This window comes from Chenopodium album, chromosome 10 (genome assembly GCF_948465745.1).
Source record: "Chenopodium album chromosome 10, dcCheAlbu1.1, whole genome shotgun sequence".
Taxonomy (NCBI): Eukaryota; Viridiplantae; Streptophyta; class Magnoliopsida; order Caryophyllales; family Amaranthaceae; genus Chenopodium; species Chenopodium album.
This window is the reverse complement of record NC_137843.1, coordinates 12,277,435-12,332,212: the sequence shown is the minus strand read 5'-3', so window position 1 is coordinate 12,332,212 and position 54,778 is coordinate 12,277,435. Positions and strand designations below refer to the sequence as shown.

At 34.0% G+C, this 54,778-nt stretch overlaps 3 protein-coding genes across 5 annotated transcripts; 2 read left to right on the top strand and 1 right to left on the bottom strand.

Moving 5' to 3' along the window:
* Positions 1–8,536: 8,536 nt before the first annotated feature.
* Positions 8,537–15,223, bottom strand: LOC145563586 (deoxyhypusine synthase). Of its 3 annotated transcripts, none has more exons than XM_081624036.1 (8): positions 15,089–15,223; positions 14,029–14,246; positions 13,773–13,936; positions 12,411–12,629; positions 9,838–9,924; positions 9,530–9,635; positions 9,213–9,448; positions 8,537–9,103 (listed from the first exon to the last, which is right to left on the bottom strand). In XM_081624036.1, the coding sequence occupies exons 2-8, from the start codon at positions 14,225–14,227 to the stop codon at positions 9,026–9,028; spliced, it is 1,089 nt and encodes a 362-aa protein (XP_081480162.1). In that variant the 5' UTR covers positions 14,228–14,246; positions 15,089–15,223; the 3' UTR covers positions 8,537–9,025. The 3 variants fall into 3 exon arrangements, with proteins under 3 accessions (XP_081480162.1, XP_081480163.1, XP_081480161.1); XM_081624037.1 differs by having other exon boundaries at positions 8,539–9,103; positions 13,773–13,940; positions 14,033–14,190; positions 15,089–15,215; XM_081624035.1 differs by having other exon boundaries at positions 8,540–9,103; positions 13,773–13,940; positions 14,033–14,246.
* Positions 15,224–32,129: 16,906 nt separating this feature from the next.
* Positions 32,130–43,649, top strand: LOC145562260 (transcriptional adapter ADA2-like). Its single transcript, XM_081622480.1, has 14 exons — positions 32,130–32,398; positions 32,497–32,604; positions 39,432–39,487; positions 39,595–39,773; positions 39,908–39,973; positions 40,162–40,287; positions 40,366–40,438; positions 40,655–40,718; positions 40,798–40,847; positions 40,964–41,017; positions 41,105–41,327; positions 42,126–42,336; positions 42,657–42,917; positions 43,290–43,649. The coding sequence occupies exons 2-14, from the start codon at positions 32,549–32,551 to the stop codon at positions 43,479–43,481; spliced, it is 1,611 nt and encodes a 536-aa protein (XP_081478606.1). The 5' UTR covers positions 32,130–32,398; positions 32,497–32,548; the 3' UTR covers positions 43,482–43,649.
* Positions 43,650–51,419: 7,770 nt separating this feature from the next.
* On the top strand, positions 51,420–52,625 carry LOC145564823 (uncharacterized). The gene has a single exon (XM_081625010.1). The coding sequence runs from the start codon at positions 51,420–51,422 to the stop codon at positions 52,623–52,625; it is 1,206 nt and encodes a 401-aa protein (XP_081481136.1).
* Positions 52,626–54,778: the final 2,153 nt, after the last annotated feature.

The window sequence follows — 54,778 nt, the reverse complement described above, 5'->3', positions numbered from 1 at the left end:
TATAACTTTGTTGGTAACATTGTACGTAGTAATACATTTGCTTCAAAAGAAGAAAAGAAAAAAGAACATTGTAATACCAATCCATAAAAGTATTGGTTGTTGTTATTACTACTTTGATTCCATTTCAGTTTGATTCTTACAACACCAAAAGCACTACAGAGTATGTGAAATGGTAAAAGGAATCATTGTTTTTATTTGCAAATTAACTTTGCTTGATCTTATTTGCTTAACTTTGCTACAATTTGACCATTCTTGAACTGATCATGTTATTTTGATGCAAAAATCTATTACCTAAACAAAGTCATTAGTAGCTCACTATACCCAAGTGATAATATATACACCCTCTGTTTTCGAAAATTCAACTCACTTGATTTCAGTACTATCTCTATAGAAAGTTATAATCTTAAATTTTTTGAAATGCATTTAAATAAATTCCAAAATGCTAGAATTTTTCTTTGATCAGTAAAGTTATCTTGACCTTACAGATAATAAGAATGTTAAACTTTCAGAAACATTGGTAGTATGAATGTGGCTAAACTTAATTACTATGCCGGAAATGCGCTTAACCAATTAAGCGGTAACCCATTTAACAGTTTCTGATCAAAACAACATGTTTAACGTTATTAAAAGTGTCGAACCAAAATTTTCTGTTGTCGAAGCGAAAATATAATTTCAATACGAACAACCCTGCTTGGAGTACTCAATATTTTAGCAAAAGTGCATGGGCTAACATTACAACTAATCGGTGAACAGAAAACCATCTATAACTAATACTAAAATAGCAACCGCTGATATTATCTTTTTTCAAAGTTGTACATGTGGCGCTATTGTATGAAAAGATTTCCTGCTCAAATGCTAATTTTTTTTTTTTTTGAAACAAAATGCTAATTAATTTTAAACAGATAGTAGCTATTATTTAGATAATTAATTTAAAAAAAGTACATATTACTTTGGTAATTTATGTTGATATTAGGTTGTTGGAGTCTTTATAGGAGTTGTTAACATAGTTGGGGTCAATTAAATTGAACTTATGAACATTTTAAACTCAAATTCTTTTTTACAAAAATTCAAAAAAATTTTTTACTGATAAACCCGTGCATCGCACGGGTGCTAACCTAGTATGTCACTAAAAGAAGGCCCACCTACTCCAGCCATCATTTTGGCCCATTTTATAAGACCATGCCACAATTTATTAAGTTGGACCCTGGCCCACAATTTTATTTTAATTTTTTTAATTATTTTTTTAATTTTTATATATCAACGCTTAAGCATGGTTGATTGTACAACGCACATTACCTGAACAAATTAATCTGAGTGTACTTTTATTGTTTTTCGGTAAAATACTCCGTAGTACTTTAGTAGTACTCGCAATAGAAATTGTCTCTCACTCAGTCTCATATTATAGATCTATGGTTTTACAATAACATGACCAACACACGTAATAAACTAATATAAAGTATGAATAGTTAAATAGAATACTAAAGTTTTAATCGGCGATTGCTACCAATGATGTGCAGTTGTGCATGTTTCTAAAAGTACAAATGTACAATGGAGTACTAGGTATTTATGCGTGATCATCTATTTATTGTTTAAGGTGGTGAAAAGCGATGAGAACAAAGTTTGCCTGTTCGATTAAATGCACAATTGACAATGAAAGTTTGTGCTCTGAAACAAATAAAATAATCACAATCGCTATCTTAACAATTCAAGATTAACTTCACGAGGATGAACATTAAACACAGATACAAGGATATGTACAAATGTATACAAGAAACGTGCAAAATCAAGCAGCATGAAAAAACTAGGGTATGATGTTTAAATTTTTCTTTTCCGAAACTCCAAAATTTACACTCTATAGATTATAATCGCGACGCCTATAATAAAGAAAACAAGTACAGTATGATTCAATAATTATTCAGTAATCACGTACCAAACCCCTTAGGTAATAATGTAAATTTTACATCTTTTTACTTTTATGTACTACAAATCAAATTAAAAAAAACAAAAAAAAAAAAAGAAAAAAAAAAAAGAACAATAATAAACTATAATTCTAAATTTTACAGCATGTTAAAGCTAGTATGTGAAAATTATATAAGAAGGGGTTGGAAATTAAGTACATTAATATAGGGAAAAAGTCAACTTGGTTGAGGAATAATCAAGTTTCCATAGCGCATTTGCAGTAACCGTGTTGAACGGAGCAAAGAAAAACGCCACCAAATTGGTTACACCTTTCTTGGCAATTCCCTGAATCTTTACATCCCAAATCTATCTTTGGGGCAAATGGATCACAATACTCATCACTTGAACAATCTATCCTTTGATGTTGTTTTGTGCAATTTTCCTTGTGCTTTCTCGCCTCCACGCTTACAATGCCGCTACTAAACATCATACCTATCAATACCATATACATGTAACAAATTAGCATCTCGTAACTCATACACATCTTTAGATTAGAACACGTACGTATGTTATCTACTCACAAAAATACACGTACATATAAATCACTCCCTAAATTTCCCAATATATGCATGTATAACCGTCTACTTAATTACAATAACTTCCCCGAGCATCCAACTGCACATGCATATCAATACAAAATTGGATATAAACTCTTTCTATTTTTTGTATAGTTTGTGAATACTAATCAAATTTGTCCTCTATGGTAATGGGTATATTTTTGTTTTTTTTTTAAAGAGTGTGTATGTGATAGTGTGATACACAAAGTGATCATGTCATAATTCATTCAATTCATAATAAAAAAAATGTTTGACTTGTCAACAAAAAAAAAAAAAAAAAAGGTTTGATAAATGATAATGGACAAAACTTTGTTACTACAACTTTTTTTTGAAAGTAAGATCAATTATTTCTGAACAAAAATTACTGTTTGATCAAATAGTGATCAAATAATCAATTTTTTGCATGATTTCATTTATGTTTAAAAGGAATTCCTAAAAATTGATCAACTTCACTAGTTGCGTCATTAATCAACTTTAAACAAAAAAAAAATAAATAAATAAATAAATAAAATAAAATTTGATCAACTTCATTAATATTAAGGGTTTATTCACAAACACTCGAAGTTACCAAAAACAATAATCTAAACTAGATTCTAATAATCAACCAAAGAATGATCATAAAGCGGGGGAAAAAGCCATAGCACTATATTTTGATTCATAAATATCAATAAGGGGAGAAATAAAGAATTAATAGTGCAAAATTCAAAGAAAAAAAATCATGAAATAATTCATCAAAGTCATGAAAAAAAAAGAGAGAAAGAGAGACATACCATTGATAAGGATGAGGAGGAGCATGAAAAGAGCAAAACTGAAGAAAACTTTAGCCATGATTCTTAATTGAGCGTAATTAACGTGTATTGGGGATAATTAGTGCATAAATAAGCAGTTTGCATATGATAGAGCGGTAAAGGGTTAGTTGAATTTTTGGTTAAATTTTTTGCGAATAATTATTTTTGGAAAAATTTATGATTCTTTGACAGAACAAAACAGCTATTTGGACTCACCGAATAAACTAGCAAGAAATATCATATGAAGAATTTTCATATCTTATTATATACGTTAATATACTTAAATACTCCTATACTACGGAGTATATGGTACTTCTATTATTTATTACAATGGGTCGGACGTGTTGCATTTTTTTCCTCTTAAGTCTTGTCCACGTGATCTATTTAATATTTTAGGTGTAAATGTGATTGTGTTCCCATCAGTTTCATACTATGAAAGTTCACCATTTCTCTAGTTTCCAATAAGAAAACTATGATCAAATTGTTACTATTACCATTCATATTCATTTTAGTCGGATTTTCTATAGGACGAAATAATATAATGTGATAATGGTCAAACATGAGAAATTATCAATCACTAGGAACTCATCACTGAATACGGTTAAAAGAAGATTAATATAATTTATTTTTTTAAGTTATAGATTTTTTTTATTATTGATTTAAAGTTTTTATTCTTTTGTCTTAATTTTATTGTCATCCATTCTATTTACGTCTATTTAAATTGGGAAGATTATTCAATGGCTACAATAAAATTGTGGCCATTTTATTTAGTTTTAATCTTGACCCTATATTTTCAATATTCAATCTTGTCCATTCATCCAATTGACTTTATTTTTTAATAAAAAATGGAAAAAAAAAAAACAGTTTTACAGTTTCTCTAAGAAAAAAAAAAGAGAAAAAAAACTGAACTTTATTTGCCATTGATGCATATACTTGCAATTTCTAAAGTTCAAAGGATTCCTCATCTCCATTAAAAATCAACAAGACAACAACGGATTATAGTTTATCAACAATATACCTAGTCTACAGCATTATATATTACCAAGTCCATAATTTTTGCATGGTATACCGTATACTCGTAACATATTCCACGAGATAGATATAGAAGATGATAGGAAATTTCAAGAAACCAATCAATCGATTGACATTAAATTAATGATAATAAAAAAAAAAATGAAAACATCAATTAAAATAATTATAAATTTCATCCTTCCACCAAATTTTCTAGTATTAAAAAATCTGAAATTTTTATTTATCTCATTAAATTGGGTTTTTTTTATAAGGGTTAAAGTAAATTAAATGAATGAATATGATGAATTTTATAAATTGAAGGGTTGTGATTCACTCAGTTACAATGGCCACAATTTTATTGTAGCCATTTGAAAATTGTCCTTTAAATTGACTTGTTATGACCAAGAAAGATGTGAAAGTCTTTGGGCTAATGGGCTTGTCACACTTTCTTTTATCATCTAAATTCTTGTATGCATACCTTTCTACGGTATCAAATCAAATGGGATAGAAGAAAACTTTTAATCTATGATATAAACAATAGAAAATATTACCAAGGAGTCAAGGACTATTAATAGTGATTTGAAAAAAAAAAAGAAAAAAAAAAATTCAAAGTAGCAAAAATAAATAAAAATTTGGGAAGAAGGAATTCTATTCTTTTGATAGATGTCAATAACAGCATGTGGTGTACTATAATGTACCACAGTTGAGTTAATGGCATGATGCGTAATGTACGCCGTGTTCCAGACTTTGGCACGAAGTCAACTACTAAAAGAAGTCAACATATATTATTGGCATTACATGCATTGCTACTTGTAGCATTCTTTATTTGAAGATGGGATCACCTTTATTTGACAATTTGACTTGCAAGAAATTCTAGTGAACTTTCTATTTATTTGGATGGATTTGGACTTTGGAGTCCTATACTCCTATCGCAACCTTTTAACATCATCGTAAATTCGTAATTCATAATAGTATCATTAGAGAAGCGACTTTTCAATGGGAATCACCATAGGTATAGATTAAGGATTGTTTATCAGTTCAAGATCGGACCGTACTGAAAAATTAAAATTCAAAAACTGAAGACCGTACCGATTAAGATAGAACTAAACCCGGACCGGATCGAAAAAATCGGTCTAAACTTAGACTAGACTGGTTTGGACCGATTTTAGAATCTTTATAAAAAAAATTCTAAATTTTAAATAATTTATGAAAAGCTTGAAAAAAAGTAAAGGACAAATAAATATTTTAATGTCTTTTTTTGTATGTTTAGTCCAAAAAAAGCTCATACGACTAAAAAAAACAAAAAAAATTAACCTCGGTTTTTCATGAAAATGCACTTTGGAGCCCTATACTCCTATCACAACCTTTTATAGCATCATCGTAAATTCGTAATAGTACCATTATAGAGGCTGATTTTTCAATAGGAACCACTTGAGATGTGGATCCTATTGGAATTGGTCCAACAAAAAAGTAAATTTCGGCCATATGGTGCACACATTTAAATAATACATCTACCAATCTCCACCCCAACCCCCCCTCCCCCCCTCATCGATAGCTCGGACTCAAGTACTTATGCTCAACATGTGTACGTGTTTAAGTATTTGACTTACCTATCTTGTGAAAAAGATCAATAATTTAATCAAAAATAAAGGCTGGAGTATTCTACCCACGCTCGAGTATTGAGGATCCGACACTAATATATGAGGTAAAATGAAGAATTGGAGTAACATAAAGTCTCATTTCCATTGCAGCTACAAAACTTCTAATAATTGAGTTCATATTTCACATTTACATTTTACAACACTAGGGCGTAAGATACAGCCACCAATTGGTCTAAACTTAAAGTGTTTAATCGATTGTGATGACTATTGTATAATACTCGCGATTATGGAGAGTCTAAACTTTATAGCTAAATTAGACCTGGAAATCGGGTCATTCGGGTCGGGTCAATTTTTAGGATTAATTTTCGGGTCAATTTCGGGTTGGGTCAATTTCGAGTCGAGTCTATTCAGGTCAAGTTTGTGTCGGGTCACCAAAATGAATTCACTTAAAAAAATAGTTGGAAAAATAAAGTTACAAAAATACTACATAAAAAAATCGTGAGTACCTATTACTTAGGAAAGAAAGAAGCCCTAAACTAAGTAATTCACCATTTCACCCTATTCACTTTAGGATTCGGGTCAATTAATTCGGGTTAACATCGGGTCGGGTCACTTCGGGTTTTGGGTCATTTCGAGTCGAGTCAAGTTCGGGTTTCGGGTCAATTTCGGGTCATCGGGTCATGTTCGGGCCAGCTCCATTTCGGGTCGGGTCATTTCGGGTCAACTTTCGGATGGCAGGTCGGGTCAGGATTGCCAAGTCTAAGCTAAATTCAATTACGAAGAGTCTAAACTGGAGCGTCTCAAACTGAATCATAACTAGAGTGTCTCAAGCCGAGCCATCAACAAAACTATTGGGCCATAAATTACAACACTAGGGCGTAAGGATACAGCCAACTAACCAAGAACCTATGTTACAAATTGGTCTTGAATACATTCAAGCCTATAATTTAAGCTAATTCATCTAATACTTCAGTTATTTGAAGAACATCCAACCTTTGGCAGCTTCGATCATCTCCTTCACGTTACCGCCAACATAAAGTGTCAAAATTACACCATCTTTCAACCATTTCATATACACATATACTTGTATATATTTAAAATTGATTGATACATTACATCTCTGAGTCCATCATGGCATCTTTAATGCATGGTGAGACTCAGCCCCAAAAGGCTATAACATTCTAAATGCACCCCTATACCTCTGAATGCAAATCACAAGGAAACTTTCCATCCCTTGGCAGGCCTAACACTAATATCACTACTGTAATGATATTATCTCCGTGTCAAAAAATAATAGTCACGTATAGGCGTATAGCATTGTTTTATGATTTCAATTTGTCACCTTCTCTAGAATAGTGTTTGGTTCATGATTAGTTTTACTATTGTATCTTCTAATGTTGAGCAAAAGAAAAAAAATAGTAAAAAAAAAAACAAAAAGAAAGTATAAATATGGAGTTCATGAGCTGAACTGTTTAATTTCTTATCTACACATCCTAAACAATTATGAGGGGATGGAACATTGTGACTATTAATTTCAGATGGGGTGAATATTAATCATACAAGTACTCCTTTATTAATACAAGTAAAATTTATGGTTAGGAAACAACTTGGCATAGAGTTACATTAATTAGGCTTTTAATTTATGTCACAAAGCTTCCTATAGCTATACCTAATGATGATAAACCAGAAAGTTTCATCTGTGTCACCTACAAAATTACTGCTTTAAAGATTTTCACCAACTAAGGAGGCTCAAAAGAAAATTTGGTACCTAGTAAAATTCACCATCACTTTAGTCCCTTCTCAAATTAGGGCACAATTAAACAACTATATAAGAAATATCACTTAACTCTCCCACTCACAAACTCAATCTGTATTGGTTTTTCATAATCCATCTTTCCATGGCTCCATGCAATTTCCTTTGCTTAGCTCTCTTCTTAGCATTGTCATTCTCTGTCTTCGAAATGACATTCGGAGATAGATTGCTCAACCTCGTAACAACTTTCAATGATCAAACGGCCACACCTATGAAATCCACTGCATTCCCGAAGATCAAGTCTACCCCAACAAAGTCAATCCAGGAGCCCGTAGGAATACCAAAGGTCAATATACCTTCATTTCCAGCTAAACCTCGAGTACCAACCAGCAACTGTGAGCAATCGAAAATAATTCCTGAGATTTTTGCTTTCCCACCATTCCTGAGCTACCCATCTTTACCTTTTCCTGATCTACCTCTGGTGCCTGCTTTTTCTTACACACCACCATCACAGGCATTTCCAACTTCGTACACTGCTCATAGTCAGATGACTCAGACCAAGAAGTCACCTTAAGTAATAGGACCTAGAGTTTGCTATAGTCACACACATACATTATGTGTGCTAGATACTGCGTATCATATAATGCAGATGATCTCGGATTCTAATATATTATGTAATGGTTGATGGAAGATACACTCCACTACAACCTCCTCCAACAGTCTCATGCATTGACTGCTGGAGTTTTAAGTTTGCACTAGTAGTTTCTTCCATTAAATATTATCAGCAGAAAATTAAGTACTTAATCGTTGCTATGAACAGAAAACTTAGTGGATGTTCTTAAAATTCAAATGGAACAGCTTACTATACAATGATAAAGAACCAATACTTCTTAGTTAAGTCAATGACAGAACATCAAAATCCAAGTCACAGCAAATCTATTGCTGTTCTATACACAACTTCACCAATATAATAGAACTGCAAAATTCTAATTCTTTGACCAAAGCATTAGCTAATTTCATTGCCATTGGCATTGGGCAGTCTGTTTTATAGTAAGTCTCAAACAACACCAGCCGAAAATGGTGGGAACTGGGAAGGGGAGAGAATAATTTTCAACAAGTGTCCCAATTCAGTGCTATCATTATAGATTGACAGCCCCATCCCACAATAAGATCACAACCCTAAGCTTAACAGCCCCATCCCACCGGAAAATCATGCCAACATAAGGTAACTTTATTACCCCCAATATAGGTTGAAAGCATCACAGAAATTCATGTTTATTCAAGCAGCAAGCCTCAAATTGTTTCATTTCATTAATTATAATGAATGGTAAGTTAGGCAACCCTCTGAAATCAATATCAGCTTGAACATTCTCTCTTGGCAGCAAAAGTCTCAGCAACTAATAGAGGAAAAGCAATAGTGGCATCACAGTGCACCTGGTTGCAAGAGAATGCAAGCATCAGATGTGCCCAATTTACAGAGACTTTGGCTACAATTGAAGAGAAACCTTAGCACAGATAGCAGGTAGAGGAGGGAGAGGCATACCTTAACAGTCTTGGCAGATCCTCGTATCTTTCCCCAGGAGATGGCCTCATCAGGGCGAGCACCTGAATCACTCCCATCAAACTCCTGTGCAGTATTAATGAAAACTGCATAATCTGCACCATTACGCATCATATTGGCATTGCAAATATGATGCTTAGGCAGCCCACCCCCAAGAATTATCATACCGGTCTTCCTAGGAACTGCATGAACAGCCTCACCATTCATTGCCCTTATATCTGCTCACAACCAAGAAAAACTTACAGTGTGGACTAATAAAATAAGACATATTGGCATCAAGCTGGATCAGTACAACATACCTTGAACAATATCAATAACTAGACCTGGACTACGAAATGAATGAAAATATAACATGTCCCCAAGTGAGCCATCTGTTAGACCTGGGCAGAAGACAGGAATATTGTTCTGCAGATTAACAAAAATAAGTGGACAGCTTAGGCATGGAGTTAATTTCCAGCAGAATGATAACTATGAGATACTTCTACTAAAATCATCAAAAGAGAGTTAAGATACCAATTACCACTTTTTGAAGTTAAAAAATAATTCAACAGTGATTAAGATGGTGAGACCAACAATGAATTTGGTATTGCTATATCAGGTGTCTCACCTTGTATGCCCAGTAAAGATATGAACTCTCATCATTTATTTCTTTTCCCAGACGAGCAATCACTTTAGATGGTGTCCATGTACTCTTCTACAAAAACATTTAAACTGTGAGAAAAAAAAAAATAATAATAATAATAAAGCAAACACATTCAAAACATGACTACAAGTAACAGTGTATAAGATGAAAATCAGAGCTAAAAATCAGAGAATTAAACAATATTTCTCAATAGGAGATTGGACACCTAACTAAAGAAAAGGAGCCCGTGTGAATTCATAGATACCCTTCAAAAAGAGGGGGGGAAAGGCATTAGATTGACATCAAGGGAGACTATACATATTACATAATGGATTCAAACACTAAGCCACCCATCATCTCATCATAACGTTCGTGTCCTGCAAGCTCCACGTAAACAACATACGGAGAAAATGACAAGCAACTAGCCATATCAGCTGACTTGAGAGCTTCTGCACGCTTCCTGGGGTAACTTCTCATATGCAAGCTTATCCAAGAGGATCCAAACAATTCAATCAATTTTTTTTCTATGTGAATGGATAGCAGGATGTTTACTCGCTAGGTTATCTTATTTGTTCCTGCTCTTGACAAGCAGGCAAAAATTTACCTCTGTGGAAAGGATCTACTTTGGTAATCACCTAATTGAACCCATTAGAGTATTAGACAATAAACGCTTAGGCTTGTTTGGTTCACCAATTTGTAGTGGATATTATGGAATTCAGGAACCCATACAAGTGTGAAATTGTTTGGTTTAATTTGGGATGTATTTTATATCCATTCTTATCGTTTGGTACACTTATGGGATGGACATAACAGTAAGTTTAAATTTATTCCACCTTCTAATTTCTTATATAAGTAATGCATAGTGTACATAAGATTTTATCATGAAATGTTATGTATATCAATTTCCCACTATCAATGTCCTAAAATCAAACGAACATCATGTATCAGCAATGTCATTTCAATTGAGAGCTTATAGTGTACGTTCCATCATAAAATCAGGATTATAGTTATAGCACCTCGGAAATTACTAGCAATTCAACCCTAAGCACAGGAGGAAAAAAATGTAGTTGCTACACCGATTCAAGACAAACACTAATTTCATAAACAATTCAAAGCAGAAAAGTCTTCAACTTATGACTTTTGATCCCGTCATGTGCCAAACACCCAATCCATTACAAAACGAAGGTTACTATCCATCAAAGATCTCACACAGACTCAAGTTACCCACCCAACAATCAATTGATTAAAAAGGACAAAATGATTTGAGGGGAAAAGATCGGATTTGCTAGTTCTAAAAGTCTACACCGGAGCTGGAGAAGAACTAGCAGTGATGAGTTAATGGTCAACACCACCAGTGATATCGCACACCTCTTCTTCATCTCAATCTCATGGCCAGCTAGAATTTGTATCTACAAAGAATGGATTCAAAATCTTTGTGTGTGTGTGTGTGTGAGTTGGGGGGGGGGGGGGGGGGGGGGATAAGGTATGACATTGTATGGGGTTGGGGTAGAGTTTGATACTCCCCACAGTACCCAGATTTAAAATCCAAAGAAAAAATGTACACCAAATACTGAAATGGATTCAGACACCAATCCAAATAGATGAACTAACCACCAATGTTAATAATTTCCCTCAAGTAATTGTCCTATCCTCAAAATAAAGGGTATGTTTGGCAGTTGGCATATTCTGTGCCACGGGTATGTTTGGCACATTCTGTGCATATTGATGGGAAGCTAACAGCTTAATCCAACCAGGAAATCCGCGATGCCTCCACCCACACTTTATTGAAATACAATTAAAGTTGAATTTATAACCTACAGAACCAAATGCCTATAAGTTAGAGCATCCAATGGAAGCATTAACTGAAGCCTTCATGCAGTGCAATTATGTGACAATGTGAGGGTGGCAACTCAAATTATCAAACCAAATATGACCTAATGAGTAACTCTCCTGCATTTTAATACTTCATGAAGCTAACCAAAAACCTAAGCAGCCTCCAGTTACTGCTTTAATACATTGCCATTCATCCAAATCCATATAATAGCATAAAACATTGTGCTGATTAAGCAGTGTCAGGCTGTTTGCCCCTTTCTAATCATAGTAAACCTTAAAATAACAGGGTGTCAAGAATAATGCATTCAAACAATGAATGAGTTTCCATCTTACTTAACAATTCTTATGCTCTATACTTGGGAACTTTCTGTTTATGTAATATTGACACACAAATTTAATCACGATTTCTTTGAATAATGCTATATCTTTAGGCAGACAATTAACAATTCAAGTGGAGCTATTCAACCAAGGGAGTACAACACTGCATAATACCACCCTTACTAGAGTTCCCCCCCCCCCTCCCCCTCTCTTTTTTTGAGGAGGGGGGTGGGGGTGGGGGGTGTGGCCGCAGTGGGGCCACCGCGGGGGGTTGAGTAGGTCTCGCGTATGTTTGGGTGATGAAAATAGTGTATAAAAATAATGACAAACAGCCACAACAAACATCTTGAGGAACATAGAACCCTTCTTTTATTCACTGGATAAGACAATTTAGAAAAACAAATTACCTCTAAATTTTGCTCTTCTAACATTTTATCAAATATTGGAATGATCCATTCCTCAAATTTGCAGTAGTTGTCATTGGGAACCAACAAATTACCAATCCGATTTAATCCTTTTGAACGTAATTGAGCTCCAGGTAGAGAAAATTCACCTTTAAATGTAGGTGCAAGACATTTAATAAGATCTTCTTCTACACCGCCTGTAGTTGTTACAATCACATCAACCTGCAGGTATATATATGACAACATTGTTTCAAATTTAAAGAAAAGAAGAAAATACTTGTTTTGACTTTTAAGCAAAATATTAAGAGTGAAGGCAAATTGTTGAAACCCAAAACAGAATCATTCTTAGCCAGAGAATGAAGAATGATGGACCTAAAAATCTCTCACATTCTACTGACCAAGAAGCCATTAAGCAATCAAAAAAATTAATTTCTACAGTAAGGTTTAGGGACATCCTAGCCAACCATCAAAAAATAACAATCACTTGCTTTCTATTACATGATACAAGTTTAGATTCAAGAATCCACATTAAACGTTTTCAGCCTGTCTTTAGCTTCCAAAAATAAAACCCAGAATCCCAAAAGACCAATGCTTTAATCTAGCTTTATATGCCATTAAACACATACTCCCTCCAACCTCCGTTCTTTTTTATCTTCTCATTTGTGTTTTGCGCGGTCTCCCTTCTACTACTTTGACCAGTACTACCCTCTGGTTTCATGTTTAGTAAAATTTATGAATATATGATATTATGAAAATCCAAATTGCAACAAATCTAACAATATACCACATGATAAAATTTTTTCTTGTATAATAATTACAATATACGGTCAAAGTTTTATAAGTTTGACCACATGAATAATACATAGGAAGACAAAAAAGAATGGAAGGAGTACATGAAATTCTTCAAGGAACAGATTTAAATTGTACTGAGCTTCCAAAAACTACTACCTCAATATTAGTCCAAGGACTGCATGCATATGAGAAAGTACTCTGGATTTTCATAAATTACAGAAGCACGTCAATATATATAGTAGCTATTTGTAGTGGAAAATACTAACTAGAGGTGAATGATATGATGTACTATGTATAAAATACATCTGTAGAGAAAGACTCTGATTGAACTTTCCAGTCAAATAGCTTCCAACATATAGCAAAAATCAGTATATCACTTTTATTTGCCAAATCACAAAAGAAATTTTTAGCAATGTGTTATGTATTTAGTTATTTACAACTTGAGGAAAGATGTAGCTGCAAACAACTCTTTAAGCACACATGGAGATCATTAAAATTAACTTATGTAACTTAATTCCAAAACATATAGAGAACATAAATACATAAAAGATAAAAAATTTCTAATTCCCTCACCATATGATGCTGAGCAAGGTATCGAACAGTGTCACGAATACCAGATGAAATTAGATTTGAGGTAAACCCAAGAAACACTTTGCACTTAATGGATTCTCTGTATGTAGGATCCCTCTCCTCTTCACTACAATCTTCAGCGGGTAGCTCATCTGCGAGCCTCCAATCTAGCTTCAGCAGCAGGAAAATCAAATGAACACAAATTAGATGGTGTGAAATATAAGTATATTTAGTTTAAATTTCAAATTAAAATTCGTACTAACCATTTGATTTACTACTTCAATAGCTTCTCCAAGATTAGATGCTTGGAAACCAGTGGAGATAAAAGATTTAAAGAGCTGAGGATAATTTACTCCTTGGTTGAAATCATAGCCCTGAATCTTGATGCATTTTCCTTCTAGAGATTCTGATTCCTTAAAGACTGTCGAGTGAACAGATGACATAATATTGTTTTCCATTTCGTATCCTCAATAAAATCTATCACAAGAAAAAAGCTTGATTCCTCAGATGATGAATAGCTTATTAAGAAAGAAAAAAAAAAAAATCCTACCAATATCTTGCAATAAAAGAAAGGATGAACTTCAGCATAAAATAACAATTAATCAGAAATAGCATTCACCTTGATCCCTAAAATCCTTTTAAAAAAAAGGCCCTATGCTCAGGCATAACAAACTTAAACTCAATTCTCACCACTCCCTTTGAAATCACACTCAATTTCATCTCAAACTGGTGTTGGATCCTCCACACTTTTAAGGGACTTGACACTTTGACAGTTGACACTTCACTTTGGTACAATAAAAATGAAAACTTTATCATAAAATAGCGGAGTCTGACCCCTAGACGGCTAGACACATACCCATATCCGATATGAGCTCCTGAGTAACATAGACTAAAGGACGACGTTACTAATAAACAATGTATCATTTCTTTTACTTGAATTCTCCATCTCTTTCTCACTCATTTGTCCTTCAATTTACCCAGTAGTTTTTCTTCAATTTAAACTTACTAGCTTCACAGATAATCACCAAATTACTAATTTCTTATTACCATAACAAAGTTGTTACACTAAATTAAAACCCTTTAAAACCCACTCCTTCATTCTCTACCTGACAAACTAAGAATTATTAGATACAATTTGTAACTCTAAAATTATTTAACCCAAATCAATTCAAATGGCTTGTGACCATTTCAATTCAAGAATTTAAGATAATTCAATACATTGAAACAGCAAATACAGTAATTATAACATCAAAACTTAAATTTAACGAAAAGTAAAAAATTGAAATTTATGGGTATAGAAGAAAAATGGATAAAGTTACCAGAACAGAGGTCAGATGACAGGTGACAGACTTAACGAGTAGTAATGAGCGACGGTTGAAGGATGAAGCCGGAACCGGAAGGCAGGAGACAGTAGAACGGCTAATCGGACTTTCTTTAAAATGTCTCAATAATAGTACGGAGTACTGAACTCAAAGCGGTCTTAACTTTAAGTATTTCTTCTCAAAACGATCCCTAATATGTAGGGCCTATTCTGATTAACTGAACTGAACTGAACTTACCTAATTGGATCTGAAATGAAGTGAATTGAATATTTTATGAGAGAGGGAAATTAAAAACTGAACTGAACTAAACTAAATTTATTGGAGCTGTGAATTGAAAATAATCTAAAGAGAACAGGCTCGTACTCTAATTGTTTGCCTCATTGTCAAAATGTGGGTCAAATATTAATAACTTTGACCATGAATTCCCCTTGTTCTTACAAAGGAAATATAGTCATATGAAATCTCGTTTGGCTCGTGCTATTATAAATTTAATTAATATCAATTTTTTATAATTTTTACACATGGATATTGAGATATAAACGTTTTTATACGCTTCTTGAAGACCATGTAATGTCAAATGGGGCAAAAATAAAGAGATGGAGAGTGCATTACTTCCTCCGTTTTTATTTGTTGCAACATTTATCATATTTGGATGTTTTGTACAAGTAGAGGTGTCAATTCGGATAACCAGATGGAGTATGGTTCGGGTATATTCGGTTTGGGTCTGTTCGGGTCGAATATATTCGGTTCAAAATTACTCTTTTAACCCGTTTCGAGTAGGATCAGGTTACTTTCGGGTCGGGTCAACATTTGTCGAGTCTAGATCGAATTTGGGTCGGGTCAACTTCAGATCAATTCATATTCGATTAGGATAAAATCGAATCGGTTTCAAAACGGGTTTGACCGGGTTAATCTTAGGACATATGACTTTGGATCGGGTTGTTTCGATTCGATTGATTTTGGTTCTGTTAAGTTTGGTTTGATTACTGAAGTTGATTTAGATTTCGGTCAATTTTGATTTAGATACTTTTCGTGTATACATTGGTATTGTTTTGGTTCGGTTAGCAAATTTAACATTCAAATAAGTACATTTTTAAAGTTAGAGTAATTATTAGGTTTTTTTTCTCTTGTTGGGTTGATATCATGTTATTCATGTATCATTTTTCCATATCATGTCATTAATATAGGTTTAATAAGTAAAATAAAATAAAATATAAAAAAAAAAAAAAAACTAAACAACAGGTTAGGTTTAAAGTTATGGTTAGTTTGAAATCATGTCAAATTAAAATCGGGTCAGGTTAATATCAATTTGGATAAAAAACAGATTGGATTGAATCGGGTGTTTGTCGGGTCAACTCGGTTCGAATTGATTTCAGGTCAGGGCAAACCGGTCGGTTTGAGTTCAATTCGAGTCAAATCGGTGCTGCATTAAGTTCAAATCGAGTCAAATTCGGACTTGGGTTGAGTTCAATTCGGTTACACATCGGGTTTGGGTATTGAGTTTCTCAAATCAAATCGAACCGGTTACAGTTCAAAATGAATGTTTTATTCGATTCGGTCTGGTTTTGACACCTTTATATACAAGTATTACTTACAACAAACTTTTTTTTCCTTTATTTGGAAACTTTTTTTTGCCAAATGACCAATGACAGGGTAAAGTCGTATCCCCTAATCAAAAGTAATACCTAAGTCCTCTAACTAAAGTAGATAGGGAAGTAGGGTCGAATCCACAGGGAAACTGGTCTTTCTACTCCTAATTAATTAATATAATCTAAATTATTAAGGTAACCAGTATATTGTGTTTAATATGAAATTATACTACGGAGATTAAGTTTAGAGAGAAAGTCGATAATAAGAAGGCCTAGGGTCATAGGTTCACCAATAATTAATATTCCGGGATAAAACATACTAATCAATTAATTAACATTGCACGGATAACATGATTAACAGGCTCTCGCAATTTATTAACCAACATACATCTAACAGGCTCTCGCAATTTACTAGATCTAAGTTCCTATTGAAAATAGCCTTTAACATTAAATTAACATATGCTCGATTCATCAATTCAATATTGCTAAACATTCACAATCAAATTACATCTGCTCGATTCATAATCCAATTGCAAAGAATTAAAACAATTCAATAAGAAATTATCATGAAATATCAATAATCAACAATAACAAATTATCCCTTCATATTAATTATGGATCCCCATAAACCCTAGAATTAAACTACTCAGACATAATTAAATCTAAAGCAAGCAAAGTAATAAAACAAGTCATAAGGAATTGAAAGGAAGAAATTACTGAAATTAATTGAAATAGAAATCGTACCAAAGACGGCGGAATTACAAAGTAGTCAAGAACAAGAGTAAGGTAGAGAGAAAAGTCTAGAGAGAGAAAATATTAAGTAGAGAGAGAAAGTAAAAGGAAAGAGTAAAAAAAGAGTTTAAAAAAAAGATACTAAACTTGATTAACGGAAAAGTATTTATATTAAGCAAGAATTCTAAACTAAACAAACTTAAACGACGATTAAAAATCTACTAATGCCAACACGCGCCCGATTGGGCGAGGCACCGCCCGATCGGGCCCGCCTTTTTACTCCCAATGAATGTTTCTCTTCTCGCGCCCGATCGGGCGCGCCATCGGGCGGAGACCTTTTGGGCTACTTGGACTCCTTGTTTAGGCTTGTAACTCGGCCCAAACCAAATATCCTCCTTGGGGCTTTAATCATTCGGTCCAATGCCTCATCTTCTCATAAGTCGAGCTCTTAATCACCGGTTCGATGACTCTAACCGATCTTGGGCTACGAAAGATGGTCGTGCTCCTCCAATGCTCGTAGTCGCTCCATAAAATCCCGGGAAAATGCTCCAAGAGTGCAATTCCCTATAAAACTCAACCAAAACTACGAAAGCACTAGAAAACACATATTAGTAATAAAAGTGGCTCTAAAGAGCCAAAAACACTACCAATTATGACCAAAGGACGGGGGTAAAATACTATATAAATTGGACACATCAAACTCCCCCAAGCCAAACCTTTGCTTGTCCCTAAGCAAAGATCTCATCAATGAACATATAAAACATGCCTCATCCCAATAAACAAAATCAAGCACAAACGATTCAAGATAAATCTAATGAACATGCTTCAATGTCAATCAATCTCATACATCTAATTATCATTCATCCCCAACAATTGTCAAGTAAAGCAAACCACATGAGCATATAGAATTCAAGACTAGTGCTCACGCACTCAACTCTCATTTATGTGGCGAGTAAAAGATGTACTCGATCGCTCTCTAACCAACCCATTTATTTGTGAACAATGCCCACCCATCTCACACTCTCGTGTGTTTAAAACAATGAACGCTCAACTTACTAGTCGACTCGAAATATGTCAAATCATAACTTGCATTGATAAACAACACTTTCACATTCACACAACTCTATGCACAAAGGTCGGAAGGTCTTTAAAGCTTGCAATGTAAGGCTAGGGTAAAGGGTAGGATAAATTTGGGAATATGTGAGAGAAAAGCTATGCATTAAGGGAGCCAAATCCTAATAAACCCATGATCAAAATAAATGATGATCATACATCTCCAACAACATAACTAACTCCAACAAGAATCCACCAAATACAAATCCAAACAATATAAACAATCCCAACACTTACAATTTCACTCATAAAAATATGATAGTATAGAACTTAAGTGAAATACAAACTTTGGACTCATTCTTTTTTTTTTCTTTCTTTTCAAACTTGAATTCCTTTTTTTTTTTTCTTTCTTTTCAAACTTGAATTTTTTTCCTTTTTTTTTTCTTCTTGAACAACCTTCAAATAGAACATTTGAACATTAAATTTTTTTCCTTTTGCTCTTTTTTTTTTTCTTTTTAACTCATATTGGAAATTTCAAATTTGTAACACAACATATCAATATTTTCCAATCATAAAATCAAAGAACAATCACTCTTCTTTTATTCCCACATTGTGCAAATAATGTGCACACCACAACTCCCTCACCTCTCCAACTAATAGCTCCCCCAAGCCAAGCTTGGAACTAGTAACCAATGGGGCTCATATAGGCTTGTAATGTGGCTAAATAAACAATAAAAGGGCACAAGCAACAACATGGGTAACAAGAAGGGAGCAAATGTATCTAATATCGTCTGAAGGCTTCCTAGGAGAACAAATGCCTTCGTCTTCCTCAATGTGCATAATATTGAGCTATATAGACATTACTAATAGTTGCAAACCAATACTCAAATTCATTGACATACCAGGAACTATGGAACTATTACACATTCCTAACCAAATCAACTAGTCAAGCACTATATTCACAAATAGTTGGCAAAATTGACGCATGTTTAGGAATCCAAACAATTAAACTTCAAATCATGATCAACAAATTCACAAAGCTCATTATCATATACCAAGAATCAAAACAATATTTTCCAAATATGGGACACAGGGAAGCATGATTTACAATTCATTGGAACGTAATTTTTGATTTTTTGTCGATTTTTTGAAAGGAATAAATCTAACCTAAGAAAGAAGTAAAAACTATACTAAGCACACCAAAAGGAAATAAATAAATAAATAAAACAAAAAGAGAGTGAAAGATATACCATACGAACACGAGAACCTCCCCCCAAGCTAAATCAGACAATGTCCTCATTGTCTTAGAGGGAAGCTAGTAGTCAAGGTGACTACTCCTCAACATCACCACAATAATTTCACCAAAGCCTCGAGGATTGCAATGCATCTCTATGGAACAAATTTAGGCAAGAAAGAAAAAGAGTGTTAGTGGGAAAAATATAAAAATTGAGTCAGGTGCACTATTCTGATCATAACTTTTGATGTATAAGTGATAATGCAGTGATTCTAATTGCATTGGAAAGTAGACTTAAAGAGCTTTCCAATGATATGTCACACGCCAAAATACAATAAGAAACGCAAAAGTTATAGCCTGTCGAAGTTGACGAATTCTGCTGCAGCGTACCTGCGCCCGATCGGGCGACCTCCGCCCGATCGGGTGCGAACTCGAACAAAAATTCGCCCTTTGTTCGCCCGATCGGGTGAGCCTCGCCCGACAAATCTTTTTTTTTCTTCACTCAATTTCTCCAAAAATCCGCCCGATCGGGCGGCTTAGCCCGATTGGGCGAATTTCCCTTGATTTTCTTCCTCACTTGCGCGCCCGATCGGGCGAGCCTCGCTCGATCGGGCGAAGTAAAGCTCCGACAAATTTTCATTTGCGCGCCCGATCGGGACTCCTTGCCCAATCGGGCACATTTTCACTCGATGTCAACCCTTAGGTGCGCGCCCGATCGGGCGAGGCTCGCCCGATCAGGCCCGTGCCCAAATCGGAATGCTTATTCTTCTAACTTTTTCTCTTTAAAACTCCTTACTTATTGATCTAACACCTGTACAAAAACACCTTGGAAAGGTAAAATTGCACTCTCCTCACCTCTCTAGAACAATAAAAAATAAAAAGAAGGAAAAACTAGTCTAGAAAGCATGAAATACGGGTTGCCTCCCGCAAAGCGCTGGTTTATCTAGGTCCCGCACGACCCTCTTACCACAAGACTAAAAGTTAGGAACCTTGGCCTGGCCTACCGCTTGATCGGGTGGTTTCTCACCCGGTCGAGCGGTATTTAGACCACGACGCGGCTTCCTGACATGCCCTGTGGGTCGCCAATTCACCTTATCTGGTGGATCCTCCTTGTCGTGAACTGGGGGTTCTTTACTACTACTCACAAGAGACCTCTTCTTGACCGATGGTTGCTTCAAATTATCACTGGATTGATCAATTGCAACTCAATCTGGTGGAACACTTACTATAGGCTCAGTTTCCACAACTTGCTTGTTTATTTCTACCTTCTCATCTTCAAAGCCAAGACCGACAGTGTAGAGGGCTCTTTCTATTACATCAACTTCCTTTTGCCATTTGTCTATTTCATCTGTAGAAGATGCAACACAAGATACCGCCTCCAAGGGATCTTTTACAAGAGCTTGGGGCTTATTAGAACAATTATGAACCACATTAACACTAAAACACTTCTCCTCTGTCATGGGGCTTTTAGGGATATTATTCAAATTGAAAGTAATTTTATCATCCCCTACTGATAGTGTCAACTTGCCACATTTCACGTCTATAATTGCTCCTGCAGTGTTAAGGAATGGTCTGCCCAAAATAATTGGGGTTTGCATATCCTCAGCCCTATCAAGAACAACAAAATCAACAGGTATATAAAATTTACCTACTCTAACAGGAACATCCTCTAAAACACCTAAGGGGTATTTAAAAAAACGGTCGGCCATTTGTAGAGTAATATTAGTAGCTTTTAATTTACCCATATTTAGCTTGGAACACACCGACAATGGCATGACACTAACGCTAGCACCCAAATCACATAATGCATTATCAATCATTAGATTGCCAATATGACAAGGGATAGAAAAACTACCCGGATCTTTCAATTTAGGTGGAGATTTATTTTGTAGTACGGCACTACATTCTGCAGTAAAAGCGATTGTTTCTACCTCACTAATAGATCTCTTTCTAGTCAATATTTCCTTCATGAATTTTGCATATGCAGGAATTTGTGTAATTAGTTCTGTGAAGGGGACTGTTACCTGCAAATCTTTAACCATCTCCAGAAACTTACCAAACTGCTTATCCAAATTTGTTTTTAAGTGACGATTGGGGAATGGAAGTTTGATAACCGGCTTTGGAGTATTACTGCTCTTATCTGGAGCTGCTACTTTCCCTAGAGTTGTACCCTGCAATGTATTATCAGAAATATTAGTACTACTCTTTAGCCCTGTAGGGCTATTAGCAACATTGTTAGGTTTAATGGAATCAAGATTATCATTGTTCATTAAAACAGGTTCATCATTTCTGGGCATAAGGGGCCCATCATAGTGTAAACCACTCCTTAGAGTAATTGCGAAGGCTTGATCTGTAGGCCTGGTTGGCTGTGCTGGCAGGGCTCCCTGCTGACGGTATTGTAGGGTAGATGAAAGTTGTGCAATTTTATTGTCCATGATTTTATTATGGGCTAGGATGGAATCAATTTGCGCATCCCTACTCTCCATATGCTTTTGCATATTGGCAAGCATTGCTCTAATTTCTGTCATGGCAAGGTCGGAAGATGAGGAGGGTTGTTGTGGTTGGTTCTTCTGGCCAGCATTGGGATGGTAGTATTTTTGCTGTGGTTGTTGTGGCGCCTGTGATTGTTGTGGAGGTGGCGGATTTTGAACATTGGTGCTCCGGTAGGAAAGATATGGATGATTCCGGAACCCGGGATTGTAGGTGTTGGAGTATGGGTCATTCTGCCTATAAGTTTGGAAAGCATTAACTTGCTCCATTGAACTCCTGCAATCTTGTTCATAATGACCTACACTTCCACAATTTTCACAGATTGCATCGTTAGCATTGTTAGTAACAGCAGAAACATTAGCAACAGAATTAGGAATAGTAGTACTAAGATTATCTAATTTCTGGCAAATAGATGTAAGCTGGGCTTGCATAAGGGTTACTGAATCAACATGGTGCTTGCCCTTATTTGCATAACCTCTAGTATTCCCATATTTTGTATTGTGTATTGCCATATCTTCGATAACCTGACCTGCATCATCAACATTAAGATTCATAAATCTACCGCTAGCTGCGGAGTCTAAAATTGTCCTTGATGCATTCCCTAATCCATTGTAGAAAGCTTGAATTAACTGCCACTTTGCCAAGTTATGGTGGGGACACTCCCTCTGCAGATCCTTACATCTTTCCCAAGCCTCATATAATGCTTCATCTGGCTCCTGGGCAAAGTTTTGAATGGCGCTTCTCAGTAAAGCTGTTTTCTCTGCAGGGTAATATTTATTATAAAAATTCAAAGCAAGTGTCTCCCAGTTAGTAATACCAAGTGCAGCTCTATTCAAACCATTAAACCACAATTTAGCTTTTCCACATAAAGAAAAGGGAAAAAGAATCTCCCTGATTTGGTCCTGCGTTACCCCATTCTGCCTAATAGTGTTGCAGTATTGACAAAAATCCGCAATGTGAAGATTAGGATCTTCACCCTTAGCTCCACTGAACTGCTTTCTTTCTATCATCGTTATAAACTGGGGCTTTATCTCAAACTGGACTCCCTCGAGATCAGGTGTAGGAGAAAGATGTGGAAAATCCGTCAGGGACAGCTGCGAATAATCACTGAGCTTGCGAGGTGGAGTGGTGGTGGTGTACCCATCTCTAGTTCTGAATCAGAAGAGTGCTCCGAATCACTAGAATTAGGTAATGGATTTCTAGGAATATCGTTACTCCCAGAACCTGCCAGAATCTGCTTATAAAAATTCTTTTGTCTATGAAAAGAGCGCTCGATCTCAGGATCGAATGGAATGTAACCTGATCTGGAACACCTGGGCATAAACAAAGAACTAAAAAGACAGATATTAGAACTACCTCAAAGAACTAATGTCCTTTGAGGCAAAAAGAAAATAATCTAGACTACAAAAACAATTAGAAATAAAAATAAAATCGTTTCCCCGGCAATGGCGCCAAATTTTGACAGGGTAAAGTCGTATCCCCTAATCAAAAGTAATACCTAAGTCCTCTAACTAAAGTAGATAGGGAAGTAGGGTCGAATCCACAGGGAAACTGGTCTTTCTACTCCTAATTAATTAATATAATCTAAATTATTAAGGTAACCAGTATATTGTGTTTAATATGAAATTATACTACGGAGATTAAGTTTAGAGAGAAAGTCGATAATAAGAAGGCCTAGGGTCATAGGTTCACCAATAATTAATATTCCGGGATAAAACATACTAATCAATTAATTAACATTGCACGGATAACATGATTAACAGGCTCTCGCAATTTATTAACCAACATACATCTAACAGGCTCTCGCAATTTACTAGATCTAAGTTCCTATTGAAAATAGCCTTTAACATTAAATTAACATATGCTCGATTCATCAATTCAATATTGCTAAACATTCACAATCAAATTACATCTGCTCGATTCATAATCCAATTGCAAAGAATTAAAACAATTCAATAAGAAATTATCATGAAATATCAATAATCAACAATAACAAATTATCCCTTCATATTAATTATGGATCCCCATAAACCCTAGAATTAAACTACTCAGACATAATTAAATCTAAAGCAAGCAAAGTAATAAAACAAGTCATAAGGAATTGAAAGGAAGAAATTACTGAAATTAATTGAAATAGAAATCGTACCAAAGACGGCGGAATTACAAAGTAGTCAAGAACAAGAGTAAGGTAGAGAGAAAAGTCTAGAGAGAGAAAATATTAAGTAGAGAGAGAAAGTAAAAGGAAAGAGTAAAAAAAGAGTTTAAAAAAAAGATACTAAACTTGATTAACGGAAAAGTATTTATATTAAGCAAGAATTCTAAACTAAACAAACTTAAACGACGATTAAAAATCTACTAATGCCAACACGCGCCCGATTGGGCGAGGCACCGCCCGATCGGGCCCGCCTTTTTACTCCCAATGAATGTTTCTCTTCTCGCGCCCAATCGGGCGCGCCATCAGGCGGAGACCCTTTGGGCTACTTGGACTCCTTGTTTAGGCTTGTAACTCGGCCCAAACCAAATATCCTCCTTGGGGCTTTAATCATTCGGTCCAATGCCTCATCTTCTCATAAGTCGAGCTCTTAATCACCGGTTCGATGACTCTAACCGATCTTGGGCTACGAAAGATGGTCGTGCTCCTCCAATGCTCGTAGTCGCTCCATAAAATCCCGGGAAAATGCTCCAAGAGTGCAATTCCCTATAAAACTCAACCAAAACTACGAAAACACTAGAAAACACATATTAGTAATAAAAGTGGCTCTAAAGAGCCAAAAACACTACCAATTATGACCAAAGGACGGGGGTAAAATACTATATAAATTGGACACATCAACCAATATACCCTCATTGAAATTTTGTTAGCACATAATACTACACATAATTACAACCCATTATAACCTTAATCTAAATTAATTATCTATGAAATCCCACCCAAATAATCAGACCCATTATCTCTCTCTCCTCCTTCATCTCTCATTTCGTCTTCTTCATCTCTCAACTTTCATAATCTAATTAGTGGTTCGTTAGTGGTTCATCAGAGGTTCTTCAGATCTGGTTGTTAGTGGATTTGGTGGGTCGTCGGGGGTTCGTCGGGGGTTCATCATGGATTTGGTGGTGGTTCTGGGTTTGTGGGGTTCGTGGGTAGGTTTAGTGGTTTCGTGATTTTGCTTGGGGGGGGGGGGGTTTGTTGGTGAGTTTGGTGGTTACTTTGTGTGGGTCTAGATCTGGTGGTTTCATTTGTTTCGTTGGGTGAGTTTGGTGGTTTTCGTTGGGTGGGACTAGATCTGGATTCGTGGGTGGTAGTTTTCGTGGTGATTTTGGGTGGCGGTTTTAGGTGGTGGTTTCGTTGGCGTGGGTCTAGGTGGTGGTTGGTCGTGGGTCTGGATATGGGTTCATGGATTGTGGCTCTGGGTGGTAGTGGTTTGTGGGTGGTGATTCTGAGTGGCGTGTAGTGGGTTATGGAACCCTAACGGATTTTGTTAAGTGGTACCAAAATCTAGATTTTGTAACTTTGATAAATACCAAAATAAAATAAAATTTTAGATGGGTACCAAAAATCAATATAGGTCATTTTCGAGGTACCAAAATTTAAAATTTCCTAATAAAAAGTAGAGAATATTGTATGGGAAAGATAAAAAGTAAGTAATGGTGGTTTTTTGATTATATGTGTATTTTGTATGGGAAAGATAAAAAGTAAGTAATGATTATGTGTTATTTTTAAAAACAGACACATCATTTTAGGACACCAGAGAAGGTAAACAGACACATTAAAAAGGGGACCGAGAGAGTTCTAATTAAGGGTTCAAAATTTATTAATATCCACATTGACTCGGTGCGTGTATATAAGGCTAGTAGCCTAGTACTATAATAAATGAAGTAGAACGTTATTAAATATTGTTTCGCAGTATTTTAAAATGCAAGACTAAAAAAAGAAATATAAGGGGGAAGATAATATATAATACTTGCGTGTGTATGGGAGAAAGAGAGAGAACAAACATGAAATATCGACAAAGAGCGTAAGGGCAGGCTTCAATATTGGAATATTGTTAATTGCTTTTAAAGTACTCGTCATAGCTCTTTTTAATTAGCTTATAATGAAGAAATTGATAAAACCCTTCAAGCTAAGTTTGAAAGTGAATGGCGCAACAAAGGGTGTTTATTTTATGTGTATATATAACACATACACTATAATGATGCATGTATATTTAGCTTGGTTCTGCGTAAAGTAAAATTGAGGTAACTTTTTACTTATTAAAATCTAAAATGATTTCAATATTGTTTTGTAATTAATCATTAATGATTTTTTTTTTAGAAAAATCATAGAAGATTATACTAAATTGGTTCCATATAAAGTATTAGGGAATATATCCAAGTCAAGTCAGTACAATCTTGTATAATTCAATTCATTATAAAATGTTAAAGAATATTTATTACGAAGTATATATAATCATATACACAATGGCTTCTAATATCGGTCGTTATCTCTTGATTCTTACCAATTTACAATAGTTAGCCTTAATTATGTGTGATTGTGTTAATAATAATGATATATTTCCTTTTTTTTTAAAAAAAAAAAGATAATAGTGGTGATATATTTCCTATATTATATGTAAAATATAATAGATATCTGTATAGCTAATGTGTGAATCAATCTATGTACATAGAACATGAAATCCTCTTGATATAAAATATATTCAACAAATTCTAATAAGGTTTGAAATATCGCGATTTCTTATCAATTTACAATAATTAGCCTTAATTATGTGTGATCATGATGATAATGATTTTTCCCCTTTTTTTAATGATGATAATGGTGATATATTTCCTATTTTATATGTGAATATAGAAAATATATTCATGGTTGATTATTTGTGTGTGTGTGTGTGAATTAATATATTTACACTGCACATCAAATTATTTTTATATAATCATATATTTAACGGCTTCTAATAAGGTTTGTTATCTCTTGATTTCTTACCAATTAACAATAGCTAGCCTTAGTATTATGTATGATTATGATGATAATAATGACATATTATTTCCTCTATCTTAATAAAAAATAGTAATAATATTAATAATATTAAGTAATAATAATTAATAATAATAATAATAATAATATATTTCCTATTTTACATGTGAATATAATTTGTATTTATATGGGTAATTATTTGTATGTTTGAATTCATCTATATACATAGCACATCAAATAGATAAATAAGATTATATTATAATTTCAAAAAGGAAACATATAATTTGGTATAATCTTATTATTTGTTAACTTCATATTTCATGATAAGTCTTTCAAAGTATTCGGCTTTTATATTTCATGATATTGTGGGGCAATCTATTGTACAACTAAGCATATGTTTGCTTCCGTTCAAAAAAAAAAAAAAAAAAAGCATATGTTTGCTTGGTTTTTGATTTAGAAAAATCCATATGAGTAAAAAAAATAAGTCTTGAAAATCGATTGACAAGTAATGAATTATTTGATCTAACATTTAGATAAATAAATTCAGGAAATATAAGATTAGAAAAGTTTATTAGTAAAGAAAAGGACCACCCAAATTCTCACAACTAAGGGAATGCTCTCTTCACCAAATATTTATGCCCTGTTATTCTAGATTTGCTAAATTGGAATTATTTTTGTAATACTCAAATTATTTTATTACAATTAAATTATTTTCACCAATTTTAAAGAATATAAAATGATTCTCAATTATATTTGGGCCCTATTCTCTTCACCTTATTTTGTTGAACTGAAATTACTTTTATCAAACTGAAACTATTTTTACTAAGATTAAATTATTTTTGCCAAATGTAAATATTTTTTTACTAAACTTAAATTATCTATCTTTACTAATTTTCTATTATATATGTTTTTAAAAATGGTTGATTTTAATTTATTCATTAGCACTAACTTTTACTTAACTAGACTTATTTTTGGCGAACTAAAATTATTTTTACTAAAATTAGTTATTTTTTTAATAAACTTTTTAAATAGGGTGAAGAGAACATAACCTAGTTCTTTAAAGTTACTAATTAAAACTAATTTTTTACTAAACTAAACTTATTTTTTTTGAGCCTCAATTAACTTATTTTTGCTAAATTTAATTTATTTTAGGCCGAACTTAAATTATTTTTATTAAACTTATATTAATTTTACTATTATTTGAACAATGTGAAGAAAACAAGCTAAGGCATTAATACAGTCAAATTACTTTTCTAAACCATAATTAAGCTATATTATACACATTAAACAAATAATGTTAAATAAATTGATTCAATTTAGTAAAAATAATTTTTAATGATTTCAAATAAGTTATGTTGTGTAGAGATAACTCAAGTAAGAAAAAATAATTTCATTTTAGTAAAAATTAAGTTATAATCAATCATTAATTTAAAGAATAAATATAACAATAAAGAATTAGGCCCTGATCTCTTCACCTTAAAATAAATAATATTTAGTAAAATAATTTGAGTTTGATAAAAATAATTTTACTTCAATAAAAATGATTTCAGTTTAGTAAAATTACTTTTAGTTCAGTAAAAATCTGTAACTTTAAAGAAGAAATATAATAGAGAATTAGTAAAATTAATAATTTAAATTCAGTAAAAATAATTTTAGTTAAAAAAAATAATAGGGTGAAGAGAATAGGGCCTTAGTAAAATTAATTTTTAATCAATGCAAATAATTTCAATTTAGCACAAGTTCAATAAAAATATTTAATATTTGCAAAAATAGTTACAATTCTGTAAAAATAATTTCTGTTTAACAAAAGTAAAATGACTTATTTTTCCTTAACTTGAATTATTTTTCCTTAAACTCATTTTATTAATTTTCTGTTACATTTCTTACGAATAATTTAAATTTATTGATTAAAACTTATTTTTACTAAACAACACTTTTTTTTTTTTTTAATTTCGTTGAACTTAACTTATTTTTGTTAAACTTGATTAACTTATTATATATAACTAAATAAGTTTTGGTAGTATGTCAATAATATGACAAATTAACCTTCTTGATCACCATTGGTTCCCCTAATTATTTTAACGCCACTCCTATTGTACAATCATGTAAATTAAAGATTTAAAGTAGGCTTTACCTTCCTAATGATCCACTCTACCTCGCTAGTGGAGAGCTTATATCAGATTCTTATTTTATATATACAATATATTTTAAACTCAACTCCGGTTGTAATTGAGAATATGAAATGATAGAATTACCAACCATCCCTAACAGAGCATTAGATAAATTTACTCATTGATTGGAATATAGAAGAACTAGCTATGCATTAATAATATTAGATATTTACTTAATCGCAAATTGGGAAACCACTCTTTCAAATTAGCAAACAAAATAGAAGAAAAAATGATCGATTAACAACATGAATTTATGGCAAAGGAGAAAATTAAGAATAATATAATACGCTAAAATATACTCGATCGGAACCTTATTTAGGACCCAATCTTACAACATGATACTACAATTTAAATATAATTAAAGAGGGTATTACGGTTCTAAATCTCAGAAAATTTCAAATTAAGTTTGTGTAGATTTTGGAAAGGGTATATATCGATAGTCTAAAACTAAGAAATCTAAAGCATAATATGACCAGGCCTCTATGAAAGTTCACCCAACCTGATTGTGCACATAAACCTAATTTCAATAGTTCTTCCAATACAAACGTAGAGGTGCTTTAGAAATAACATCGCCTATCCACTCGGGCACGAGCTTAAGTTGTCTTTTTGATTGAGAAGATATGAATCTCAAGCTTCAATTAAGTTGTCCAATCTTGTGGCCAGATCGATAGGAAAATAAAAACTACGTTAGGTTGGTCTCTAAACACACCCCACCTCACAAGCAACTTTTGTGGACAAAATTAATCTAAATTTTATCAAATTGTACTCTCCCATTGTTATATATATTGACATCCAAAATCAACATTTAAGATTTTTCGAATGAACCAGCGTGTGCATAATTTGACACAACCTCTTATGGTAATCCTTAGCAGTAGAAAATAATTGAAAATATAACGAATCCTACATACTCAAATAAAAATCCAAACCACACTGTAAAAAGAGATTGATAGTAATTACGTAGAAGATAACTCCAAATAGCTCAATCATGCATACAAATAGATAGGAAATATGGGGTAAATAACTAAATATGATGTATAAAACGATCATATCAAGATACTTAACTTTTCTAATATATTTAAACTAATACATACTAATATCAAAAGTACTAATAAGAATAAACTGTAACTAACAATATAAAACAATCGGTAATTATTAATGAATAATTAATTTTTAAGTTACTTCGTCTTAATGTTTAGAAAAAAGGAAATTAAAAAGCGAGTAACTAAAATAACAATTAAATATACACCTAGTATTATTATATAAGGTAATTCTACTCGCGAATAAGCATAATACTAGATCAGAAGGTGTAACTTTTGGTTTAAATATAATTAATTAAGTGAAACTAAGAAAGAGAGATGTGCCTAGGGCAACATGCAAGCAAACTGTGTACGCTAAGAGAAGAAGAGAAATGTTCTCAATTATTACCACAAGAAAGCCGCCCCCCTATCTCTAAAGTGGCCCGTCACTTCGTTCGTACCTTCTTGGCTTAGGTTTCCAACTGAACTTCCAAATTGTAACTAAACCAAACAAATTTAGATGATGTTACAATGTAAAACCATTTTTTATACTCCCTCCATTTTTAAAAATTTGCTCTACTTTTCATTTTCGGTCGTTTTTAAATACTTATTCAATTTCCTTACTTGGAAAGCTTTTACAATATTTAATTAATTTTTCTCGTCTAATGGACCCATCATGAATCATATTTTATTAATTTCATATTCTCTCTCCTCCAATTCTCCACAATTTTTGCTTTTTACCGTATAATTTTTTATTCTTTCACTTACCCCACTACCTCCATGTTTTATTACTTTCTCTAATTTTCTTCTAAAACTCCATGCATACAGAAAGTATTTAAAAATGGAGGGAGTAACAAACATTGAGATGATTTACACAATATATCAGTTTCTCTCAAAGGTTGTGTTGAGTTGCAAAAATCGGATTGCTACTTTTATTAAATAGATAAAAGGTTATTGTGTACGAGATAACAAATTTGATAGGTGATATTGACCTGTTTTATCTATTAAAAGTTAACTCCCTTAAAGCCTTTGTCTAGCTTTTGATTCTTTAACTTGGTTAACAAGCTCAATTAGGAAAATTATTTAACAACTCGATTAATTTCAAGATACATGTCGAATCTAAGAAACTATAATTAACTTTTAGCAGGCTTCTTAATGTCAGTAGAATTGTATCAGTAGTGATTCAAAGTGATTTGAAATACTATTAATTTATCACGTTTAACGACAAGATAATTAATCTATTAAAAAACAAATAATCTATTAAAAAACAAATCCAAAGAACACATGTCGTTTTTAATATCTCCTACTTAGGCCCTGTTCTCATTAGATTATTTTCAGTTCAGTTCAGTTCAGCTCTAATAAGTTCAGTTCAGCTCCTAATTTCCTTCTCTCATAAAATATTCAGTTCAGTTCATTTCATCTCTAATAAGTTTAGTTTAGTTCAGTTCAGTCAATGAGAACATACCCTTAGTATTTCTTTTGAGTAAGAAGAAGCAAGAACGATGTTTGAAGATCTATAATAATTAGTACTTTTTCTATAGTTTTCATTCCTTATTCCTTAAGACTTATTCCATTGGTATTTTCTATAGTTTTCATTGTATAAACATTTAGAAAATTAAAGTAAATTATTTTTGCTAAACTTTAATCGATTTTGCTGATTACCATTATATTTGTCATGAAAAACTATTGATTTTACAGAACTGAAATTATTTTTTTTTTTCATATAAATCAATAAATAATCATGGTAAAAAATCGAATCATAGAACATAATCTACATTTTAGGAAGTTGAATATACACATGAAAATCTTTGATGTCACAATTCTCAAATTCTCTTGTCACTCCTTAATACCGTTAGGTTTTAAAGCAATCCCACTATTTTATATTCAAGTCATTCACAATTTGTTTCAGTCTTAACAATTTCAGACACTTTCTCCCTCTAAAAAATACCCTCCTATTTCTTCGAATTCTTCATTCTACCAAATTGAAAGCTTGAATTTTGGAATTCTGCAAAACTTTTCCACAATTTCGAGTTTTGGGTTACTTGCTTTTCAGGTGAATTCAATGGTCATCTTAGTTTTCTTTGGAATTCAAATTGAATTTCTTTCATTGTTGTAAAAGAAAGCTCAAATTTTTCTAATTTGTTTTTGCAGATTTTGGTGCTGAGTTAGTAAAAATACCCAGAAATTACGCCATTGGTATTCAATGGGTCGTTCTCGAGCAGTTGTTCCTTGCCCCAGTGATGATGATCCCAACCAAAAGTACCCTTAAATTTTTTAAGCTATATTTAATTTATATTCGTTTTTTTTTTTTAATTATTATTATTTTTTTATTTCTATCACCCTTAATTTTGTTAAATTGTTGGGTTAATCATTTGTTTGATGAAAGTGTGTGTGTGTTTATTACTGTTTTTGTGATGATTGAATGTTTAGGCCTTGTTTCTTCAATAAAGTTTTTTGAATGTTTAATAGTTGGTTTAAGCATTTGCTTGATGAAATTGTGTCCATTTTTATGTTATTACTCCGTATGATTATCAAAGGTATAGACATTTGTTTGATTAAATTGTGTTTTTTTTTTTTTTTTTTCAATTGCTATTATGATAGCTGATGTTTAATGCATTTGTTTGATTGAATTGTGATTTTCTAATGTATTTTGATGATTGAATGTTTAAGGCATTTGTTTGATTAAAATTGTGTGTTTTTCTAAAGTATTTAGATAATGGAATGTTTTCAAAGTTCGAGTTAAGTGCAAGTTTTTTTTTCCTTCTCTTTTCTATGTTTGATTACTTGGTAATTTGTATATGTTAGTGAACTTGCAATTGAAATTGCGAGTGATATGAATACGTAAATGGTCTTTGGATTGAAGGGTATACGTAAAATATGTTGTCGTTAATGTTTCCTTATAATGTTATTTTTGGAAAAATGGAAAAGATAGGATCAGATATAGAAGGTATCATTGTGTTGGGTTCAGTCAAACTTGATTTTTGGGACTTGGCTGGGTTGCCTAATTTGATGACAGGATTGAAAGTGTAGGAATGTGAAGAAAATGGACAATAGCTTCTACTCATACTATAGAAAAAAGTCATGGATGCATTGTAATGTTGCTTAATAGTAGTATGACATTTCAGAAGCTTAGTATTGGTAACAACCGTTTTAAACGTTTTTCCATTGCTATTTAAGAAATAAGGGTCCCTTCCTCTCCCTCTCTTCCTTTTTCACTTCAACCCCTTTTATTCAAACAAGCTGTTAATGTCATGTTTAATTTTCTTCCCTTTCTTCACCATCTAATCACACAATTATTCCTTTAATTGAACATGTATAGAATTTTTTGATAGCTTTGTTGCTTTAATTTTGAAAAGTTAATTTTTATCGCAAGGTTTACAAACAATTTGCATTGGAGCAATATAAACTGTTCCATATTCAGCAGCTCATTTTCATCTTTCACTCTTTCATATTGATATTTTTTACATGAGCTTCTAGTTTATACTTTACAAAAGATCAGAGAATTCTCAACACTAGTATTATTATTCCCATCATTTTTGATTTTTAAGTCTTTTGTTGTGAGATGCATGTGTGGTATTTGGTATTTAGTTATATGCCATATGCTGTACAGAAATAGGAGTATCGGCTGCTTCATGTTGTGAATTTAGCACTATTGGTGACTGCATGTGTTTGGGACTTTGGATAAATGAATTTTTCTTTTCTTTAACCTAGTTATTTTTTTTTCCTTCAGAGGGGTTAGTTAGTTAAAAAAAAAATAGTCATCAGAACACCATTAAGAAATTACTCCTAAGTAGAAGAAATATTGGAAATTTGTATTTGATTGTATTTTGGATTTACTGGGAAGAAACCAATTTTATGGAACTTGGAACACTAATCCATCTCAATCGATGGAAAAAAAAAACACATGCATTTAGCTCACAATTTTCTAGATAAAAGCCCCGATATCCTGATTCTTGTTTTAGCTGATTGCCTGATTCCTTGTTGACTAGCATATCTAGATTTGTAGCTCTCTAATTCTAGAACTCAAAGGCCTTTAGTTGCCACACTTATTGTTGCACTATTTGAAATTTTGAATTAATTATTACACAATGACTTGGTGGAGACATTAAAGGCAAGTGTGAGCTAAGCATGTTGAGTCATGTTTTGGCCTGATTACCCCTCAATCTGAGGTAATGGTGTGATTTGTTAAGTAGTCAGGTGACCCACAATTCATGTAGCATTAGTTGCCCTTGCATAATAATATTGCATCTCAAAGCCATTGAGAATGTAAACAAATATGTACTATTAGGGTCATGCATTCCCCGTGTTTTGAAGGAAACTGTAGCATAATACAAGTATCATTAGTCTTTTGCATAATTAGCGTTGGTAAGTAGTAACACTAACTCCTTCCCCCCCCGCTTTAGGTGAATTTCCATCGAAATATCCTGTAAAATTTTCTTGTATTTTTCAACTATTTTGAAGCTATACTCTCCTACTTGCTTACCGTGATACAACTATACAAGTCCAATTAACAATATAATAACCACCTTCCACCACCGAAAACCCTTAAAGATGAAAATACTCACCGTGATACAAGTCCAAAGTAAGGGTGATAGGGGTGGTGGAAAGAGAGTTTTATACTTCTTGTTAGTAGTTCATCTTTTGATTTAGGTCTAAGCGCTTTACATTTCCTAGGATATATTAAGATGGTTAGTAAAGGGTGGTGTTATCACAAAATGTGTTGCCTTACCTTTGTTTTAGCCTTTTTTGGCATCATGATTTTCATATCTTATCTTCCCTTTTTCAATTATTATTGGGGTATCACATTTGATTTTTCCTATCTTGGTTCCCTAATTCTTTCAAAAGGTGATGGAAAGAGAGTTTTGTACTTCTTGTTAGTGGGTCATCTTTTGATTTAGGCTCAAGTGCCTTACTTTTCCTAGGATATATGAAGATGTTTAGTAAAGGGTGTTGTTGTGACGAAATGTGTTGCTTTACCTTTGTTTAGCCTATTCAGCATCATGATTTTCATATCTTATCTTCCCTTTTCTCAATTATTATTGGAGTATCACATTTGATTTTTTCTATATTGGCTCTCTAATCCTTTTCATATCTTATCTTCCCTTTTCTCAAATATAATTTTTCTATATTGGCTCTCTAATCCTTTTCATATCTTATCTTTCCTTTTCTCAATTATTGTTGAAGTATCACATTTGATTTTTTCCATATTGGCTCTACATATCTTATCTTTCCTTTTCTCAATTATTATAGGAGTATCACATTTGATTTTTTGTATATTGGCTCTCTAATCCTTTTCATATCTTATCTTCCCCTTTTTCAATTATTATTGGAGTATCACATTTGATTTTTTTCCTATTAGCTCTCTAATATGGTCTGATAGAGGTGGTGGAAAGAGTGTTTTATACTTCTTGTTAATGATTAATCTTTTAATTTAGGTCCAAGCGCCTTACTTTTCCTAGGATACATGAAGATGACTAGTTACCTTTCTTTAGCCTTTTTAGCATCATGATCTTCTATCTTATATTTCCTTTTCTCTCAATTATTATTGGAGTTGGTATATGAAATCACATTTGATTTTTTCCATATTGGTCTCCTAATCCTTGATTTTTCCCCATTTGGTTTCAATTATTGATATTTCACCCAATAATTGGTTGGCCTAATTAGGATTGAGCACAAATATAAGTACTAGTATATTTTCTAGGCGCATCTCTTAGAATAATGACCTTTGAAAAATCATCTTCTCTTTATTCACCCTTAGTATTTCATTGTGATAATCCAATGCAAGAAATTAATATGCAGAATCTCCCCCAGGATGATGGTCCCATTTTAAGGTTTGTTTTTTACATGTATTCATTTTAATTTGATCCTTAGTTCATGTGTTTACTTTCGTGTTATAAGAATTTTTTTTCTTCATTGTGACATCATTCTTTATGAAGAATGGTAAAGTACTTAGCTAGGTATAGAGATTTGCAATCTCACTCTCTTTTTCTTTTGGTAGGGAGTGGAGAGGAAGGGATTTGTATTGGAATTAATGATGTTTTTTTACTTCATTAGACTTTGACATGATTGCCAAAATTTCAATATGATCTTCAATAAAAAAATTATTCAATTTATAGAATTGCGAGTTCTCACGATTCGTAGTAGAATTTCATTCCTTGAGAATCTTCAAATTTTATCTAAAATCTAGAGCAATAGGGCCATTATATACTTCCACAATCTTTAGACCATATGATACTGTTTTTAACATGTTAACTAATAAACCGTTTTATTTGGTATATTGCACTTTTATATTTTATATACATGATGTATAGTTTGAAATTACATAATCACTTCGTTTCACTTTAATGGGCCACATTAGAATTCTTCTAAAAAGAATTGGCTACAAATACAATAACAACCTTGATAACTTATACGGAATGGAATTGTTAATATATAAACATGTAACTATAACTCTACACATTAAGCTCTAACAATGGATACAGTAATATGAGATAAATAATAATTTAATTTACTAAATATGAATAGCGGCTTATTATTTCACGATGTTACGAAATCAAATCTAGGCTATTAAAGTGGGGCGGGGGGAATGAGATAAGTTGTTTTTCCTTAAAAATATTAATCAAAATTTTTTTATCATAAAAAATTAATTATTGTAATGACATTGTTCGTTTTTATCTTTGTGAGACTATTACTACATATCGAAACTTGCTCTGATACCACATGTCACGTGCCGACTATTTCCCTTAGTCTTTTTGCTCGCGACCTACTAGAATCACCACTCATTAGACTCTAGTTAAGGCTCCTTAAGTACTTAGCAAGGCTAAGTGATGATGCTTTAAAGTTAAGTGTGGTAGGTTTAAAGGCACAAGTAAGAAAGTATTTAAGACAGAGATTTCTCGAAGGATGATTTGTATTATGCTTGAGAGAGTTTACAATTGTGGGGATGATCATAAATGAGGGGGGGGGGGGGGGGTGATCCTTATAGTCCTCCTTACTACCTAGAACCTTCCTATCTAGAATGTTCATAACCTCTTCAAATGGAGGATTCTACACACTTAAGTCCTAGAGACTTCTACACCATTCTAAGTACATCTCTCTTATGTACAAGATTTTAGAGGATTTTATGCTTCCTCCGTCCCTTATTTACAAGCCTATTTCCCATTTTTCATGAAAATTAAGGAAGTTAGAGATTCCTTAAAACCCATGATTGGGAAGTATAAATATGCATGTGGGGTTAGAGATAGATAGAGAGAAAGAAAAGGTAATTAGTAATTATTGAAGGATAGAGAGAGAAAGTGTTGGAAAGTGATGTCAAAAGTATGAAAAAATATAAGAAAAATGATGACAACTCATCAAAAGTAGTGGAATATTGTCAAAAAGTAGTGGAATATAAGAAATAGGCATCTAATTTTAAAAACCCAAAAAAGGAATACAAGCTTGTAACTAAGGGACGGTGGGAGTACAATTCTAGCTCATAGAGTTTGTACAAGATCGCCCTAGAAAGTTTTAGAAGCTTCTGGACGTCAACGGAACCTCTTAGTGCATGAAAAACTGACTTCACAATGTTCATTGCCTCAAAAACGGTGGATCCCCAAATTTGGGCCCATCTTTTATGTTACTTGGACTTAAGAATCCATGTCCGACATGGGTATGTGTCCAAGCGTCCAACTTGGCTAATCTGTGAAAATTTCCATGATTTTGAACTAAAAATGAAGTGTCCAAGTGTCATATCCATATGAGGCTCGACATGGATACTTGTGGTGAAATTAAGTGTCATTGCCCCAAAAACGGTGGATCCCCAAAATCCAAAATACGGAGTAATTTTTCCTCCTAAAATATTTGCTTATGGGTTGGGAATTTTCAAAAATTCAAACACTGGATAATTTAGCTAATTAAATGCAAATTTATTTATTTATGTATTTATTTTTTTGCTGAAAGCCTGTGAAAATTGACATTCTATATTTAAATAAGTATTTGTAGCAATTGTTAATTAAAAAATGGAAGGAATACTACATTTAAAAAAAAAAAAAAAAAAAAAAAAACAAAAAAACAAGATTGTAAAACATCACAGATTCACATATGGAAGAAAAATGGAAGGAATACTACATTTAAAGAAAAAAAGATTGCAAAACATCATAGCAAGGTTCGAACTCGTATCTTTAGTAAATAAGCCCACTCCTCTAACCACTACACCATCTCATTTGGCTAACACAATATCGCACACAATTATCTATTTCACCTGACATTTTTTTGGGGAAGTGGGGAGGATGAGTCTTGGAGGATTAGATAAACATGCCTGGATCTATCTTAATTAAGAGCTTTGATATTATACGTGCTATCTTTCTTTGATGTGCATTTTGTTTTTGAGAATTTTTTAAGGTGGAAAACCTTTCTGGTTTAAAGATATAGTGCCTTGGGTGAAGAAGTGTACTACTGATGCTGGCTAGAATTTAGAACTAATTATGATACTTTTTGGTCAGCATGTAAGAGTTGAACAAGGAATCTATATTATAATTTAACAGTTTTTTTAACTTCTCACCACAACTCTCCAAAACTTCATTGTCTACTAATATTGATTCAAGCTCTTGGAGATTGAGGAAGAAGAGGGGAAAGAAAAAGGGTCACGAGTGATGGTGGATTTAGGGATTAACATTGTGAGCCCATGTGAAGATAAAACCAGTTCCATGAGCTCATGTAGTATTCGAATATAGAAAAATGGCAAGTTTGGCAATGTGGAACTAGAAATACTCAATATATTGTAGCAATGTGTTATTGGAGAGAAAGAGAATGAGGCCAGTGTGTGCGTGTGCGATTGTGCGTGGTCGATTGTGCGTGGTCGATTGTGCGTGGTGCGTGGTGCATGTGCGTGCGTGTGTGTGTTGTACAGTGCCTTTTTAATTGCTTCCATCAATTTCAAGTTCACTACTTCTATTCTTTGATTGACATGTGATTTTTTTTTTTTTCATTGCTATTGTCTTCCATTTCCTTTATTCTACTTGGATGCCAGTCAATTTTATCTGTTCCCTTCATACAAGCACTTCTTTATATCCATTATATATTGAGAACTGTGAGCTTGTCTCTGGTAGATCAAAGAGGAAAAAGGCTGTCTCAAGTGTAGAGAACACCGAGTCTGTAACGGCAGGTATCAAGATCCTACTTTCTGGCTGCTTGGTACCAGGATAATATGTATAATCTCTTCAGGAAAAAAACATATTATTTCTCTTGCTAATCCTCATCCTCCATCATCAGGTCAGGGCTCAAGTGATGGGAAGAAGGCACTCTATCACTGTAATTATTGCAATAAAGATATTTCAGGATTGATTCGCTTTAAGTGTGCAGTGTGTCCAGATTTTGACCTCTGTGTTGAGTGCTTTTCTGTTGGTGCTGAGGTTAATCCTCACAAAAGCAACCATCCATATAGGGTTATGGTAAAAGACATTTTTTTATTATTATTTATTTTGTTTTTGCTTCATATATACTTCGTAGTTTTTATTGTTCAAATTCAGCAAGAAATGTTATCATAGCTTTTCTTCTTTTCACTGTAATTATTTTACTTTTACAGGATAGCCTGTCATTCCCTTTAATATGTCCTGATTGGAATGCAGATGAAGAGTCATTACTCCTGGAGGTAATATTATTACTGAGTTTATTCTATATGCATCAAGTTTTTGAAATATTTTTTTCTTCCCTAAAACTTTTTCTTTTTACTATGCTGGTAATATGAATCATACTGTAATTTTTTTTTATCTGATCGTTGCAGTGTGAGAGTTGTCATCTGGTTGCTTCTTAACTAAACATTCTTCTTCATATGTGCAGGGGATTGAAATGTATGGGCTTGGTAATTGGGCTGAAGTGGCAGAGCATGTAGGAACAAAAAGCAAAAAAGAATGTATTGATCACTATAATAATATATACATGAACTCTCCTTGCTTTCCGCTTCCGGTAGTATAACTTTCTTCAACTAAATTTCTTTCCCTTCTTTAAACATTTGACTACAACCTCAATGTTATGTCTTTGTAGGACCTGTCTCATGTTGCTGGAAAGAATAGAGAGGAGCTTTTTGCTATGGCCAAGGAACATAGTAACCCTAAAGGTTTGTGATTAATTATTACTTGATGATGCATGTATTTCAGAGATTGTATATTCAGGATTGAATAATATTTAAAGGAGACATGACAAAGCAAAGTAAATAATACGCTATTAAAATGCTGACATATTTTGGGGAGTACTGAAAGTTTTTATTCTTTTTTGTGCTGTTCTGTTCCAAGTTTCTTGTGTTAAACATTCTTTGTGTTTGTATTTCCGATAGCTACTGGTTCAGATCTGAAAGAAGAACTATCGAAAGAAGAGTCTATAAATCCTGGAACAGTAAAGTATGGCCTGTTTCCCTTAAGTTTCTTTAATACCGGGTTTAGGATACTATCTATCTTCTTACATTTAATGTCTGTAAAGGACTGAAGAACCGCAGAAAGAAGCTTCAGGTAGCCACTCTTCTCAGGCTGGTATGTGAATCTCAAATTTCTGTTCCTTGTTAATATTTGGATCTTTGCACTACTTTATAATTATCAGTTTGATTTTAATTTTGCTTCTGGTGTGGATTCTGCAACGATATGGGCAGTTGAGAAGCCAACAAATGTCCTTTCAGCCCAAGATGGGAGTATCAAAGTTGAAGGTCTGATTACAGAATAAGTAATATTTATCACTGTTATACTTGACAGTTCTTAGACATGTTCTTTGATATAATTGATGGGTTGTGCAGATTCTCACCTTGACCGGAGTGTTGGAGAAAAGAAACCTAGAGCGTCAGCTGATGAAGGACCTCCAGTTACAGATTTATGCGGGTACAATCCCAAAAGAGAAGAATTTGAGGTAGAATATGATAATGATGCTGAACATTTATTGGCAGATATGGAATTCAAAGACACTGACACAGAAGCTGAACGTGACTTAAAGCTCAAAGTTTTGCGAATCTACAATCGAAGGTTGTCACTAACCCCTTCTTTTTTTTTTTTTTTTTTTTTGGTATGGGCTTGTCAGTGGTAAATCATTCTCATCCAAAATTTTGGTATATGCTGCCTTATTTTGGGAAGTATGAGTGTACTTGCAGTATATAACCCAATTTTAAGATTACGTAATGAATGTATGAGGTGCTAGAAATTTGCACATATCTATTATGTTTGCTAAGCACCAACAAGGTGAAGGTGTTATGTGAATGTGTTCTGTTTCTAGCATCAATGCAGTTTGTGCCTTTGTGGCACCCGGTGCTTTCCCTACTTATTTGCTTATAGATGTTCTGTCTGATTGGTTTGTGTACTTGTAGACTTGTAGTTCTTGTCCTCTGGTATGGATTTTCACGTTTTATTAATGACATCTTATCATTAAAGTAGGCTTTGATTTTAGTGAAGTCATGGAAATTTTTATTTTGGCTGTTGCCTGATGGCTAGTCCAAACAAAATGTAAATGTAAATAATGAGTCTGCCTTGTCGGACCTTCCTAGAGAAATTAACTTTACCAAATCACTAAAGCATCCCCTGCATTTTTTCCTTTCCCCTAGTTTCTCTCACGTTTAGTTAGATAAAGATTATTATTGGTTATAAAAGCTAGTAAGGCAAGGTGCATGGCAGGAATGACTAGTCCCACATCCACGGGCATCAGGAAGAAAATAGCAGCTTTGGTAGCATTCTTTTCTAGACATAAAATTTTGTTGTTGATAATCTATTTGAACTGGTACCCAATCAGCATATAACTTATAAGTGGCATGGGTTGATCTTTCATTTCAGGCTTGATGAGAGGAAGCGTAGGAAGGATTTTGTACTTGAGAGGAATTTACTGTACCCAGATCCTTTCGAGAAAACTTTGACACCTGAAGAGAAGGAATTATGCCAGCGTTATAGGGCATTCATGCGTTATCACTCAAAGAAAGAGCACGAGGAGCTGCTGACATCTGTTGTTAATGAACATCGGATTCACAAAAGATTACAGGATCTACAGGTCTAAGCTAAAATTTTAATTTCTTTGAAGTTTGAACATGTACACATTTATGCTTTATATAGTGGCCAAACTAAGTAGTCTGATTAAATTTACTTTTACTGGTTCTTGAACTGTTTATAGTTTTGGTGAGTCAAAATTTTCTTTCTGAATACTTTCCAATGAAGGATTTATATTTGGCTTTTTTCACTGAATTTCTTCTTGTCTAAACCTGATAGATTGTAGAAGCACTGAAACCAGGGAGTTTTGCTATATTAATTCCTCAAATTTCTCTTTAAATTTTATATCTTGCTGTGGAATTTATAAGATTTGTTCCTTCGCAGGAAGCTAAGGCTGCTGGTTGCCGCACCTCTGCTGAGGCAGATATATACATAGGGAAGCAGAGGAGGATGGAAGCAGAGGAGAATGCTCGCAAACAGAGAGAGAGTGCTGAGGCTGGTGCAGGGGGTAAAGTGTTGCTGAGGAATAATAGAGATTTTGTCAGCAAGGACTCAGCTTCGACGACTACTGGACAGTTTAAGACTAACTCCCTTGACGAGTGGGATATCACTGGGTTCCCAGGGGCTGATCTGCTCTCAGACAAGGTAAGCTCTATTCATAAATTTTCATCTGTCCCAACATACAAGTTTTCATGTGCTCTTTGATATGCCTGAATATATTTAATTTTACTACGGTTTTTCATGCGAACTCTGTTGCAAGGCAGGTTATATATCCCTATAGAGGGATAGTTCATAGTTGTAGGGAGTTAATCCTGTAACATGTCAACATTTTACTACCTGCTTCAATTCCGAATTCCTCCCACTGCAAAAAAAGTATGACAAAAAAAGAGGCAGGAAACCTTAACAGGAAATACGAAATTTCAAAAGAATTTATATCTACTCCGTAGTATATATTACCTTTATGCTCCAACTGGCATAATACTCTATTTTGGTTGTGACATTTTTACTCGTATGCAGGAGAAGAAGCTTTGTTCGGAGATTAGGATTCTACCTTCACATTATCTCAACATGTCGCAAACTCTGACTATGGAAGCATTCAAGGGGAATATTACCAAGAAATCTGATGCTCATGGTTTGTTCAAGGTCGATCCTAGCAAAGTCGATCGAGTGTATGATATGCTTGTGAAGAAGGGAGCTATATCTCAGTGAAGGCCTTGTATGTTCCCATCTTCAGTTTCAAATAAATTTCATTTAATTAAACCACAGAATCACAGTTAATTTTTCGCTGCCTAGGTAGGATAAAGTTTTTAAGGATAGACTATGATGTATGTCGAATTTTATTTTATATTATATGCGAACCACATTTATTTTTTGCAATCACTGTATTTTGAGCGCAATGGTTTTGCCAAAATCAATTTGCTATGAGCTATTTAGTATGTTTACATATGGGCAAGTTGAGTTGTAGATTGCCATCACCAATTTATGTGCAGGCATGTTTTTATGTGACAAATTACACTAATTTTCTGATAGATGTTCGTATGATTGATTGATTTTATGTGTAGTTTTGGATGACTATATTTGCTGAGTACCTTCAAAATCACATCTATCCCAAAATTTAAAAATCTGACGCACAACGCACGAGCCCCTTTTATACTTCCCTTCTTTTACCCCTTTTGTCTTTACCTTTCTTCATAGCACACGAGGAATATGCGAGTGTGTGTCAAGTAAACCCGGATGAAGGATAAAAAGTTTATCTTTCTTACATCTCCATCATTCACCCTTTGTTTTTCTTCTTTTTTTCCCATCTCCTTCTCAATTTAATTAGGGATTAAATCACTTCTCGATAGAACAAAACACTTCCGCCCAATTCGTGTTTAACATTTGATTGGAAAGAAAGAAAGAACATATAGTAGTATTAAGGACAACAAAACATTTTAGAGATGAGAAGGACAATACCTAATATATAGATTATGTTTTCCTCTACATGTCATAAACTCATAATACATAAATTGCTTTAGTTTTCATCTATTAGGGACATTATTGCTGAATTTCGTTTTAGTGACAACTCTGACAAGTTTTGATAGAAAATACATAATCTCTACTATAAAAAAAAATAAAAAAATAAAAAAAAAAAATAAAAAACCACTTATTACTATATTTATTTTCTAAATTTAATTGTTATACAATACATAGATGTGGCACTTTATAAACAATGAATGCACTAGAAATCAGTGTTCATAAGTGGTTAGCAGTTCGGAAATAAAGTTTTGGCTATCAGATGTTTTGGTTTGATGTTTGTGTATACCTTAGCCGTATTGTTTAGACCGGTTAACATAAATAAATAACCTATATTTGTTTTGAGATTGACAATTTATAACATGATCACGACTTAAAGAAAAAGTACTGTATGTATTTTACCTAAGTAATACATGTGTCAACTTAAATAATATTGGGGTGCGCACACGCGGGCATAGTGATTTGTTTGGGGCGAGAGGTTAAAGATATAAATCTCAGCCCCTCTTATGTATCCGGTAAAGATCAGGCACTACCATCATTAAATTTGTTCTATGGCGAGTGTTTTGAAACGAATCATTGATCGGATTGGAGGAAGTATATTATTTTTGTACATACAATATACTTTTTTTTTTTTTAAGTGATATATTGCCTACATGCATGTTTCCATTATAGACTCATTCTATTTGCTTGGCGTTGCTTGGTGCATGCAAATATCATTTTGATAGGCTAATACCATATCAATTTCTTTCTAAGTGCGGAAAGTGAAATTATTTCTTTTGCTCATCATCTCAAAATTAGACACGTCCTCAAATTATAAATACCTTTTAGTAGTGCATGTATACGATTTACCTACATATTTATTTTTGAGGTAAACTTTATAGTAGTACTAACTATTTATATCAAATTTAATTCCCACCACTAAACCAGTATTCTTTGTTGCGCATATTCTTGGTGCTATAAATAATAGTGACACTTTGAGTGCATATTCTATAGTCTTTCATCAATAATTCACTCTTTTTTTTCAAATTGCAAACTATACAATTTCAATTCAGAGTTTCAGCAATGTCATCAGTTTTTTCTTTCAAGATTGGTCTTTTCCTCGCGCTATGGCTCCTCCTAATAGCGGGTTCTCTCTCTGATCCCCTTTCTCGTTATAGAATCTCTCTCTCTGACCCCTTTCCTCATTATAGAATCCTTATTACTTTCTCAATATTATTTCAAACTACACCTATTTTAACGTGATCACAATGAAAACATTATACTTTAATTCATGATACAATTAAACTTTGTTACAATAGTTTTAACGTATAAATGCATGTAGTAGTAGATATATCTATACTATAAAATGATACCCACTTTTATTTTTAATATATGCAAAAATGAAATAATTTATTTCACTTCTCTAAATGACTAGATGATTTTCTTTTCACTATCATGAATTATATCTGTACAACTAGTTATTAATGTATCATAAATCGGTCTGTACGTAAGTATTATTATTACCATTACATGGTAAAATGATACGAAGTATAAATTATAATTATAGTAAGATGTAACCTTAAAAGATGATTCAAGTTATTCGAGAGGAATTTTACTCGACTAATTTAAATCTTTGTGTTTTTCTGTCGATCATTTATTTTCAGGTGGATTTTGGAGAGTTGAAAGCTCAAGAAGTTTAATATCACCGCGTTGTACGAAACCAACAGATTGTATTCCAAATTGCCCTCATTGCATACATGTTTCATGCCTCAGTACTTGGTGCGTTTGTGGCTGCGGCCCTCCATCAACATAATTTAATAAAATCATAACAAGCATTATTTCCCAAATAAAAATGATTCAATTTTTCACATCTTCTTATCTCGATCTTTGTAAGTCGAGGAATCATATATGTATGTAGGTGATGAACAATTGAATCTTTAATTTGAAACTTTTTACATGTGATGTTTGTTACATAATATAATTATTAGCCCTAATAATAATACTACCTCCGTTACATATTATTTGCAACGATTAGACATTTTCCCTCTCTACTTTATGTCAAATCGTTGCAAATAATATATAACGGAGGTAGTATAATATCAGTGAAGATACTCGTCTTATGCATTTTTATATTTTTTTACTCCTGTCTGTATTTTTCTTTATAGTTAGCTAGATTATGTTTCAGAAACAAAAAAGTTACAACAAGAAGAACAAATAAAGCGATGAAGGGAGATTTTGTTTTTTAGCTATGAAATTATGGTGTAAGTCCGCATAGAAAAGAGCTAAGTTTAGAAGAAAGCGAGAAAAAAAATTTAGGATGTTTTGTATATAATCACTCCTAAATGTACTTTATGTTGAATTAACCATCCATTTTTTTTAAATTAAAAAATACCACCCCTAATTTACAAAACCAGTAGGTTTTACCACCCCTCCTATATTCCGGCCAGTTTTCTAATTGAGGGTCTACGTGTCACTATCCTATTGGTCTAAAATAATAAAATTAAAAAATAAAATTAATTTTTTTTATTAAAAAAAAAACAACCATCCTCTTTCCTGCCACCGGGACAACCAACCTTTTGCCGGACCACCCACATCAACCAGCGCCACCCTCTCCCCCTCCCCCTTCACTGCAAGCATCCAACACAACCTCCTTGTCGACAACCAATCTTCCCCCAGCTGTTGGCAAACTAAATCGCCTAAAACCCTCCAGCCTCGGGCCCTCCTCCACCCTGACCATCACCAGAAACTCGGATAAGGCTGGTTGAACAACCCCCGAAGAAGCACCAATCACTCCCCATTCACTCGCTTAAAAACCCGTAACACATCCCTAATCCCTCGCCTGAAATTCGTATCCCCACCCTTCGCCTGAAACCGAAACCCTAAGCCACCCTCCACAGCCCTGAAATCCCCTATTAGCCTGAAACTCCAACCCTCACCTGAAACCCTAACTCCGAAACTATCCTAAACCAAGGAGGGGGGTCGAAATTATTGAGGGGGAAAGGAAAGGGGCCAGAAATAGGGACGGGAAAGGGAAGAGGGGCCGGAGATGGCAGGGCTGCCGAGCCACCGGAGGTGGCATGGATGGGTTTCAATTTTTTTTTTTTAGTTTAATTTTTTATTTTAAAATCCTAACTCAAAAATTGGTCAAAAAACTGGTCGGAATAGTGGCAGGGGTGGTAAAACCTACTGGTTTTGTAAATTAAGGGTGGTATTTTTTAATTTCAAAAAAAATGGGTGGTTAATTCAACATAGAGTACAATTAGGGGTGGTTATTTACAAAAAAATCCAAATTAGAATGTTATGTAACATGTACTTTTTCCCTCCCCTTATCTTCACCTTTTGCTTTTTTCATGGTCTTTAAAAAGCATGTCTCACCGTAAAATGTGTATTTATCGAAGATTTTTTTTTTTAACAAAGGCAAAGTTTAACCGTCGGTAATTTTAGAATTACCTATGATAGATTTGGATAGCCATTGCAAATTACCGACAACTTTAATCACAATAGTACGTTGCCGGTAAAATTGTACAGACTCAAAATTTCGAAAAAAAAAATATATAGCTCTTACTACTCCCTCCTGTTTTTAAATTGACACACTTTGACCGACACGTAGTTTTAGGAGATTTTATTGACTTTAATAAAATAAGATGTTAGTGGGGTAGGTTGGAGGAGTGAGAAATGATAAAGTAAAAGAATGTGAAAGGAAGTGGGGACCATGAAAGGAGTGAGAAATGATAAAGTAAAAGAATGTGAGAGGAAGTGGGGACCATGAAAGGAGTGAGAAATGATAAAGTAAGAGATAGTTGTTTGGTTTTGTAGTGTGTGGAGAGCGGTTCAAGGAGGCAAAGGAGAGCATAGCTTTGGAAGTTAAGCTATGGGTTGTTTGCTTGGTACAAAGCAACAACGAAAGGCAAGGGTTGACTTTAAATGGGAATATCTCAAGATCTAGAAATGATTTTGAGATGTTTCAAGTTGGAGGTGATAGCTCGTCTCAAGAGCTTTCCAACGACTGGTCATAAGCTAAATTTGGCCAAGAAACGAGGAAGATATGGCTGTTTTACGAGAAGCTGTTTTGCAGGGGAAACCGGAGCGGCCGCTCCTATCTAGAGGAGCTCCCGCTCCGTAGAGGTTTTTTGCCATTTTCTTCCAGTTTAATGGTGCGTCCGCTCCTGTTCATTGGAGCGCCCGCTCCTGTCCAATGGAGCGCCCGCTCCACTGGGTTTCACGGGGCTCTAATTTTTCACGCTTGAGCCTCGGTTTTACGGTCTTGTTTTCTCCTTTGCTATTAACCTATAATCTTAGCCCTTGGATTATTTGCCTTGTATTTGGACTATATATACTCATGTATGTCATTAATTAGGTTATGATGTTAGATTGAAGAGAGAGAAAAAGCCTCTTGAGATTAGTTCATCTTCTTAGGGTTTAAGAGAGTGAATTAAGAGAGGTGTGAGCTTTCATGGTGTATTGAGAGCTTGTAATCATCATCATCAAAGTTACTCCATAGTGGATTGGTGGGTTTCCTCCCGGCACTCGGGTTCCCACGGTAAATTCGTTCTTGTTTCTTTGCTTTACTTGTTTTTTCGTTCTTCGTTGTTGTTGATTGTCGTTAATCATAAACTTGTTAGCACATTCGTAATCCTTTCAATAGTGGGGTGAAGATATATTATTAAAATGTAAGGAATTTCTAAAAGAAAAAGTGTGTCACTTAAAAAAAAAACGGCCGTTTAAGGAAAGTGTGTCACTTAAAAAAACACGAAGGGAGTAACAAATTAAGTGGTCGATAATATTTTGATATTTAATATTTATGTGTTAATAAAAATTATACTTATGTTCAAAATACTCTCTCCACTCATTATTATGTACAAATGAATCTTGTCAAAAAAAAAAAAAAAGTACAACAAATGAATATTTTATATCTCACAAATAATAACCCTTTATGTTTAAAACAAATACTTATAATACTCCAAAAAAGATAAAGCATTAGGAATTCACGGTCAAATTTGAGGAACTTTGACTCCAAAAACGAAATAGATAAAGCAATATTTACGGGCGGTAGGAGTATGTGTGCTACAGCAAATTACTTTTAATTTTAGTTCATGAAGGAGCAACATAGTTATTACTAGAGACACACTATGGCATTAGGTGCAAGTACTAGAGATTAAATCATTTCAATGAGCAACTACATGTAAGTCCAATCTATCAGAGTTTCATCCTAAAATCAATTAGTAATAGGTGGACTAGTCTACTAATCTTATATATGATGTATATGTTATTCATTATATTTTATAATATTTTTATTTCTTTAATGTAGACAATTAGCCTCAACTCAGATGTAATTTATTTTCTATAATATCTAACAAGAAAATTATTGACTCGTATACAATAAAGGAGTTGTAAAACTAAAGTTTGCAAATAATGGTAAACATAAAATTATTTTAGTTGAGCAATCTTTATTTATCTTTCTTATCCATTATACTTCAAACTTTCTCAACATCACATACATGTTAAACGCTTCTAGCTAGGACACTAGATCAAGTGCACGAACCTTTGAGCGAGCTTAAACTTCACCATTGCTTTACGCCAACCAAGTGTTTCGACAACGGTGTCGAAAACACACTCATCAACATGCTTTGATTTCCGACACTTCAATGTATCCAGCCTCGACAACTCCTATCAATTGTAATGGAGCTTGCTGTGTACTACTACCATTTCGAGACTCGAGCCGAGTTTGCTCTTCCACTGCAAAATTAGCAAGATTGAACATAAATGGATCATGAGGGTCTATTGGTTGATAAACAGATGGTTTGTTGTGTATATGTTTTTTGGTTCATGTTCAATAGCATTGGTTGCGAACATAGAATTTGCGAATAATGTTATATGAAAATATGCAACGATGAACATGACTAAACTAGTAGAAATTCTTATAAACATCATTTTAGTATATTTCCTTCTACTATTTGATTGTAGGTTTTATTGTGTTGTAGGCAAGTTTAATAATTTAAAGACTATAGTTAAGATTTAGAAGTATTGGCTAAAGTTTGAAGGAAAAAAAAGTGTGAGGGAGAAATGAATTAGGCACATAACACATAGGTATAGTGTGAGAACACAGTTTTCAGCGCTCTTCCCACAAATTATATACCTAAATTAAGTTTGCGGTGTGAAGATTTTAACATTCCTTGAGAAAAAAGATATTTGTCATTTAAGACTAAGGTAGTACTGTGGTGTGAACTCGATCAATATCATAATGGTATAATGTCTACATTTGGTTGTTTTCCTTTAACTAAGTTTTTTCTGATCTTTTGAAAGTCTACCCTTTATTTATTTATTTATTTTTTCCGGTTTTAAGGCATTCCTCATCTCTAAAAAAAATATATGAAAACTTGACATACATCATTTTTGGACCATACATCATTTTTCCGATGTAGTCCAAAATGTAGAATTAGGTACGCCAGACACGATGAGATGAGGTGTATCTCAAGTTTTCATATACTCCCTCCGTTTCTTTTTACTCACAACAAAGAGGGGAAGAACGGACTCCTAGGCAAAAGTTTTTAAGGGGATAGATTAAAGTGAAGGGCATGTGATTAGGAGAGTTAAAAAGGGAGGGAAAAAAAGTGGTCCCTTTACTAGTGGAGGGCATGTGACTTTTTTTTCTTTTTTTCCCTCTCCTTTCCCTCTGTTTTTTTTCGTTTTGGCTGACTTTTTTTTGGAGGCTTCTTTTTTTAGCCTCCAAAATTTGTTTTCCCTCCAACTCTTCATGAAAATTTGAAAAACATTCAAATCAATTTCAAAAAACAGCAAATGTACCAAATTTATCAAACAAAAGCTCCTTATAAAAAGGAGGAACCTGTTTCATTCACCATCTTCATTCACATTCACGCATCAAGGGATTGGGGGGGGGGGGTTGGGGAATTCGAATTCATCAAAAAACAGAAGTTAGAGATTACAGACTAGAAATTTAGTTAAATTGTTTGAAAATTACAAAAACCATCAACTTGAATTAGTCCTAATTCCTAATTGCTGAGTTAGTAGTAGCAGCATTAGTGAATTTGTACACGAATTAGGCTCCACTGAAAGCTCCCAAAAAAAGGCAAGTCACCTCCACTTCATCACCTACCACCAAATCTAAAATAAAAAATAAAAAGAAAGGGACTCATGGCAGAAATCTGGGATGATTTTTTCAACATAAACCAACTGCTTATGGAGCAGGACATGGTGATGGAAGAAAATTCCAACAGTTCAAGGCTAGACACTCAAGATTCAACTCAACAGCAACATAATGAAGAAATTGAGACAGGGGAATCAGAAGCAGAGACAGAGCAGGATAATCAACAAGCAGACAACGTCAGGCAAAGTAGAGAATTAAACATTCAAGAGAAAAGGCAGATTGTTGATGATATTCTGCTAAATATGGTAGGTGACTCACTGCCAAGAGGAATGCTGACCTCATTGGCAAAGAAACATCATGTACACAGATCTACTACATGCAGGTGGCTAAAAGAAATCAAAAAGCACATGCAACTGGGAGAAGCAGTGGATGTCAGAACCAAGAAATTAGGAAAAACTGGACGCAAGCCTTTTGAATACTCTGATGAGTGGCTTATGTCTGTGCCACTATACAAAAGAACCACAAACATAAGCTATGGTGCAGCTCTGAATGTCAGTCATGTGGTCATACACAGGTTGAAAAAAAAGGGCAGACTAAGGGCAGTGTCAGCAACCAACCACCCTGCATTATCTGATAATCACGAAGTTGCAAGGCTAAAGTGGGTACTGCAACACATAAATCCAGTTCCAAGTGAGGGGGACCCTACAATTATGGATATGCAACATCACATCCACATTGATGAGAAGTGGTTCTACTTGAACCTAGAAACAAGGACTTTCTATCTCACACCAAATGAAGAGGTTCCATACAGAGCACAACAGTCTAAAAGGTTTAAGTTAAAGGCAATGTTCATGGGAATGGTGGGCAAACCACTATATGCTGAAGATGGGACTCTCATACACTCAGGGAAGTATGGTTTGTTCCCTTTTGTGAAACATGAAAGGGCCAAAAAGAAAAGCAAAAACAGAGAGGCTGGCATAATGGAAACTAAAGCCATTCAGGTTGTCAACAGAGAAGCAATTAGGCACATGATTTTAGACAAAATCATTCCAACAATACATGCAGAATGGCCAGCACAGTTATCAAAGAATATAATCATACAATGGGATAATTCTAGGCCATATCAAGTCCCAACAGATGAAGAGTTTTTGGCAGCCACTCAAGCTAATGGGTTTAACATTCAATTTGTTTTCCAACCTGCCCAATCCCCAGACCTTAATGTGTTGGACCTTGGTTTATTCAAGGCTATATAGTCCATACAGTACCAGTCATTCCCAACAAATTTGGATGAGCTAATTGAGAAAGTGGCAGAGGCATTTGAGGTGTTTGATCCAACCCTTAACAGGTATACTTAGATCACACTACAGGCTTGCATGATTAAGGTGTTGGAAAAACAAGGTGGGAACAACTTCAACCCACCACACATGGGAAAGCCAAGGCAAGACAGACAGGGGACTTTGGAAGATATTTTGAAGGTTGACAGGACTCTCATTGCTGATACAGTGCAGTATCTCAACACCCTTTTTGTCCCAACCACAGAACCACAACCAGAAAGTCAAGAGATGGAAGTAGATGCAGATTGAGGATGATACAAGCAAGTAAGATGATGCAAGTTTTTGTAAATGAAGAAGTCAGCAACTAACAATGTTTTGCACAGGAAGAACCAAGTTAGAAGATCAGAAACTGCCACACATAACCATTAACATGAAAACTAGGTTTTTGTTTGTTTTTGTAATGGTTAGGTGTCTTTTGTTAAATAGAATAGGTAGGCAGTCATGACTAGGTAGTTAATATGGAATAGGACTTATGTACAATCTACCATTTTTTGGGCAAATGAAATGAAAGCATTAACATGTTAAGAAGTTGTGCATTTATGGCAGGGTGATTGTGTCTAACTTCCATCAGATGGGATTGGTTTAACCATATTAGCTACCATTAACAGGCACCTCAACAACATCCTCTTTAAGAAGATGTTTGAGCATCCTTACATAATGGGCTCAAGTCATAAGAGTCCCTTCATCATTTGGAATTCCATACAACTATGATGCAAGGTAGGTGGGGGGACTCAATGCATCAACACTAAAACCAAGAATAGGGACTCACTCAAACATATCCACCAGCCAGCCAACAGAGGGGACTCAAAGGCAACAACAGAAACACACTTCAAACCAGAGTATTACAAGGGCTATACCAGAAGTGTTATGGTCATCATCCTTACATCACAAGACCTCCAAGTTGCATGACTATAGACTCAAATCAACAATAACCAACACACATCAGGCCAGCAACAACAAATCATACCAATCCCATCTCAAACTCACAGCAACCATAATTAGCCCAACCAAATAACATGCTCAAAATCAGAACAACAACAGAGCAACAAATTAAAGTCAAGAGCCAGAAATGTAACCAACATAGACACAACCAACAACCAATAGCCACAACCAACACCAACAACTTCAACCAACATAACCAGAGGAGCCAACACCCAAAAGTATAACCAACAAAGCCAGAACAACAACCATCCACGCATCAGGCTATCAACAACAAAATAATACCAATCCCATCTCAAAATCACAACAACCATAATCAACCCAACCAAATAACATGCTCAAAACCAGAACAACAACAGATCAACAAATTAAAGTCAAGAACTTCAACCAAGAGCCACAAACAACATAATCAGAGGAGCAAACACCCGCAAATTTAAGCAACAAAGCCAGAACAACAACAATCAACAGTTTTAGCCAACATAATCAAACACATAAAGAGAATCACAAGCATAAATCATTCAAAGGGACTCATATGTAAGCAAAAATCATGAAATTAGGGTTTAGTAATAGTTACGCTGCATGCTTAGAGATCTGGGGGGAATTCACGAGGGTACTTGTCCCTCAAATAGGCCATGTAGTAGGGATCCCAGTCACTGTAGTCATCCCTCCAGACAGATCTAGGCCGCTTCTGTCCCCGAGGAGAACCACCACTGCCTGAAGCCTTCTCAGGCGTCTCCTTCTTCTCCGCCGCAGCAGCTTTTGGGCTCCCCTTCAAGCTATCATCACCATCAACCACTTCTCCACCAGTACCAGGGAGTTCTGCGACCACCGGCGCCAGAACATGTAAAGTCTGCACCTGATCTACTTCCAGAACCTCCTCCTCGTCGCTGAAAACAGCCAATTTTTCCCCAATTTTGCCTCCAGAGTACCGGGAAAAGGACGCAAAGCAACGACGAACTGGTTTCATAACACCAGATCCTCGTCGAGCGATGTAGAGAGTGGACTCCTCACCTTTCTTAGGACGAACTAGGGACTCTTTCTTTGCTTTTTTGGGACTCACTTTCTCAGAAATTACAAAGAAATTGAAATTAGGGTTTCAGACAGAATATGGAAGAGAGAGAACAGAGAACGAA

Coding starts and splice junctions, on each gene's coding strand:
- LOC145563586 (XM_081624036.1), bottom strand. CDS start 14,227: ATGGAAAACAATATTATGTCATCTGTTCACTCGACAGTCTTTAAGGAA. Junction 9,925..12,410: donor TAGAAGAGCAAAATTTAGAG/GTAATTTGTTTT, acceptor ATGTTTTTGTAG/AAGAGTACATGGACACCATC. Junction 9,104..9,212: donor GATCTGCCAAGACTGTTAAG/GTATGCCTCTCC, acceptor TCTTGCAACCAG/GTGCACTGTGATGCCACTAT.
- LOC145562260 (XM_081622480.1), top strand. CDS start 32,549: ATGGGTCGTTCTCGAGCAGTTGTTCCTTGCCCCAGTGATGATGATCCC. Junction 41,018..41,104: donor TGGGAGTATCAAAGTTGAAG/GTCTGATTACAG, acceptor TGGGTTGTGCAG/ATTCTCACCTTGACCGGAGT. Junction 42,337..42,656: donor AAAGATTACAGGATCTACAG/GTCTAAGCTAAA, acceptor GTTCCTTCGCAG/GAAGCTAAGGCTGCTGGTTG.
- LOC145564823 (XM_081625010.1), top strand. CDS start 51,420: ATGGCAGAAATCTGGGATGATTTTTTCAACATAAACCAACTGCTTATG.